Genomic DNA, 72,089 nt, shown 5'->3' on the forward strand with positions numbered 1-72,089 from the left:
GCCTAGTAAGGGGGTTTACAGCTTGTTAAACACCTTATTAATGCTGCAACTCACCTCATTAACATTCAGCTTCCCTATCTTACCAAAAGCACCAAACAAGCTCGGCATTGACAATTTGAAATGGAAGTCTACTTGGTGATTTCAGCTCACCACTGGCTACAAGGAGCCTTCATGTGGCTCAGCACCAAACAGCATTTCAGAGCACAATCCAAGAGTACCAGCCATGAGTACCTCTTGCCCAAGGACATAGGTGTCTGACATTTATCAACTTGTCATGACCATCATGGCACCTGTCCAATCCACTTACAGGCTACTTAGAAAGCAATAACTTGCATTACAGGACATATTGGCAACTAGCGTTGAAAGGCTGCTATAAGGGCAAAGTCCATAGCAACAGAAACCCAATTCACGATTGGACCAGACTGCTTACTTGCTTTCTTAACACTCACTAGCTTACCTGATGAATGTTAGGACCCTGAGAAGCACTTCTGAGATCAAAGGGATCTTTGTTTGTATATCCACCAGTCCCTAAAGTTAGCGAGAGAGGTAGATGATGAGTTCGGAAGGCAAATGGGAAACATGCCTTCATTAGCCAAGACATAGAGTTTAAAAGGTGATGCTGGAACTGTATAAAACCTTGATAAAGCTATAGTAAACTATTATGTGCAATCTACATTACAGAAGGGATGTAATTGCATTGGAGAAGATCTACCATAATGCTGGAGAGTTTTAGTTATCAAGAGAGATTGGATTAGCGAATTTTGAGAAGATTTGTAGTTCAAGTTGAGGTTCTGGATGTAGGTTTGATCACTGATCTGGAAGATTCATTTCCAGACATTTCGTCACCATACTAGGTAACACCTTCAGTGGACCTCCAGGCAAAGATTCCTGCTTTCTATTTATATGTTTGGGTTTCTTTGGGTTGGTAATGTTATCTCCTGTGGTGATGCATTTCCTGTTCTTTTCCTCAGAGGGTGGTAGATGGGGTCTAACTCAATGTGTTTGTTGATAGAATTCTGGTTGGAATGCCATGCTTCTAGGAATTCTCGCATGTGTCTCTGTTTGGCTTGTCCTAGGATGGATGTGTTGTCCTAGTCAAAGTGGTGTGTGATACTAGTGGGAGAGGGTCATATTAGATTAGATTACTTACAGTGTGGAAACAGGCCCTTCGGCCCAACAAGTCCACACCGACCCACCTAAATGCAATCCACCCAGACCCATTACCCTACACCTAACACTACGGGCAATTTAGCATGGCCAATTCACCTAACCTGCACATTTTTGGACTGTGGGAGGAAACTGGAGCACCCGGAGGAAACCCACGCAGACACAGGGAGAATGTGCAAACTCCACACAGTCAGTTGCCTGTGGCGGGAATTGAACCCGGGTCTCTGGCGCTGTGAGGCAGCAGTGCTGACCACTGTGCCACCGTGCTGCCCTTGTTTTGTGGCTAGTGGATGTTCATGTATCCTGGTGGCTAGTCTTCTGCCTGTTTGTTCAATGCAGTGTTTGTTATAGTTATTGCACGGTATTTTGTAAATGATATTAGTTTTGCTTGTTGTCCGTATAGAGTCTTTCAGGTTCTTAGCTGCTGTTTTAGTGTGTTGGTAGGTCTGTGGGCCACCATGATGCCAAGGGGTCTGAGTAGTCTGGCAGTCATTTCTGAGATGTCTTTGATGTGGGGGAGAGTGGCTAGGGTTTCTGGACGTGTTTTGTCTGCTTGGGTTTGTGGCTGAGAAATCGGCGGACTGTGTTCATTGGGTATCCATTTTTTTCAAAAGGAATAGCAGCCGTCAGAACATTCAAGAAGTATTTAGATGTGCACTTGCAATGCCAAGACATAGAAGGCTATGTGCCAACTGCTGAAAAATGGGATTAGAATAGTTAGGTGGTTCTTTTTGACTGGGGCAGACTCAACAAGCTGAAGAGCCCTTTTCTACATGGTAGATGTCTGTGACTTGATGAAAGTTACCTGGAGGCTCACAGCATCCTTGCCTATTAATGCAGTCACAAGGCAGCAGTCCCCAGTCAAGGGAGCGGACATCTTGCTCCATTAATCTACATGCCAAATGCATATGCAGCATGTAGCCATGTCTGAAAGTGCTCACTGCAATCCAGGAAGACACCTGTCAAGTGTTCCAACATAGAATGTTAAGGGCAGCCTCCAGTATCAATTCACAGGATTGGTCCTGGTCAGGTGTACAATCAGGAGGTCCATGCCTAAGCAGTCCAGGAAGTCAGTATCAGTCCTGTGGTTCCATAGTGGACAGTCCAAGGGTAGGTCTAACACAGTTTGGGATATGCTCAGGCATCAATCAGGGGTCTGGGCACTTCTTGTCTGTGTGGTTTGGTTAGGTCACTTGAGCAGGTAGACCACAATAGGTCAGCTGGGTCTGTCCACAGAAACAATGGAAAAAAAGAGATGGGGAGGTTGTTGGGGGGAGGTTACGCTGTAGACGTTACTGCAGGAAAACCCTTAGGAACTTATTCTTCATGGTTGGGGTTGTGGGTTTGGATGGAAAGGGGTATGAAAAGCGTGAAGCTTGGAAGATATGGATTTAGATCAGAGCTGGAAAAGCACAGCAGGTCAAGCAGCATCTGAGGAGCAGGAAAATCGACGTTTTGGGCAAAAGCCTTTCATCAGCAATAGGGCTAACACAGTTTGGGATATGCACAGGCATCAGTCAGGGGTCTGGGCACTTCTCATCTGGGTGGTTTGGTTGGGCCCTATTCCTGATGAAGGGCTTTTGCCCAAAAAGTCGATTTTCCTGCTCCTCGGATACTGCCTGACCTGCTGTGCTTTCCAGCACCACTCTGATCTAAACTCTGGTTTCCAGCATCTGCAGTCCTCACTTTTGCTTAGAAGATATGGTACTTGTGCATGCTCTCATCTCAAAGGTCAAGGAGGTGGCCTCTTTACACCATGGAGGTGGTGGACACCTTGTTGGTACCTGCAAAACAAAAGAGTGAGGTGTTACACCAGTGGTTAGTGTGTAATGAATGAGATTGACTCAGTTGGCAGGTCACAGATGTCTCAGAACCTCCACAGGAGCGGTCCCAGTCCTCTGCTACGAGGGCCAGGACTCTCAATATAGGGGCTGAGGAGGTGAATGCTGGGCACACTTCCTACCCACCCTTCACCCCCCACACCACAACCCCGCCCCTTTCTACTCAGTCATGTCTTCGCTTGTATTGAAAGGTGGGGATTGAGTGAGCTGAAAGTAGGTGACATGACTGTTAGAGCTAGTGTAGATGGTGGAAAGATCATGATGTTCAGGAGTCAGAATGCTTCCCAGAAGCTGATAAGAGTTAGCAGTGTGGGGAGTTTGGGGGAGATGAGAGAGTGAGGGAAGGTGTTGAAGGCAATAATGGGAGTGGCAGAGCATGAGCCTTGGATGATGGTGAGTGCAGTAACAGAGAGAAGAGTGCAGGATTTATCCTAGCAGAGTGGATGACGATGACCTTTTCATGGCACTGCGAGCTGTCCCTTTGTACTACTGAAATGGCACTTACCTGATTGGCAGCCTCAAATCAGGTTGCCAGGGTCTGGTGTTGTGGCCTCCTCTGATAGTGAGTAAATGACACATCCCTTCTTCACACCACCCCCGACACCCCAACATGTTCAGGGCTTTGTTGGAGAATTATAGTACCATCCTCCCCTCCTCTAGCATGTCAGAATTTGTCCATTAACAAACAGGGCAACTTCAGAATGCCTATGCTATCCAGGTAAACAGTGGCCTTTTAAATATAGCACGTGTACCAAGAATGTGATTCACTACAATAGGATTTACTGTGTACAATAGTTGCCTTAACTGGTCCAAGGGTATGGATACAATCAACAAGAATGGTATGGTTGCCCAGGAGTGGTAATTCAGCAATGATCATAGATTGTCTGTACATCAAAGACAGTTGAATGGAGAAAACTTAGTAATCCTTGTCTCACTGCATAACCATCATTCCTTAATGCTTCAGTAGGATGAATAAATAAGGAACATTATGATGCAAACAGTTCATGGACCATTCAAAATGATGATCAATCTGCCAATCTTCCAAGTCTGAAATAAACACATTCTGGAAGAATTATCAAACAGGTTGCTTAAATTTGTGAGTCAGATACTTGGAAGGAAAAGGAGTAGTATTAAATGTAATATTCTTGTTTGTATCACTGTATATTAGATTAACTAAGGGGGAAAAAGAAACTTGGGACTTAGGAGGGATGGGGAGATGCTGTACAAAGTAATAAATGTGAAAGAGTTAATCCAGGAGTTAAACTGAAGCTCTACTTCATTGATATATAACACAGTCACTGCACTGGGTAGTGCATTAGATAATGGTTGTTGGAAACAGGCAAGTCTTTTACTCCTCATGTGTTACTGAGTGCAGCATAACTTGTATGTAGAAAATTAGATGTAATAAACTTGTGGATTTTTGGCATTTCTTCTGAATTATCCTGAGTTCAAGATGAAAAGTTTTGACAAAAGGTCTTTTCTCATCAAAACTCAATTTTCAGATGGAACGTGGTGAATAGGCAGCACTTCGGGACATTCTGGGAGATGTGATGAAATGCTAAATAACTAAGGTTTTTTTCTCTTTAAAAGTTGACTTCCCTCAGTCTATCCCTGCAGAGACTACTGATGCCAAACAGTGTCTAAGTAATTTGAGCCTCTCTCCCTCTGTTCAGGCTGGGGGTGCAGAGACGTGGCAGTTTTCAGAAAGGAGTGATAAACATCTGGCAACACACAGTACTACATACCTTAGTTTAGGAGTATGGTTCTTGCTGAAGGTCCTTTCTAAATTTAAAATGTGAAATCAAAGATTAATCTGAAAAAAGCTTTGTTTTGTACTTGGCGAAAGGTTTTTTAATTTGGAGTTTTGATTTAAAAAATACAGGAAGATCAAATTTTTACTTTTCAACTTGAAGGCAGCAGAAATTTAGAACAATTTTTAAACCTTTCCTGAATTCTCAAGTCTAACATATCTCCAAGCATGGCATTAATCTTTAGAGCGTAAAAATTACCAGAAGTAACAGATAATCAAGGAAAGGATCAGAAATCAGTTGCTATGTAAATTCCAATTTATCTAAAACTATGACCTTGTACCAAGATACATTCACTGATTATCTTGTTGGGAACTGGGTTTGATACCACCCTTGGGTGACTGCCTGTGTGGAGTTTGCATGGTTTCCGCTAGGTGCTCTGAATTCTTCTCACCATCCAAAGATGTGCAGGTTAGGCGGATAAACTATGGGAAATGCAGGGTTTGAGTGTATGGGAGAGTGGGTCTGGGTGGATTGCTGTTCAGAGGGGTGGTGTGGACTTGATGAGCTGAGTGGCCTTCTTCCACATGGTAGGGATTGTCCTTTCTAAAGTACATCCATTCCTGATTCAGTAATTCCTGCATTTAAATAGTTTCATCCTTGTTTTCTCATGTCATCAGTGCTGTTTTTACATGTAAATCTGATTTAACACAGTCAATAGATGTGAAGCTGGAAAAGCACAGCAGATCAGACAGCATCTGAGGAGCAGGAAAGTCAACAGTTCAGGACTGGGGAGGGGTAGGGAGCCCAGAAGCATATAGAGGGAGGGGGGAATGGGACTTGGGCAGAGAGGGGAGAAGGGTAGGTGTGGTGGTGATAGGTGGATACATGTAGGGGGTTATTGCGATTGGTCGGTGCGATGGGTGAACACAGCCTGATCCCATGTCCAGCTCCACCCCTCCTCATCGTATTCCTGACCTGATTTAACCTGTCCCTCTTCCTACTCACCTATCCACTCCACCATTCCCACTCACCAATCACAATAACCTCCTACCTGCATCCACCTGTCACCATCCCACCCACCCACCCTTTCCCCAGCCCCGCGCTCCTCCCCAAGCCTGATGAAGGGTTTCAGCCAGAAACGATGACTTTCCCACTCCTCGGACACTGTCTGACCTGCTGTGCTTTTCCAGCTCCACAACTATTGACTCTAACTTCCGACATCTGCAGGCCTTACTGTCTCCAAGTCACTGAAAATCCAACCCTGCTATAACACAGTCAGTCATAAAAGAGATTAAAAATAAAGTTAAATTTATGGAGTACCATTTCACATCTCTCATGTCACAAAGTGTGTCATGTCCAATGGATTAAAAGGTAAAGGTAAAGTCATCTCTGTCTTAACAGACCATAGGGCTGCTCTCTCAATAGAGAGGGATGACTGCTGGTGGTTTAACCTGAGGGTCTCTATATCTGTTGAAAGAGAGGTTGAAAAGGAGAATGTTTCATAATAACCTTTGCTGCTGCAGGAATTGAACCCATCATTTTGGATTGCAAACCAACTATCCAGCTAACTGGCTGCTAACTGAATTACAGTACTTAAGAAATCATGTGGTAATTCACCTTTCTTCTCAATGTCTGTCTACCATCTACAAAGTACAAATCAGGAATATGATGGAATATTCTCCACTTCCAACATTACGAAGCTTGGTATTGTGCAGGAAAAGCAACCCTTTGCCACCCTCTTCACCACCTTCAGTATTCACTCTTTTCATCACCAATGCAGAGTGACAGCAGTGTGTACTGTCTATATGATATGCTTCAGTAACTCACCAAGACTCCTGCTATAGCACTTTCAACACCCATGACCTCAACCACTGCAAGGGCAGCATGTGCATGGGAAAACTATTACCTGCAAGTTCCTCTCTAATCCACATAGCACCTGTCTTAGGAACTATACTCTTTTACTGTCACTGGATTGAAATCCTGGAACTCCCCTTCTAACAACCCTCTGGGTGTCATCCTGAAGACTGCAGAACAAGACAGCAGCACACCAATACCTTCAAAAGCAATTAGGGATTGGTAACGTGATTGTGATGTCCACATCTCATGTTTTAAAAGAAATACAAAAGGCACGGTCAAATATAATTTTAAATCTGACCAAAAATTTGATCTGAGTTAGGTTTAAAGGAATATGATAAAAGACAGGCACACAGATAGTGAGGTGTAGAGATGGAATTCCAGACTTACAACTAAGACCAATGGAGGCACAGTCACGAATTTTAGGCAAGAGGGTTAATCGAGAGCAAATTTGGAGTACAGATCAGGGGGTTGTAAAGCCAGAGAGGGCAGGAAGGCTACTGATGAGTTTGAAACATTGAGATTTTATTTATTAAAAAGGCATTGCCAAACCAGAAGCCTGTTTTATGTCTGTTTGCAAAAAGGGCGATGAGTGATCAGAGTGCATTGAGAGAGTGACAGAAATTAAGAGTTCTACTTCAGACTTTTCATTATCAAACTGTTTTGAAAGGGCAGGAAATCATAACATCATACATACCATGATAATTAGTACGTTAAAACAATCAAATAGAACCTGTTCTATTATATATGTTCAGTTTAAAAGAATTAAAATGTTTACTTGAACCCAATGCAAATATATTTTAATGGATAGAAAGGTTTAGAGGGATATTAGCCAAATGGAACTAGCTCAGTTTTGGGAACCTGGTCAGCATGAACGAGTTAAGCCAAAGGGTCTGTTTCTGTGTTGTATGACTCTATAACTATGTACATCAGCTTCACTCATTTAGTCCAGTTCCTAATCCATTAATTCATGCAATTATTCACATGGATAGTGAGTAAAAAGACATTTTTCAGGGATTTTAAAATTTGAGACCATGCTCTTTTCCATATCTGTAAGTGAAGAATTTTGGAAGCAGGTCTACAAAACCATAAAAATGTTGGCCCTGGAAATTTCCTGGAGTGGTCCAGGAAATGGCTGATGAAATTCAATGTGAGCAAGTGCGAGGTCTTTCACTTTGGAAAAAACGAATACAGGCATGGACTATTTTTTAAATGGTGAGAAAATTCATAAAACCAAAGTACAAAGGGATCTGGAAGTGCTAGTCCAGGATTCTCTAAAGGTTGATTTGCAGGTTGAGTCTGTGATTAAGAAAGCAAATGTAATGTTATCATGTATCTCAAGAGGGTTGGAATATAAAAGCAGCGATGTGCTTCTGAGACTTTATAAAGCTCGAGTTGGGTCCCATTTAGAATATGGTGTCCAATTTTGGGCCCCACACCTTAGGAAGGACATACTGGCACGGAGCATGTCCAGCGGAGATTCACACGGATGATCCCTGGATTGGTAGGCCTAACATATGACGATCGGCTGAGGATCCTGGGATTGTATTCATTACAGTTTAGAAGATTGAGGGGAGATCTAATAGAAACTTACAAGGTAATGCATGGCTTAGAAAGGGTGGACGCTGGGAAGTTGTTTCCATTAGGTGGGGAGAGTAGGACATAGCCTTAAAATTAGAGGGGGTCAATTTCGAACAGAAAAGAGGAGAGATTTCTTCAGCCAGAGAATGTTGGGCCTGTGGAATTCATTGCCACGGAGCGCAGTAGAGGCTGGGACGTTGGGGCTCTTCAAGGCAGAGATTGATAAATTCTTGATCCCACAAGGAATTAAGGGCTACAGGGGAGTGCAGGTAACTGGAATTGAAACGCTCATCAGCCATGATTAAATGGCGGAGTGGACTCGATGGGCCGAATGGCCTTGCTTCCACTCCTATGTCTTATGGTATAACAGTTCAGAGGAATACCAAGTTTAGCTGAGTGATAACAAAAAAATACAGCTAAATATTGCTTAATGCAATTTCTGAAGCGATCAAGAATTCCAGAGGAAAGGAACAGGTGTTGTTTTAAATTCAGTACATCACAGGTAGGTTGCAGTGCCAACTTTCTGGCATGAGGAAAAAGAACTAAACTTTGGTAAATTCATTCTGCAGCATTGAATAAAAGATTCAGATGAATATTTAAAGACAATTTGAAGACAAGCATCCAAGCACTGAATATAATCTTCAATAATCAATCAGGATGATAACAATTGCATCAAATGTGTGGGGGAAAAATGTTTACTGAACTGTTCCTGGATCCAGCTTACTCTTCAAATACTCTGGCCAGAATTGACCTCACTGTCACATAATACAGCCAAATATGTAAAATCTCAATATAAGTCTGTACAACAGGAAAGAGTTGGATATCTTAAACTGCAGTTATGAATCAATAAATCCAATTTTAGAAACCATTCTTTTCAAGCTACAGGAAATGCATGAACATTTAAGAAAATGTGATCCACCTGACATTTGTAAATCATAGTCATATAGCACAAAAACAAACCCTTCTGTCCAACTCGTCCATGTTGAACAAGTTTCCCAAACTAAACTAGTCCCATTTGCCCATGTTTGGCCCATATCCCCTGCAGACCGTTGCTATTCATTTACTTGTCAAAATGTCTTTTAAGTGTGGTAACTGCAGCTGTCACTTCTAAGGCATTTCACATATGAACTACCCTGTGCATGAAAAAAAATTGTCCCTCAGGTCGCTTTTAAATCTTTCTCCTTGTGCCTTAAAAATATTGGAGACCTTACAGTGCGTAAACAGGCTATTTGGCCCAACAAGTTCACACTGACCCTCCAAAGAATAACCCATCCAGACCCATTCCCCTATCCTTTTACTCTACATTTACCCCTGACAAATGTACCTACCCTAAGGTAACAGAGGTAGGCAATTAGTACAGGAGTCATCTGTGGCTATCTCCATTTCAAACAAGTATGCTGTTTTGGAAAATGTAGGGAGTGATGGATTCTCAGGGGAACATAGCATAAACAGCCAAGTTTCTGATATTGAGACTGGCTCTAATGCAATGAGGGGAATGTCGGGTTTCAAGAGATTGATTGTGTTAGAGGACTCTTTAGTCTGAGGTACTCACAGACATTTATGGGAATATCCTCAGTGCAGCTGTAATGCTATCCCTTATCAAAAACTCCGCTCCCCCTCCTCTCTTACCTCCTTTTCTGCAGCGAAAAATCAGAATGGTGTGTTGCTTCCCTGATGCCAGGATCAAGGATGTCTCAGGATGCAGAGTGTTCTCAAGGGGGAGAGGGGCCAGCAGGGGGTCATTGTACACATTGGAACCAACAACATAGAAAGGGAAAAGGATGAAATTCTGAAGGGAGATTACAGAGATTTAGGCAGGAATTTAAAAAGGTCATTGAGAATAGTAATATCTGGATTACTCACGGTGCTATGAGCTAATGAGGGCATGAATAGGAGGATAGAGCAGATGAATTCATGACTGAGGAGCTGGTGTATGGGAGAAGGATTCACATTTTCAGATCATTGGAATCACTTTTGGGGTAGAAGTGACCTGTACAAGAAGGATGGATTGCACCTAAATTGGAAGGGGACTAATGTAATGGCAGGGAGATTTATTAGAGCTGCTCGGGAGGATTTAAATTAGTAAGGGCGCAGGAGTGGGGTCACGCAGGGGGTTAGTGAGGAAAGAGATCAATCTGAGACCAGTTGACAACAAAGTTGACTCAAATACTCAGGGACAAAGCAGAGAACAAGGTAGGACTGCTAAATTAAACTGCATTTGTTTCAATGCAAGAGGCCTAACAGGGGAAGGCAGATGAACTCAGGGCATGGTTAGGAACATGGGACTGGGATATCACAGCAATTACAGAAACATGACTCAGGGTACATTTGTCAGGGACTGGCAGCTTAATGTTCTAGGATACAAATGCTACAAGGAGGGCAGAAAGGGAGGTAAGAGAGGAGGGGGAGCGGAGTTTTTGATAAGGGATAGCATTACAGCTGTACTGAGGATATTCCCAGAAATACATCCAGGGAAGTTATTTGAGTGGAACTGAGAAATAAGAAAGGGATGGTCACCTTATTGGGATTATAGACCCCCTAATAGTCAGAGGGAAATTGAGAAACAAATTTGTAAGGAGATCTTGGTTATCTGTAAGAATATTAGGGTGGTTATGGTAGGGGATTTTAACTTTCCAAACATAGACTGGGATTGCCATAATGTTAAGGGTTTAGATGGAAAGGAATTTGTTAAGTGTGTACAAGAAAATTTTCTGATTCAGTTATGTGGATGTACCTACTAGAGAAGGTGCAAAATTTGACCTACTCTTGGGAAATAAGACAGGGCAGGTGACTGGGGTGTCAGTGGGGCAGCACTTTGAGGAAAAGTTGAAGTTCTAAATCGGAGGAATGCCAATTTTGACAGTATTTGGCAAGAACTTTCAAAAGCTGAATGGGGTAGATGTTCACAGGTAAAGGGACAGCTGAAAAATGGGAAGCCTTCAAAAATAAGATAACGAGAGTTAGAGTGAAAGGAAAGGCTGGTAAGTATAGAATGCTGGATGACTAAAGAAATTGAGGGCTTGGTTAAGGAAAAGAAGGAAGCATATGTCAGGAATAGACAGAATAGATCAAGTGAATCCTTAGGGAGGTACAAAGGCAGTAGGAATATACTTAGAGTCTTAGTCATAGAGATGTACAGCATGGAAACAGACCCTTCAGTCCAACCCGTCAATTGCCGACTAGATATCCCAACACAATCTAGTCCCACCTGCCAGCACCTGGCCCATATCCCTCCAAACCTTTCCTATTCATATACCCATCCAAATGCCTCTTAAAAGTTGCAATTGTACCAGCCTCCACCACTTCCTCTGGCAGCTCATTCCATACCTATACCATCCTGTGTGAGAAAAAGTTGCCCCGTAGATCTCTTTAGGGCCCTCTCACCCTAAACCTATGCCCTCTAGTTCTGGACTCACCAACCCCAGGGAAAAGACTTTGTCCATTTATCCTATCTATGCCCCTCATAATTTTGTAAACCTCTACAAGGTCACCCCTCAGCCTCCGACACTCCAGGGAAAACAGCCCCAGCCTGTTCAGCCTCTCCCTATAGTTTAGATCCTCTAACCCTGGCAACATCCTCGTAAATCTTTTCTGAACCCTTTCAAGTTTCACAACATCTTTCCGATAGGAGGGCGACCAGAATTGCACGCAAAATATTGCAACAGGGGCCTAACCAATGTCCTGTACAGCTGCAACATGACCTCCCAGCTCCTGTAGGAGAAAGTGAGGACTGCAGATGCTGGAGATCAGAGCTGAAAATGTGTTGCTGGAAAAGCGCAGGTCAGGCAGCATCCAAGGAGCAGGAGAATCGACGTTTCGGGCATGAAGCCTTCTTCAGGAATGAGGAAGGTGTGCCAAGCAGGCTAAGATGAAAGGTAGGGAGGAAGGACTTGGGGGAGGGGCGTTGGAAATGCGATAGGTGGAAGGAGGTTAAGGTGGAAATGAGATAGGAGGTTAAGGTGTAAATGCGATAGGTGGAAAGAGGTTAACCTCCTTCCACCTATCATATTCCCAACACCCCTCCCCCAAGTCCGTCCTGCCTACCTTTTATCTTAGGCTACTCGGTACACCTTCCTCATTCCTGAAGGGCTCATGCCCGAAACGTCAATTTTCCTGCTCCTTGGATGCTGCCTGACCTGCTGTGCTTTTCAAGTAACACATTTTCAGCTCCCAATTCCTGTACTTAATATTCTGACTAATAAAAGAAAGCATACTAAACGCCTTCTTCACTATCCTATCTACCTGCGACTCCACTTTCAAGGAGCTATGAACCTGTACTCCAAGGTCTCTTTGTTCAGCAACACTACCTAGGACCTTACCATTAAATGTATAAGTCCTGCTAAGATTTGCTTTCCCAAAATGCAGCACCTCGCATTTATCTGAATTAAACCCCATCTGCCACTTCTCAGCCCATTGGCCCATCTGGTCAAGATCCTGTTGTAATCTGATGTAACCCTCTTCACTGTCGACTGTACCTCTAAGAGGGAAATCAGGAGGACAAAAAGGGGAAATGAGATAGCTTTGGCAAATAGGGTTAAGGAGAATCCAAAAGGGTTTTTACAAATATATTAAGGACAAAAGCATAACTAGGGAGAGAAAGGGCCCCTCAAAAGTCAGCAAGGCGGCCTTTGCATGGAGCCGCAGGCAATGGGGGAAGATACTAAATGAGTATTTTGCATCAGTATTTACAGTGGAAAAGGACATGGAAGATACAGAATGTAGGGAAATAGATGGTGACATCTTGAAAAATGTCCATATTACAGAGGAGGACGTGCTGGATGTCTCGAAATGCATAAAAGTGGATAAATCCCCAGGAACTGATCGGGTGTTACCCTAAAACTCTGTGGGAAACTAGGGAAGTGATTGCTGGCCTCTTGCTGAGATATTTGTATTGTCGATAGTCACAGGTGACGTGCCGGAAGACTGGAGGTTGGCTAACATGGTGCAACTGTTTAAGAAAGGTGGTAAGGACAAGCAAGGGAACTATAGACTGGTGAGCCGGACATCAGTAGTGGGCAAGTTGTTGGAGGGAATCCTGAGGGACAGGATGTACATGTATTTGGAAAGGCAAGGACTGATTCGGGATACTCAACATGGCTTTGTGCATGGGAAATCATGTCTCATGAACTGGAGTTTTTTGAGGAAGTAACAAAGAGGATTGATTAGGGCAGAGCATGGACATGATTTATATGGACTTCAGTAAGGCATTCATCAAGGTTCCCCATGGGAGATTGATTAGCAAGGTGAGATCTCATGGAAAAGAGGGAGAACTAGCTATTTGGATACAGAACTGGCTCAAAGGTGGTGGTGGCGGGTTGATTTTCAGACTGGAGTGCCACTACTTTTCATTGTTTATATAAATGATTTGGATGTGAGCATAAGAGGTACAATTAGTAAGTTTGCAGATGACACCAAAATTAGAGATGTAGTGGGCAGCGAAGAAGGTTACCTCAGATTACAAAGGGATCTTGATCAGATGAGCCAATGGGCTGAGAAGTGGCAGATGGAGTTTAATTTAGATAAATGCAAGGTGCTGCATTTTGGGAAAGCAAATTTTAGCAGGACTTATACACTTAATGGTTAGGTCCTAGAGAGTGTTGCTGAACAAAGAGACCTTGGAGTGCAGGTTCATAGCTCCTTGAAAGTGGAGTCGCAGGTAGATAGAATAGTGAAGAAGGTGTTTGGTATGCTTTCCTTTATTGGTCAGAGTATTGAGTACAGGAGTTGGGAGGTCATGTTGCGGGTGTACAGGACATTGGTTAGGCCACTGTTGGAATATTGCGTGTAATTCTGGTCTCCTTCCTACTGGAAAGATGTTGTGAAACTTGAAACGGTTCAGTAAAGATAGGATGTTGTCAGGGTTTGAAGATTGGAGCTATAGGGAGAGAGAGTGAAAAGACTGAGGCTGTTTTCCCTGGAGCGTCAGAGGCTGAGGAGTGGCCTTATAGAGGTTTACAAAATTATGAGGGGCATGGTCAGGATAAACAGGCAAAGTCTATTCCCTGGGGTCAGGGAGTCCAGAACTAGAGGGCATAGGTTTAGTGTGAGAGGGGAAAGATACAAAAGAGACCTACGGGGCAACGTTTTCACACAGAGGATGGTATGGGTATGGAATGAGCTGCTAAATGAAGTGGTGGAGCCAGGTACAATTGCAACATTTAAAAAGGTATCTGGATGGGTATATGAATAGGAAGGGTTTGGAGGGATATGGGCCAGGTGCTGGTAGGTGGGACTAGATTGTGTTGGGATATCTGGTCGGCATGGACTATTTGGACCAAAGGGTTTGTTTCTGTGCTGTACATCTCTATGACTCCACACATTCCTGAACACTATGGACAATTTAGCATGGCCAATTCACCTAGCTTGCACATCTTTGAATTGTGGAAGGGAACAGGAGCACCCAGAGGAAACCCACGCAGACATAGGGAGAATGTGTGAACTCCACACGGACGCCAGAGGCTGGAATCGAACCCGGGTCCCTGGAGCTGAGAGGTAGTAGTGCTAACCACTGAGCCACTGTGCCACACCAAATATGCCCTCTCGTTTTGAACTCCACTATCCTCAGGTTAAAAAAAAACATTTGCTATTCACCTTATGTATGGCCTTCATGATTTTATATATGTCTACTTACATTAACATTTATAATGGAAATTACACAAACATAACCAGATTAACTTTACTACCACTAGTAGAAAGCACAATTATAGTAGGACCAGTTTACATTCAGAAGCTTCAAATAGAATAAGAAATCGTATGTCTAAAATGGGGACTCAATTCTATGTGCACATCAATTCTTATATTTCTACTTGCTGCTTCATTGGACGATTAAAGTTAGATTACAATTGCTCATTACTTCATTCACTGGGGCTTGATTTAATCAAAGAAACCTATATAAAATGAACACAATTTCAAAAATAATTAGTTGTCAAACATTGCGATAGTTACTCCTGGATGACTGATCTGCTTTACTTCCTTTTCAATTAGTTTGGAAATATCTGGTTGGGTAGTGACAAGTACTCCATGAAAATAATTTGCAAGAATAGCTCAGCAGCTATCAAAGAGGGCAATATAGAAAGAGGTAAACCTATAAGACTGTGGGAGGAAAAAGGTCTTGTAGAGAAACTACAACAATTGAAATAAAGAGTTCATGATCAATAACATTCAAGGGCTAGAATAAAAAGTCTGCAAAATAAGAGATCAAAGCAAATCACACACAATAATTGGAAAGAGAAAATAAAAACAAATACCTTGTTATTTAAAAAAAAACACTTTATTGAGGATTAGGATTCAATTCAAAGCAGACACAGGCAAACATTTTACATGAAGAAAATGTGCTCGTGTAGACATATCAAAAACGTGCAATTTACTGATACTTCAAGTACAGTGTGAGTAACAGCTCAGACCCGCCCTCTAGCCTTAGACAGCAAATCCAGACGTTTAAATGGATTTGCAAAAAAATACACAGACATGTGCTGAATATGCACTGCAACTGATTTTTCTACAATATCCCACCTGCCCAGTCATGATAAACATAGTTCACTTTACAAAGCATACATCTACTCCTCTCACCCAGCACCTGATGCAGTCTGATTAGTTTAAGCAGCAGATTTGCACCTCCATCTCAAACTAAAATTATCTATTGATTCATTCTCCTGTATTTTCTCTCCTTACAAACTGCTGGTATTTCCTGGGATAGATTTTGACAGGCAATAGTTACACACCAACACATTTCTAACATACGATTCCTGATGAAGGGCTTACGCCAGAAACATCGATTCTCCTGCTCTCAGATGCTGCTTGACCTGCTTTCAAGCACCACACTCAACTCTAATCTCCAACATCTGCAGTCCTCACTTTCCCCTAGTACATTTCTAACATAACTAAAGTCATAAATGGGTGATAAGTGTTGAGCATCAATTGAACTCTGGAGGCATCACACTTCAGCCCAAATGAGACCATTACATGATATTTCAAATTGCTGTCATACAATGGATGGAACTTCATTTTGATCTCTTCTTTCAAAAGAAGACAAATCTCTCTCAAAGCACTGATATTCTAAGTCTATCGAGGTGTGTAACAATTAAATTAGATTTAATCAATATTTAAAAAGGTTTGACAAAATCTAAATGAAGGGCTGAAAATGTGTTGCTGGAAAAGCGCAGGTCAGGCAGCATCCAAGGAGCAGGAGAACCGACGTTTTGGGCAAGAGTCCTTCAGGAATGAGGAAAGTGTGCCCAGCAGGCTAAGATAAAAGGTAGGCAAGAGGGACTTGGGGGAGGGGCGTTGGAAATGCGATAGGTGGAAGGAGGTTAAGGTGAGGGTGATAGGCTGGAGTGGGGGCGGAGAGGTCAGGAAGAAGATTGCAGGTTAGGAAGGTGGTGCTGAGTTCGAGGGTTGGGACTGAGACAAGGTTGGGGAGGGGAAATGAGGAAACTGGAGAAATCGGAGTTCATCCCTTGTGGTTGGAGGGTTCCTAAATCTAAATCTAAATGAAACCTATTAACTTCACCTCCAACAAGAAAACAATTGAATCCACTTGTGAATTTGCATGGCAGGGTAGTTGGCCAAGTCACAGAGACTTCTGAGGGTGGGAGGAGGAGGTTTTAGTCACTTACCAAGATAGTGGGGCTACTGGTGTAAAAGCAGAACGATGAAATTACAAATCTACTCTACTGAAGTTAATTATTACAACTCAGGTATCCTTTTGAAGTCCTCAATTAGACTCCAAATCGAAGTCGCTCAGAATTATGTTAGTCTAGCATATAACTCACTCACGTACTTTAATACACAAACCCCTTGATTAGATTCTTGTCTGTAAATATGTTGTTGCCCAGTTATATCCTGTTTCAAAGAATATTCTTTGAAGAACTGTAAAGCAAAGCAAGTTTTGAAAAAAAAATCAAATATTTACTGAGGGGGAAAAAAAAAATCAGCTGTCTGGTTAGAAACAGGACCTGGGGAAGAATCAAAACTGCTGTATTACAGCACAAGGGAGGATGGACTTGTACAAACAACTTCAAATCTCATGTCAATCACCCAAGGAGATGACATCCAATCTGATTGTCATTATTACAAAAGATTTCAGAGTCTGGCTGCTCTCCTAATTATTCATTGAGCTCAATGTGAAGTGAAATGCAATTGACAATTAGATGCCACAATGATCAACTCTTCAAGTGTCCAAATAGATTTAGATTAGAAGTCAATATTTACCATCAGTTGACAGGGCAGGAAAAAAAGTTGTATGGCTGTTGAACATGAATCTGATTTGTCCCAACAGCTTAAATGAAATTAGGAGACTATCCAGTGCTGTGTTGGGCACTTAACTGGAGGTCATGGGTTATCCCTCAATCAGCATCAGTTTTGGTGTTTCATTTCCAAATAATCAAGGTTAGATCATTACATTGGAGGAGGATTTGGGCACAGAACATAATGCAGCACAGCATACGCTTCAAAAAATTGCTCATGCTTATAGATGGAACAAAAAGCAAAGCAAAGAAAGAAATTATGCATCTTAAACTTAATAGCTTAGAAAGACATTAATATTTTGGATGCAAATGTTACTGACAATAGATCTCATTGTATACAAAAGGCAGCGAGCTTACTTTTGAATGCTGCTAAGTCAAGGAAGGAATCCCATAATTCATTAAATAGTGTATGAATACTGTTCAGAGCAGTTCGACAAATTGAAGTGGGAAGAAGTCAGTCAGACTATGGCTATTCCAAGCATTGAGTGTGGTTTTCAACACCATAGATACTTAGAACTTTAACCACATGTCTCTGCAGCTGCAGGCTAACCATACCACTGTGTTAAAAGTCAAATTCACAGCTGTTAAACACTGTGCAGTAGTTTTGATGCATATTTCCTTCCTTTGTCCCCACAAACTATGAATACGAATGGAAGAATTTACAACATTTGTGTCTCAACGCTAAACAGCACTACACCACGCGCTTTAGAACGTTAATTTAGTCAAATGCAAAAAATGCAAATCATAACCGCAACTATACGAAAACTTAGTCAAAAACACTGTCAATATTAGTCAACTTTTGATTTCCTGCTCAAATGGGAAAGGTCATTCACTTGAAACATTAATTCTGTCACTTTCCACATAAATGTTGTCTGGTCTGTTGGTTATTTCCAAATTTACTCTTCTCAGCCAAGGAAATGGACTACAAGAATACATTCCTCATGTACACATAAATGCATTAGTAATAAGAAAAATCAACTACACGTCTCATTATATGTACAAATATAACACTGAATTGACTTAGTGACTGAATGCAGGCTTCTTTTTAAAATAGTATGTAACTTCCATGAATGTTTATATTAAAACTCTCCAAATATATATTTCTCCTCAAAACACAAGATGGTAAATATAGGATTAAAAAAATGACCAAAGTTAGAGCAACATTTCATGTTAACCTTCACAGAGATAGAATTCTAACAAAGGATGCCCAGTTAGTTTAATGATCAGCAGAATGCCACACCTACCCTCATCACAGTGAGGAGATTAACCTGCCTTTAACTGATTGCCAGTTGGGTTAAAAAAAAACAAAATATACTGCTGCTTATTTCTAAATACTGTTACATTTTAACCTACAGATGGCAGCTGAGACCAGTGAAAGGCTGAGAGAGATAGGGAACAAAAAAAAAGTACATAACAGCTATTAATGCATATTAACATGATCAATACTACATACATTTATTATGCTTTCCAGGAGGGAGCGTAACTGATTCTTGACTGGGAAGAGACTGTATTATATAAAAGGAATGTGTCTTCATCAATGATTCTTGGATATCAGATCTCCTGGACAGGGAATTACATAGTGGTTCAAGGGGCCAAGGATGTTTAGTCATGGTGCTGCAGCCATAGATCAACTTCTCTTCTCCAATTTCATGTGAATAGCATAATTAAATTCTTTTTCACTTTGTGGCAGTATATTACAGTATAGTAGAATGCTGTAGAACACAAATGCAACAGATGACCAAGGTAATTTATTGAGGGTGTATCTGGCTCTCAGTATTTGTCCACACATATGTTTGAATTCCAAAATGGCAATTGTACAAACAAACCCCTCTTAAGACAGGTAACAAATGACCTGACCAAAAAAATGCTTCCATAATCTAAGCATTTCTTGAACTTCATGCATAAGCAACTTTTTTGAACTGTTGTTATAAACCAGGCCATGGAGCTTCCTGGAAGTTAAATGGATGCTGCATGGGATAACAGAAATCCAATCAAAAGAAGAAAAAAAATATAAAAATAAATGTAGTTAGGAATCTACACATACATGGGAAATATATACCAGTAATTACACATCACTCTCTAGGCACAAGATGGCTGCTTCTTTACAACCACCAACCCTCCTTCTCTGCTTCTGAATAGAACACAGTTAACAACCTGAGAACAGAACACCGAGTTAAAACAGCAAATTGTAAAAAATAAATTATCCCTTCTTTATGGAATGGATTCTTGTTCGTTCTCCACAGTAGTTATCAACACACTCAGAACTCATCATGTCTTACTAAGGCCTCTCCAAAGTCTGTGGCCTGGCTTCCCACAAACAAGTCATACTTTTTGACTATTTCTTCTTTGGTGAGTTTTCCATCCTGGAACAAATTTGGAGGCAAACAGTTATAAAAGGTTGGCACATACAGCAGAAAGGCTTTTAAAGAACAAGGACAGGCCATTAGATCAATAATTTTACTTTTTGGATAGATCAAGCAAATTCATCATATCAAGAATTCAATCACTCTTCCTTAGAAATGCTTTTCATTGATTTCTGAATTTACTGAATTCACCCCTGCCCTATGCCTTTCCCTCAACTTACTTCACAATAATTTCCCTTTAAGTGGAACCATGTTTGTTCAACATCTATTCCAACTCTTGAATACTTTCTAAATGTTTAAAACTAGTCTCAACTTTAATTTGAGTGGCAAGAACATTACCCTAATGAATTGTGCCAATTCCCTTGCTAATTTTAAGAAAAACACCATAGTTTATCCACACCTGTCAAAATTTTCCTTCCCAATTTATCCCATACAGTTTTATTATTGGTCAGCTCCAGTAAAGAGAATGCAGGGAGGTCTAGAGCTTAGATGCTAGGCAGCCGAAGGCTCAGGCATTTATGAAACACTGATGAAACTTTCACTCACAGGACTAAATGTTTAATACAATCAAGGACAAAAACTTGAATGAGCAATGTGAACAGCTCACCTTGTTTTCATCAGATTCATAGACAAGATGTCGGGCTTCTGCCTCAGCATGATCATAGTCAGCTGGCAGGATCCAGTCTTTGGTTTCATCCTTGTCCATTTTGCCATCTTTGTTGCGATCTCTGAACTCCGTGAATTGCTCACGCTCGGTTTTTACCCACTCTGGCTCATGGCCATCACTGTCTGCAGTGTACATATCACCTGAAAACATTGAGGGATGGTCAGACACATTGAAAACTTTCCCTTTGTCTTTCTGTGCTCCTAACCCTAGTTAGCAAAACAACTTGTGCTTAAAATGCACAAATGTGATTAAACAAAGTAGCAAACTTTAATTTGCTCCAAAAGTTCTGGCACCAAGGGCTCTGCCTCCTAATAGTTCTGTCTGTCAAGGATGACTTACTGCAGTTAAAAACAAACTCAGCAGAAAGAACATAGTAATTACTCCATCATCCGCAAACCCTCCCCTCCCCCAAACATCCCTATGTTAGCACGTGATAAAGTAAAAGGTCAAGACACCAACTCAATATTATAATCCACATCATTTAATCTTGACTGGATAACGTAGATGGAATTTCCACAGCCCCACTATTCTAGACCAGTGCCTCAGTAGCAGGCTATATCCAAAATTAATTGGTAAGTCCATAGAAATGTAATCAGTTAAATTACAAATCAATCACTCTCTGAAGTCCTAGTCAATGTTACTCTATCAGCATCACAAAAATGCATCTCATTGCTGGACATGGTAACTTGCAAAGGACAAATTAGGTGGTGTAATTCCAATAATGCAATAAAGATGCATTTAAAAAGTACTAATCAGATGTAAGCCATTTTAGGATTTTCTATTGTGAAAGATGCTTATATACACACACACACACACACACAAAAGTTTTCACCTTAAGTATTTGCCCCAAAACATCACCTGGCTTAGCATATGCCCCCTCATTTCACTCCTTCGATCCCATATTTCACCCACCCCTTTCAGTGGAATTTTTCTCAGTGCAGCTTGTATTCTGTTCAAAATCAAGATAGTCAGTCAGGTATCCAACGTACCAGCCACATGAATGGTGTTATCCCTTTTCAACATTCTTGATCTGTGCTTTTTGTTTCGTCCAATTGGCTAGTTAAACTTTTATCACCACTATTATCACCATTCTACCTAACCATTGTCTAATCACTATACTTCAGTATTGCGCACAGTCTACTCTGCAAATCCTTTGGGCTTTAGTTGAAGTGTGTTCCTTTACTGGTCAGAAAGGTGCTCTCTTGTTAGCGACCAAACAAATCAGGGTTCAACTTCCAAAACTTGTCCACAACTATTTTTCAGCCTGCGTTTTGTTAAGCACAAGAACATTAATTCATAGATTACACACTAATTAAAATCTGGCAACTCCAAAACCAATTATTCAATTCTTGCCTGTAACATTTTAGATTCCTTCCTCTTTCCCCAGTAGTCATGTGTAGCCCAATGTGTCCATCCTCACTGATCCATCTATTCCACCAAAAGTACTTAGATATGCAGAGTAACATCCTGTGTATGTAGTTTCACCAACACATTTGCTGATTTCCCAATGAGCCTCAATTTATTTCAACTCCTGTGCATATTTTTATACTCACCAATCCCTATACACACCCCAACACTTGGAATACCAAAATCCTCCAGTATCTTTTTTAGATTAGATTAGATTACAATGTGGAAACAGGCCCTTCGGCCCAACAAGTCCACACCGACCTGCCGAAGCGAAACCCACCCCTACCCCTACATTTACCCCTTACCTAACACTACAGGCAATTTAGTATGGCCAATTCACCTGACCCTGCACATCTTTGGATGGTAGGAGGAAACCGGAGCACCCGGAGGAAACCCACGCAGACACGGGGAGAACGTGCAAACTCCACACAGTCAGTCGCCTGAGGCGGGAATTGAACCCGGGTCTCTGGCGCTGTGAGGCAGCAGTGCTAACCACTGTGCCGCCCACTTATCTCTCACTTGTTGTGAAAGTGTGCTGCAGCAGTAAAATGCATCGCTCATGTTCCTGCTCGCAATTGATCAGATTGAACTTTAAGCTCCAGTTTTTAAATCTCTGATCCCCTACTCTTCCAATTCCAATTTACTTACCAATATACTCCTCCAAATCAATAAAGCCATCTCCATTCTTATCAATGTCTTCCATGGTTTCCTGCCAGAAAAAGAAAGACAGCTTTTGTCCACTTCCGAATATAAAAACTTAGAACAGTAGGAGTTAGAGTTTTGCGTGCTTTTCAGACAATAAACCCTACTTTAAAAGAGACCTAATGTAACTTTCCATAATGGCAAGCCTTCTACACTTGGCAAAGCCTAAAGGTCCCGAGAATCAAAATTGTTAATGGAATCATTGACCTTTTTCTGGTCATGCAATTATACAAAAATTGCAGAGTTATGATTTGTAAACTAGGTGAGTACATATCATCAAAATTAGGGGAAGAGCCAGAATAAAATGCCAAAAGTAATAAAAAGTCTCTAGTACACTAGTTGTAAAAAGAGATACAGACTCATTTGTAAGGAAGTGAACACAGTTCAGGTTTAACTGTGCAGAGTGGCAAGCGTCCACAAACATCCTATTACAGTGAAGGTGGAAAGAATAATCTTGAAAGTCCAGCAAAAACTGCATCTTGTTAATTCGCTGGCAACCAATGCAGTTGATAGTCAAGATCACTTGCGTAAACTTTGTTTCTTTTGGATTCAATTAAATGGGTCACAAAGGTCTTTTCTGGGTTGTGCATGCCTCATACTGAAAATGTGTTGCTGGAAAAGCGCAGCAGGTCAGGCAGCATCCAAGGAGCAGGAGAATCAACGTTTCGGGCATGAGCCCTTCTTCAGGAATCATGCCTCATACTACCATGTTACTCAGTGCTAACCAGTTACATAATTCCAAGAAGCCACAGTAGTGTTCATTCTTTAAATCCTCCATCTCATCCCTCATCAAATATTATTTACTTCTTCTGCATCTTGACATATTATGTACTGATTTCTCAATTACTTAGAGATACTGAGATGTCATGATAACAGAATTATAATGAAGTAGAGTAGAAGCTTGAGCACAAACAGATACCAGTGTATATCAGTTGGGCTCAATGGTTTGCATCTACTCCATACTCGATTCCTGAAGAAGGGCTTATGTCCGAAACGTCGATTCTCCTGTTCCCTGGATGCTGCCTGACCTGCTGCGCTTTTCCAGCAACACATTTCCAGCTCTACTCCATACTCTGCCACTTGAAATAGAGTTGGGAGGTCGGCTTTTATGGTACAGTGATAGCGTCCCTGCCTTTGACCCAGAAGGCTTGGGGGTCACGTTTCACCTGTTCCAGAGTTGTGTCATCACATCTCAATAGGTTGATCAGAAAACATAAAAACAACAGACCAATATTGACCATAATGGGCTTTGTATGTAAATATTAAATAGTGTTGGGTGAAAACAAGGCATCTTCACAATACTGACCAGCACAACAATGTCTTTCATATGATCATATTCCTCTGGATGCAGGAAGGCAGTGAACTCCTCTTTTGTAGCAAACAGGTCACCATTCTGGTCAGCCTTTTTGAACCTGCGTTCATCTCTTATCATCATCTGTTTATAGTTGTAGCCATCGTCAGCATCCACGTCATCTTGGAGATCAAAGGGTGTAGAAAGAAAGAAGGGAAAGAACAATTCCAAGATTAGTAAACAGTTTGAAAACAGAGGCACGTGAACATTTGATCAATTCTGGAAAGAATGTTAGACCCCAGATAAACGTTCTGGCAGGTAAGTGACAGTGACTGAATGCTAAAGCAAAAGGTTTGTTTATACGTCAGTCTTCAAAGTACTTCACTCTTGCCTTGGATGCTACAGGAATCTCTGCTAAAATAAAATTCTGCATTTTCTCAAAATTACCCTGTAAAGAAAGGAGAGAAAACCTGATTATTCAAATCAGGTCTACAGTAGTTACCACAATTCTATGGTAGCAACCTGGTAAAACTAAACATCAACTCATTCCTAGTGAGTTTTCTTTCCATGTTTTCTTGCGAAGATGTACTTTGAAAACATAGTCAACAGAAAAAAGTTTGGTTTTGTTTTGGATCCATGTCAAAGTAGTGAAAAGCAGGTTAGATCAATAAAACAAAAGAGAATTGCAGATGCTGGAAATCTGATACAAAAACCAGAAATTGCTGAAGAAACTTAGGTCTGGCAGCATCGGTGGGAAGAAAGCAGACTTAATGCTTCAGGTCCAGTGACCTTTGTTCTGAATGTTAACTTTGCTTTCTCTCCATAGATGCTGCCACTGCTGCTGAGTTTCTCTGGTAATTTCTATTTTTGTATCAGGTCAGATCAACCGATCAAGGAAAAGTGTGTAACAGGAAGCCAATGGAAATATCTCAGTTCCATTCACCATGGTGAACACTTAGATGATCTACCAACACTAGAATTGACAGGATGCCAGTTTGTTGTGAAAGAGATCACGTAACATGAAGAGATCAATTTATACTTTTCAGTGTTGAATATTCAATACCCTTTATAATGCAACAATAGACACTTAGGGGTTGACGTATCACAAGCGACACAGTGTTAAAACAAATTCTTTTTCATTTGCTTCAAATCAGAGACTGATTTCCTGCATCCCACCTATAAATCTTTTTGTATATCACTGATATTTTCAATTTTAGGAAACATTATACTGAACACAAAGACTGGCAAATACAGCATTTTAAATTATACAGTGCATAGTTAAATCTCTGGCAGGGTTTGGTAATCAATCATGCAATCAAAACCAAAACTCAAGACTTTAAATGAGTTTCACCAACTCTATTCACCAGTCATGAACACGCAGAGCTTATTCTAATACTGATTAGAACACTCAGCTGCACAAACTTTGACATTTGCTGCTCATGGCCAGCTTAATGTGCCATAGTCTAATTACAGAGAATGGACTGTGGAATGGTAGGCCGAACCTACGACGAATGGCTGAGAATCCTGGGATTGTTTCATTAGAGTTGTAAGGTTGAGGGGTGATCTAATAGAAACTTACAAGATAATGCATGCCTTAGAAAGGATGGAAGCTGGGAAATTGTTTCCATTAGACAAGGAGACTAGCACCCATGGGCACAGCCTTAGAATTAGAGGGGGTCAATTTAGAACGGAAATGAGAAACATTTCTTCAGCCAGAGTGGTGGGCCTTTGGAATTCATTGTCACAGAGCACAGTGGAGGCCGGGACATTAAGTGCTTTCAAGGCAGAGACTGATAAATTCTTGATCTCACAAAGAATTAAGGGTCACGGGAAGAGTGCGGGTAAGTGGAGTTGAAATCCCTTCAGCCATGATTAAATGGCAGAGCGTACTCGATGGGCCAAATGGCCTTACTTTTATTCATGTCTTATGGTTTTATAAAGTCCAAAACTAACCCAATGAATTTCCTTACTACATGTATTGTTAAGCTGTCTATTTGTTACAAATGAAGACTTTGAAAATAAGTCATTTATTCAGAAGACTTTCTCATCCTTCTAAAACCCCATGCACCAAATGTTGTTATAACTAACCAAGGCAATTATTCAAGCCAGTTGAAGTGCTGAGATTGATGAGAAACTATGCTTTACAGCATTTGGATAAAACACTACATTCAGCAAAGATGAATTTTCTCTTTGCACAAATCATGTTGCGAGACCCAAAAAAAGTCACATGTTTTGTCATTTATTCAGGAGAAATAGGTTTTACTGGCGTGCTCAGCATTTATTACCCATCCTATATTTTGCGGAGCTGAGTAGCCTTCATGAACTACTGCAGACTATTTCATGTCGACACACCTACAAAGTTGCCAGAGAGGGAGTTCCAGGATTTTGACTCAGTCGCAATGAAGGAATAATGATCTTGTTCCAGTCAGGAAAGGGAGTGATTGGATATGAACTTGCAGGTGGTGTTGTTCCCACAGATCTGCTGCCCCTGTCTTTCTAGATGGTTTGGAAGGTTCTGTCTAATTCTGGTGAATTTCTGCAGTAGAGAGAGTACATACTGCTGCTACTGTGCACTGATGTTGGACAGAGTGAAGTTTGTGGATGTGGCATCCTACTTTTGCAGCTGGAATATTTACATGGCCCATCCAAGTCAATTTCTGGTCAATGGTAACCCCTAAGATAATGGTTGTAAACTACTAAGCAATAATAACGCTACTGAATCTCAAATGATGATGGTTAGATGCTCTTGTGTCAGATAGTTATTGCCTGACAGTAGTGTAAGGCAAATGTTACTTGCCATTTATCAGCCCAAGCTTGAGAGTTGTCCAGGTCTTGCTGCATTTGGACATAGACTGCAAAAGTATTTGAGTAATCATGCACAATGCTCAGGACCAATCAACAGCAAAGATCCCTATTTCACATTTTATGATGGAGACCAGGTCAGTATTATGGAGTCAAAGATGGTTGGGCATAGAGCATTATCCTGAGGACCTGCAGCTGTGATGACTGGCCTCCAACATCCACAAAGACTCTCTTATGCAATAAATGACTAAACATACCAAGAAAAACACTAAAGGAAATCTATAACTCTGACTCCAAATCAAAGCGTAAGGAGTTAAAGCAGGAAGGTATGGTCGAATTAAAAAATCAGCTACAATCTTATTAAACCAACCTACTCTTACTGCAACATGTGTTTATAAAATGAATAAAGTTCCCTCTACTTTGTCCAACCGTTACATGTCATTTATAGTTGTATCATTTTGCATTTTGAGTTAGGGGCTTTACATACCATGTGTCTGCTTTCAACAAGAGCTTGAATAAAGCTATTCACAATGATTAAGTTGAACCTAGAGACAAACAAAAATAGACTTCCACCCCAGAGTGCCTTATTTAGCTTCAGGTCTTCATGTGTACAGTACAAATAGAATATTCAAGAACTTGCCGAATATACTGATGTGGAGACACACCCTGAAAGAAAAGGGTATGGATCATTCTAGTGAGTGCAACTGTGACAATTCAAGAAGGAAATTACCTGGAGAAAGATACAACCATTCTATCTCACAAAATTAGAGCATTGCTACCAGATAAAATGTGAGAAATGTGGAACTTGCTCCTCCAAAAGCTTGTGAATGCAGCTGAGTTAACTGAATTTCAAGATTTGAGATACAGATGGACTGGCCATCATTAGAGAAGACTTGGAGAAAAAAATGTGCAAGCATCAGACTAATGATGGGAAAACAGTGTGAGCAAGGAGGATACTGAGACAGTCAGCATACCTGAAAGAGGTAAAGAGAGAAGTACTCTGTTCTTCAAAAATAGCACGACAGAGAGCAAAGTCAGCAACTTCTTAAACAATACAAGAGAACAGGGTCATGCTTTCATGAAAGGAACAGTGGACCTGTCCGAGAAGGACAGCAGCAGCGAGAGATAAAAACTGACAGCACAGAGACCATTTAACCTATCAGCTGTTGAGTGAGGTCACAGGAAAACATGTATGTGAACGGTGAGAATTTCTTCCAGATATCACGACTGGCCAATTGCTTTAAATCATGGATCATTACTACAACTGAAGAGTACCAGCAGGAAATTCACTTTTTAAATAGTTAACATCTAATTAATTAAATAGAATAGAAATGGCTGAGTAGGTGATGTGTTGCAGCCGTAGTTATGTGGGGGCTGCTGGTTGCCAATGTGATCCACAGTGACCACATCTGCAGCATGAGTTGCAGGAACTTCAACTCAGAGTTGAGAAGCTGGTATCTCAACTGCAGACACTAGGAGAGATCAGCAAGAGGGCAGCGACACCTGGAAAATTTCAAGAGACAAGCACAGCCTTAAATTAAAAAGAGTAAAATTTAATGAATATTTTCAGGTTGTACAGATGGAAATATAGTGGAGTACCACAAGGATCAGTCCTTGAACCTCAATTATTTACTATCTAAGTTATGTCTTGGAGGAGGGGGCAGAGTGTAATGTATTCAAATTTGCTGATGCCACAAAAATAGGTTAGGAGGCAAGTTGTGATGAGAACGCAAGGAAGCTGCGAGGGGTTGTGGATAGGTTGAGTGACTGGGAAGAAACTTGGCAGATGGAGTTTAACTTGGGAAGTGTGAAGTCATGCATTTTGATAGGAAGAATTAAAATGCAGATTGGAATTTCTCTCCATTTAAATAACAAAAACGTACAGAGTAGAGGGATCTTGGTGTTCTTGTCCATCATATGGGCGGCATGGTGGCTCAGTGGTTAGAAGTGCTGCCTCACAGCACCAGGGTCCCAGGTTCGATTACAGCCTTTGGCGACTGTGTGTGGAATTTGCACATTCTCTCCATGTCTGCATGGGTTTCCTCCCACAGTCCAAAGATGTGCAGGTCAGGTGAATTAGCCATGCTAAATTGCCCATTGTGTTAGGTGCATTAGTCAGAGGGAAATGGGTCTGGGTAGGTTACTCTTCAGAGGGTCGGTGTAGACTTGTTGGTCCGAAGGTTTGTTTCCACACTGTAGGGAATCTAATCTGAGTGTTAGCATACAAGTGCGCCAAGCAAGATAAATGAAATTTTGTCCCTTAAATTTTAGACAGTTTGAGTTTAAAAATGGGAAAGTCTTGTTACACCTGGGAAAAGGGGGTGGTCAGGCTGAACCTGCAGAACTACAATTTTGAACACATATTTAAGAAAGAACGTATTAACATTGGAGGCTGTTCAAAAGAGATTCACTCTTTTGATTCAAAAGAGATTCAAAAGGATGAAGTGGTTAACAGATCAGTATACCTAAACAGATTAAATCTTTATTCATTAAACTTTAGATGAAAGAAAGATGACCTTATTAAAACATACAAAATACAAGGCAAATATTGAGAAGTTGAATGGCTTACTCCTGCTCCTATTTATGTTCTTATAAATGCAATGTACTGATGGATGTGAACTTTTATTGCTAAATTACAAAGTTACAATATAACTTGAAGTCTCTAGAAGTATCAGAAATCATCTTGAATCATTTTTACAAATCATAGCAGGGTAGTTCAGCACCAAAGTTCCTCCTCCTGTTTACTGCCACTAACTGCTTTCCCTTTAGTATTACATGCAGCTCAATGTCTCGCCTGCTGCTCCTTACCCAGGTAGTAGCCGTATGTTACGTTTCTGTATTCCTCCCAGGAGACAAGCCCATCCTGGTTACTGTCGAAATCTGGCCACTGGCGCCCAACATTCTCGAAGATGTATCTCTTCTGAGCCCGCTTTATCCAAGCCTTCAGCTCTGCCTCCGTCACAAATCCGTCCTTATCCTCATCTATTTTATCTACTATCATTCTACAAAAAGACAAAAAACGTGTAGATGGCAGGGTCAGACTCTGGACCTTAAAGAATCGTCATAAAAACCTACCCAACAGGGACCCATAGGTCGCATTTTTGTACTCTTCCCAGGACACGAGGCCATCGTTGTCTAGATCATGACCCTTCCACTGACGTTCGACATCCTCGTAAATCCAACGCTTTTGTGCAAGTTTAATCCATTTCTTAAGTTCCTCCTCTGTAACAAACCCATCCTTGTCTCCATCGATTTTATCTACAATTTTTCTGTTGGGAGAGTCAGAAAACCCGGGAAAGGTTAGGAAAAGGCGCTTGGAGAAGTTGACTGATAGGTACTTATGTTCAATGTAGAGAAGGATTCTGCAGAGCTATATTGAAATGGACTTCTATGGGGTGCACTCTCCATTAACTTTGATCTTACAGCCACCTTAAAATTAATTACAACAGGTGATTTGTATGTAAAAGTCAAAACTTCAGCTGTGGATTTAAGAGAATAGATGAATTCAAACTCCCCAGCACAGACAGACAGATAAATTGCAATGCCCCCGCTTATATTTCACCATGTGGAATCATCAATTGTAAAACCAGGAACTAACTAGAATTATCCTGGCTTTTCTGATTGAGAAACTACCATGAATCCTAAAGGGCCAATTTGAAAAAAAATTCATTTAATCTAGTCTTTCGTCTGTAGAATCAGAGCTCAAATCCAACTCAATTACTATAATGAAATAAATCTGTTCAATTTATTTGTGACCTTCAACCATATATCTGGTGATCCCAAACGTTCCTAATCTATAACTCAAAAGTCACAATAGCCGCACTGGGAAGTATCGAAGAGTTGCCAGAGTACAGCTTTAAAACTTTGTAAGCACTGATCTGGACTGAGACAACTTGGCACCACGAAGTATATATTTTGCACATTGCAGTCTCTTACTTTTTTAGTACCATGCTGAGCTTTAAAAGTATTTAGGAGAGGTGAGCAAAGACAAAAAGTATATTTACAGCAAACTGTTTTAACTGGCACCTTATCAACCAGCACTCCCAATAAACTGACAAAAATTATACCTCAAATACAGAAGTAGTTTTATTTTGTATTATCACAGTCTCCCCAATGTCTGAGTAGTCAGTTGAGAGAGTAAGAGTGAGAAGGCTCTCTACCAATAAGTTAAGGCAAAGTTGCATTATTATTTAAGTGATTTATACTATAAATAAATTAAGAGTGACGTGTGTATCCCCTGCATTAGGTTTCTATTACTGTGTGTTTTTACATTAATTATGTGGACCTTTGATCTACCGGAATATTTGATCAACTAATACACTCCTAATCCCATAGGTGCCAGTTAATAAAAAGGTTTGCTGCAGTACCGAGTTCTCTGACGTGGAGAAGGGAAATAAAAAGGACTGAGTGTAGGAATAAAGTTTCCCACCACTGACTGTTGATGGGGATGGGGATGGGGATGGGACAACCATTAAAAAAAAGGTTGTTACTGAATAGTGACATCCAGTTCTAGATTCTCCCTGAAAAGGAAACATGCTCTTCACCTCTGCCCTGTCAACTCCCTCAGCATTTTGTATGCTTCAATCAAGTCACCATTTTTCTAAAGCCCAGCGGGTACAAGCCTAGCCTGTCTAACCTTGTCTCAAGATAATCCACCCTTTCCAGGTATTAGTCTGATAAGCCTTCTTTGAACTGCTTCCATTTATGTTCCTTCTTGGGCAGCACAGTGGCTCAGTGATTAGCACTGCTGCCTCACAGCACCAGGGTCCTGGGTTCGATTCCCACTTGTCTGTATGGAGTTTGTACATTCTCCCTGTGTCTGCATGGGTTTCCTCCCACAATCCAAAGATGTGCAGGTCAAGTGATTTGGCCATGCTAAATTGCCCATAGTGTTAGGTGCATTAGTCAGGGGTAAATATAGGGTAGGGAAATGGGTTTGGGCAGGTCCCCCCTTCAGAGGGGCGGTGTGGACTTGTTGGGCTGAAGAGCCTGTTTCCACATTGTAGAGAATCGAATCTAATCTTAAATAAGAAAACCAATACTGCACATTACTCTGGATGAAATTTTGCCAGTCCAGTGCATTACTAAACCATAAATATTCCTACTTTAGTATTCAACCCTCTTGCAATAAATTTGCTGTAGCGATACTAAACATTGTGATTCATGAACTAGGAAAGCCAGACCTCTGTGCACCTCACAGTCTGCAATCTCTTACTATTTAGTCAACGTGTTTTAATTTCTCCTGCCAAAATGAACAATTTTGCATATTCCCATGATACTTCATTTGCCAGATCTTTGCCCACTTACTTAAGGAGCCTATAAAAAAGGTATATAGATACGTTATGTCCACTTCATAATTTCCTTTTCTATCTACGTGTCATCATAGTAAACAGTTTTAAGTCAATGCCCCACAAAAGATTAGAAAATCAGAAGGCTGTTTATGAACACAAGCATATGATGATAAAATGCTGACTCAACAAAAATGCATTTTAAGTTACAAGCTGCAGAACAAGGCTATTCTCTGTAAGGAAGTAAAATGAAAGCAAAACACTCAACACTGGTGAACAAAACCAGTGTTGAAGTAGTCCCTGTATTACAAGGGCCTTAAAAAGAAAGGAGAATTACTTACGGAATTAAATATGCACTTTCATTGCATATTCTTCGTAGAGATTTCATTCCTTTCTTTCTCGAAGGTGACAATTCTTGCTTGGACATAGTTTCACACACCCAAAAAAAACCATTATGGGAAAATCCCAGCAGCCAGGAGGGATATAATACAATCATAACCACTATCGTCCACAATTGTGAAGGACGGAATAGACTCACCAATGACTTAGATAAATGACACGTTTCAGAAAACACAGTAGTATTATTACAATCAGCACAAAGAGGTAACTGACCAAGCTTCTCATGTTTCTGCAGAGGAAACTATCAACTGAACTATTGTAATCTTGATATGGAGGAGCCAGTATTGGACTGTGGTAGACAAAGTTAAAAATCACACAACACCAGTTTATAGTCCAAAAGGTTTATTTGGAAGTACTAGCTTTCGGAGCGCTGCTCCTTCATCAGGTGGTTGTGGAGCAGGAGCATAAGACACAGAATTTATAGCAAAAGATTACCATGATACAATGATACGTTGAACAGTCTTTCACCTTTTAGAATGGGTTGCAGGTTTCAGTTCATTAATATGTAAATCCTAGAACTTCTTTTAAGTCAGATTCTCGAGATACCTTTTGTTATAAAACCTTAAGGTGACATCTCAGCTCAGAGAATGCATTAAACGGTGTGAGGTTAGAATTTATCTGTAACCCAATCTTGAGTCAGACTGGTTCTATTTCTAAAGTAGAATTTAGAAAACACATTTTTTGAGCAAAATGGAATGTATCTGCAAAACCCCATTGACTTGTGTGCGCGCATGTGAGATAGACAGACAAAGAAAGAGCGAAACGTGAGTGTGTTGGCATGAGTGAAAACTTGGTTAAGTGGGTGTGATGGAGTATAAGCCTGTTAGAGGGTGTGTGTGTGTGGATGAGAGCGTGGGGGTGTATGTGTGCGTGTGTGAGAGACAGCGTGCGTGTGAGAGAGGGTCTGTGTAAGTGTGTGAATGTGTAAAGAGTGAGAGAGAGTGTGTACACACACACACACACACACACACACACTGAATATGTAAACACTCACGCAGACCCTGCCTTATACACATACTGTCACAGGCTTATACTCCATCACACCCACTTAACCAAGCTTTCATACATTCTATTTTGCTCAAAAGATGCACAATCTGCAGGCAGTCAATACATGTAGTATTTTCTAAATTCCACTTTAGAAATAGAACCAATCTGACTCAAGAATGGGATACATACAGATTCTAACCTCACACCTGTTAATGCATCGTCTGAGTTGAAATGTCACCTTAAGATTATAAAACCTTAAGTTATCTCAAGAATGTGACTTAAAAGAAGTTCTGGAATTTACATATGAATGAAATCAAAACCTGCAACCCATTCTAAAAGATGAAAGACTTAACAACAATCCAGGTTTGTTCAATATATCATTTCAGTTGCATGACACTAATCTTTTGCTATAAATTCTGCATCTTATTCTCCAAGATCACCTGATGAAAGAGCAGCCCTTTGAAAGCTAATGCTTCCAAATAAACCTGTTGGACTATAACCTGGTGTTGTTTGATTTTTAACTATTGTAATCTTGTTCTTATTTTAAAAGATAATATCAAAATTTATTTTGCTAGGTCAAAATGGCTTTAAATTCATAATCCCATTGCTATTAAGAGTGATTTATGGCCAAGGATTCCCATCTATTGTAGAAACAATATTAAAGGCTTGTTTCCTAATGAGGGAAGATGGATGCACAACACAATTAATATTGATACATTAAATTCTCACAGAGGAAACAGATATATTATGAAGTTTAGAATCCAACTCACATCAAGGAGTTTCCCATAAATCTAGAAGTAGCTATTCAAAATCAGAATATAGTCCCAAACTAAATAACAGTCATTGTGTGCTCTTTAAAATATCTTTAAAAGTATGGTCAACAGTACAACTTTAATGTAAATCATTATTGGTTTAATATTTTCTGTCATGTTCTTACATACCCAAGCCTTTCTTTGCTTTCCTCAGGAGTGAGCTGATCAAATGTCTTTGCCTCCTCAGCCCCAAGGAAGGCATCGTGGTCATATTCAAAGTTCTCAGAATCATCATGCACCTTGTCACTCAGTTCTTTCTCATGGAAGGTACGATCCTTCTTTTCGGTTGGTTTGCTCAGGGCATAAACACCACACATGGTCAGGTACAGGATCAGCTTTGTTAAGCCCATCACGTCTATGGTCTTTCTGCAAAGGAAAGAAAGTATGTTAAACCTTCCCAAAACGTGTTCTAAGTTATTTTTAAGCACATACTGGGTTGAATGGAGAAAGGTGGATCAAGAAAATAAACAAACCTTTTCCTACATTCTAAAGAAAACAAAACAAATGTTAGCGTACTTGAGCACCTGAGAAAAAAAAATAAGATCAGACCATTCAGAGCACTGATTAAAGCATTTAGAAAACCAATTAATTAAGTTTTGTTAAATTTCCTTATTTCTGCCAGAGGTGCTGGGTCCACTGCTTTTTGTCATTTATACAAAAGGACTTGGATGTGAATATAGGAGGCATGATAGTAAATTTGCAAATGATACCAAAATTTGAAGTGTAGTGGACAGCAAAGAAGATTATTTCAGAGTACAAGGGCCAAGGAGTGGCAGATGGATTGTAATTTAGATAAACATGAGGTGCTGCATTTTGGAAAGGCAAATCAGGGCAAGACTTATTTACTTTATGATAAGGTCCTGGGGAGTGTTGCTGAACAAAGAGACCTTCAAGTGCAGGTTCATAGTTCCTTGAAAGTAGAGTCACAGGTAGAGAGGATAGTGAAGGCAGCGTTTGGTATACTTGCTTTTATTGGTCAGTGCATCGAGTACAGGGAGTTGGGAGGTCATGTTGCGGCTATACAGGACATAGGTTAGGCCACTATTGGAATACTGCATGCAATTCTGGTCCCCTCACTATAGGAATGATGTTGTGAAACTTGAAAGGGTTCAGAAAAGAGTTACAAGGATATTGCCAAGATTGGATGGTTTGAGCGACAGAGAGAGGCTGAATAGACTGGGGCTATTTTCCCTCATCGGAGGCAGAGGGGTGACCATATAAAGGTTTATAAAATCATGATGGGCATGGATAGGGTAAATAGACAAGGTCTTTTCCCTGGCATGGGGGAGTGCAAAACCAGAGGGCATAAGTTTAGGGTGCGAGAGGAAAATTTAAAAGGGACCTAAAGGGCAATGTCTTTTTATGTAGAGGGTGGTGTGTGTATGGAATGAGTTACCAGAGGAAGTGGTGGAGGCTGGTACAATTACAACATTTAAAAGGCATCTGGATGGGATATATGAATAAGAAGGGTTTACAGGGATATGCACCAAATGCTGGCAAATGGGACTACATTTATTTAGGATATCTGGTCAGTGTGGACGAGTTGGACCAAAGGATCTGTTTCAGTGCTGTATAACTATAACTCGATAACTTCTCAACTATGACTCATTTGGTGGTAAGATAGCCTCAACAAACCATACCTATGCCAGGGATCATGTAGTTGATGTATTAGGTGATACACAAAATGGCTGTGTGGAGCTAGTTAAAATACATTGCATCTTTCTTCTTTGACCATTGACAAAATGTTCTTGCAATTTTGTTACACCTATTAAAAGAATTCCTGTTCCCAAATGCCATATAGGAACTAACCCTTTTTAGAGAGCAGGCATGTAGATGATTTAAGCATTGCCAGAAATCAGGGACTTGGATTATTGTCATAGTCAGGAACTGGTTTCAACTGCAATGTTTGCCAATTGTTAGCGATTTTATGTTGGTCATTTGGGTGATGTGCTGCAAGAAATTTGGCATCAATGGAACAGCATTCTGCAGGAGAAAGCAGGTTCAGGAGTTGGAAAATTGTCAGGTGGGAAAACTCATAGCATTCAAACTGTCATCAGTTAAGTTGACACTTCAGTGTGATACCAAAGTAGTGCTACAATATTGGAGTATATCATTCTTTCAAATTACTAAGAGACTTCACCCAATGAGATGGATGGAAAAGAGAAGGTACTTGAAAAAGGAGTCGCATGTCCTCTAGGTATCCTAGCCAACATTTATTCTTCCACCAACAACAAAAACAGATCACCGATTAAAGTGTTCTTGCTATAAATTCCATTTTATACAGTCACACAATAGTATTCAATAAATAATGTACCTTATTAGGAGCTATTCTACAAGAGAACGGTTTTTGCTCTCTCTCAACTTTAAAAGATACAGGAAAATTAATATGCAAAACCATGGATAAAAGCCTAAAAGCAACTAACTTGATTTGTAAAAACAATTGACCAATAAAATCAAAGTCCAATTTCTGAACTCTAGTATAAAATGTTCAAAAAAAAAAAGCAGCTAATGCCTTACCAAATATTGCTAAGAATTCACTCGGATTCAGTAGTGAACAAATGTTCTACATTAATGCTAAACACAAGCATAAAATGTCTATTAGCTAGGATAGAAGTCTTTTTGAACAATTAAATCTCAACTATTGCAGGTTACCAGATATGATCACTGCTTGGCATATGGGCAAGAATGGAATAGTGTAGGTTAGATGGGCTTCAGACTGGTTTCACAGGGCGGTGCAACATTGAGGGCCAAAGGGCCTGTACTGCGCTGTAATGTTCAATGTTCCTCTATACATAAAGCAATCTACTTTTGTTCATCTTTTTCTTTTGCACTTCCCGCCTAAACCCAATGCTAAAAAAAATTTCCTAACAGTATCAACGTATGCCTGTCCTGCAATAAACTATTTCCTAAGTTTGCATCATACGAATTTCATGAACTGCTGCCAATTCAGTACAACTTTTGTATAGGTTGCTTCATTTTTCAGACTTTTAACTGCACTCCACTGATCTCACAATGAGGTTCTTTAATACACTGACCTATTCCATCTCTTCTCTAGAAAGATATAAACCTAAAATTCTTAACACTGTGCTCCAATTCTTTTTGATATCTTGATCAATCTCTATTGTATCAAACATGGAAAATTAACCTTACAATTGTCAAACATACCTCACAACTGTATAATTAATAAATGGATGCAATTTTACACATTGCTCCCCTACAAAACTTTAGTATTGCTAATTACTTTGAATAAAACTCAATACCATGATAGTGACTTAGTAGTATTGTGCTGGTTTTTGTAATCCAGAAACCCAAGATTCTGAGGAAATGGGTTCAAATCCCATTTAAGTTAATTTAACAGAATTGAATGTTTATCAGTTTCATGCTTGCCATTCCTCTCATCAGTTGTTATAAATTGGCTTAATAATCTCATTTACAGAAAGAAATTTCCTATTCTTACTCTAATTGGCCTATACAGAACTCCACACCCACAGCATTGACCTAACTGCTCTCCGGGAAAAGACATCACATGCAAGCCACTCAGCTGTACCAAACAATTCAAGAAAAATTGTAATGGTTCAGGGGAGCAATTAGCAATGAACAAGAAATGTTGGCCTAACCAGTGACCCAGACATCCTTAAATATTAAATAATTTGAAAAATTAGCAAAGTGGCATGGGTAGAATATCATGTGTTCAAATTCTTGGTGCATCTTATACTTGGGAAAGAATGCGCTTACAGTTCCGTGTGCTCCTTTAGCCCAAAACATCACAATATAAAATTCCTGACTAATAGAACAGCAAAGTTTTTCTTCCACAAGTTTGTGCTAAAACTTCATAAACAGTGTCATTCGATGATGATAATTCCTCATGCCTTTATTAGCCTTACAATCGATTTATAGAGTCATAGAAATGTACAGCACAGAAACAGACCCTTTGGTCCAACTCGTCGATGTCAGCTATCCTAACCTAATGTAATCCCATCTGCCAGTACTTGGCCCATATCCCTCCAAACCCTTCCTATTCATATACCCATCCAGATGCCTTTTAAAATGTTGTAGTTGCACCAGCCTCCACCACTTCCTATGACAGCTTATTCCACACACGCACCACCTTCTGCGTGAAAAAGTTGCCCCCTCAGTCTCTTTTACATTTTTCCCCCTCACCCTAAACCTATGCTCTCTAATTTTGGAGTCCCCCACCCCAGGGAAAAGACCTTACCTATTTATCATATCCATGCCCCTCAGGATTTTCTAAATCTCTATAAGGTCATCCCTGAGGCTCTGAATAGCCCCAGTCTATTCAGCCTCTCCCCTATACCTCAACCTCTGCAACCCTGGCAATAAGCTTGTAAATCTTTTGACAAGTTATTATTTTAAAATTGCTCCCATGTCATACAGTTCAAAACATGCAGCTTTGAAACCACATTGCTACATGTACTTCACACTAAACCTCAAAATGTTCACCATTGTGTTTCACTGGAAAATTGATGTTATTCTGCTGAGGTTAGATCTTTGAAATGGTGCCTCACTATTGGTGACATCACCTTTTCTGTTTTGTAATGAATGTTGGTCACCGTTCCTCCATTAAAATGCTTATTATGTTTCAAAAGCTATTTCTTCATTCATTTCAGGAAGCTTTGAGGTAGCGAAGAGCACGACATAAAGTATTTCTTTAATTACAAATTCCACTAATAAAGATTACAAGTGGACTTCATGATCTTTTGCAACTCAAAATCAAAATTTAGTGACAAACCAAGGAAAGAAAGTATTGAATTTTTCCACATTTTTAGGCATTACAGACAATTACAAATTTTCAAACTGTATTTGCCCCTGAATGATATATTTACGTGATTACAACTGTGTGTTAATAGACCTAGTTAAAAAAAAAGTCAGCAGCGATCAAGTACTTCATTCTCAAATAGCCATAATCTCATGCTGTTTGCAAACATGGAATGGCGGCAGTAATAGGTATTTACCCCTCGAGACTGCACTGCTATTTGTCTTGGGGATGGATGATCTTTGATCTCAACATTATTTTCTCATAATACCTCCCATATCCCTAATATTTAGAAATCTATCAATCTCCCTTTGAGTACACTCAATTACTAAGTATCATACCCCTCTCAATAGAGGATTCCAATTTTTTCAACCACCTTCTGAATGGAGAAATTGCTCCTCATTCCCCTGCTTCTCAGCATTCCTTGTCCTCTCCTGTCCCCAAAGATTCCTGTCCCCAAAGCAAGGGGAATATCCTTCTTGCATCTAGGTACTACACACTTCTGGAGTAGGTGGGACTTGAACCCAGGCCTCTTGGCCCAGAGGGGAGGAAAATATGACTGTATCACAAGAGTTCCCTTTGTTGCATCCACCCTATGCAAATTGTGTATAATTCAATAAGATATCTCATTCTTTGAAACTCTAGAGTATGTAGGTCTCCTCAGCCTCTCCATATTTATCCAAACAGTATTTCCGGTTTCCTCCCACAGTCCAAAGATGTGCAGGTCAGGTGAATTGGCCAGGCTAAATTGCCCGTTGTGTTAGGTAAGGGGTAGACGTAGGGGTAGGGGTATGGGTGGGTTGCGCTTCGGCGGGGCGGTGTGGACTTGTTGGGCCAAAGGGCCTGTTTCCACACTGTATGTAATCTAATCTAATCAAATCGGGGAGGGGCATCATACAAGCACACAGTGTAAACTGCTAACAAGAAATTATACTTGCATGATGAAATTTCAGGTATGCTCAGTAAAGTCATTTCTTTCTCCTTCCCTCAAGCATTTCTACCTCCTCGGGCACTAAATTTCTCACTCCAAATGGTAACTCGCTGTGGAATTAGTTGCCATGGTTGTGTATAGGTGTATCAGCAATAGGCATTACATCCCCATGCTATTTGACTCGATGAGAGAACCTGGCTGACACACGGCACAGTAATAACAGTTGATTGCTATAAGAAAACTGAAGCGGTGCCTCAGATCTCAACATCTTAGAAGGAGGTGACACCTGAGTTCGAAGATTAACAGTTATCAATTGTGAGGCAAATCTGTTTTAGAACTCATTATAGAACTAATTGGTGCAATGTTGGAAAACTGAAGAAGTCTTTTGGAAGCTACTGAATAGAACTAGTTTGAGGATGCTGAGCCAATTACCACACCCTAACAGAGGTAAGGCAATTGAATACAGGATCAAAACTTGGAAATTAAAATTTGGTGTCCTTGTCCAAGATAAAGTGAGGATAGGTAGATGCTTAAATAAGTTAATTGATAGCTATAGCATTCAAAAAGTAATAATCTAGGGAATAACTCATTATTGCTACCAACTTTGAAAAAAAACAAATCCACCCACAATGTCATCTATAATTAGCTTGGTGGGAACTCAAAAAATAAATGAACTTAAGTAAAATAAAGACAAGTGAACAAAATATTAAACTTAAGCAACATCCAGCCTCTCAGATGGAGATAGAAGATTTAAGATTATTATTCAAAGAACAGAAGGGATCCCAGTGTTCTAACCAATATCTAAACTTTAATCACCACAACAAATTATCAGATCATTGCTGTCTTAGAAACCTGTCTTAGACACCAATAACACAAGATGTAAATCTTTAACACCATAAAGTTATTAAAATTAATATATTTATTCAGGTCTGAAAATACATGAAAAATTTCTTTAGGGCTGAAGATCATCCTTTATTATCTAGTTTAAAAGTTAGAACAAAAGCCATAATAAAATCTAATCACTCTTGCCAAGGGTCTATTCAAATTGTTTGTGATCCATCCTCAAAACTTTTTTTAAAAAAAATCAAAACTGGAGGAATGTAATTGCAAGTACAAAGGTCAATCCACAAACATTTCCAAAAGGCAGGCTTTGCCCAATGATCTTCATGGTTAAATGAATTGGGTAACTGTTCAACGTTACAACACAACGATCAGTTTAACAGTTTTAATAAAATTATCATAAATGGAAATTAAAATCAAATAATGAAATACAACAACGAAAAAAAAAGCTACATTATTTTTGTAACTATTAAGTTGAAAATGTACCTATTAAAAGGGAATGCTTACCACTTTGTTAGTTAGGTTCACAATTATCTTGCAGTTAATTAAATAGCTAATTAGTACATTAATTCCCACCAGTAACTACAACCAAACTAATTATAATTACCAAATTTCTGACCCCTTCTTCGGCTTTCTATCCACTCTAAAGGGGTCTACCGGAAACTGCCCACCCCTGCAGTAAACGGAAATAAACTCACCCTTATTAGCCAATCACCGCTCGCCTCCTGTATTCCAGCCTCTCCTTCGACGTCATGGTGACCGTTCTTCATTGGTGGGTTATCGCACGGGCTGCTATTGGCCGTAAACCGCCACGTCGCGCGTCCAGTTGTCCCGTTACGTGAGCAAGCGCGTGTCCCAGGGTATGCGCCGGCGCAGTTATGTTAGCCATGGCTGATCGCCATGGGAACCGGGGTGGTGCCTCTGATTTCAGCGCCTTACATGGATGTGGTATTGGAGCTTTGAGGAGTAACGGTTGTCGATTGTGAAACAAATAGCTAATTGGCGTCCACAGAAATAGGACATTCTTCCCTACAGTTCTGCTTCAACTGCGTAGCTAGGGAGATTAAATCGTTGAGGCGTGGTGAAGTTAAGGACATTTTGTCGTGGAAGACGTTCCTTGGCTTGGAGGGGGAGGGGGAGGGGTGAAGTTGAACTTGAACTTGAATTTATAAGGCCAGCGTGAGAGATCCCAAACAACCAACCAGACCAGATGACCACCGCCAGAGTCAGCACGGGAACAGAGCCTTCGGACCAACTTGTCCATGCCGACGTGATATCTGAAAATAAGCCTATCCAATTTGCCAGCATTTGGCTGACATCTCTTAGACCCTTCCTAAACATATACCCATCCAGATGCCTTTGGAGTGTTTTTATTGTACCTGTCTACACCACTTCTGGCAGCTCATGCCATAAATGCGCCACCTGTGTAAAATAATTGCCCCTCAGCTTGCTTTTAAACATGTTCCCATCTAGTTTTGGACACTCATACGCTGGGAAAAAGACCTTGGCTATTCATCCTCTCTATGTCCTTCGTGATTTTATAAACCTATATAAGGTCACTCCTCTGACGCTTCAGGAAAATTGTGGGCGGCACGGTGGCACAGTGGTTAGCACTGCTGCCTCACAGCGCCAGAGACCCGGGTTCAATTCCTGCCTCAGGCGACTGACTGTGTGGAGTTTGCACGTTCTCCCCATGTCTGCGTGGGTTTCCTCCGGGTGCTCCGGTTTCCTCCCACAGCCACAAAGATGTGCAGGTCAGGTGAATTGGCCATGCTAAATTGCCTGTAGTGTTAGGTAAGGGGTAAATGTAGGGGTATGGGTGGGTTGCGCTTCGGCGGGGCGGTGTGGACTTGTTGGGCCGAAGGGCCTGTTTCCACACTGTAAGTAATCTAAAAAAAAGCTCCAGTTTGGTAGATGTCCAGTTTGGTAGATGTCCTGGATGGGATACTCTTCAGAGAGTCAGTGTGGACTTGTTGGGCTGAATGGCTTGTTTCCACACTGAGGATTCTATTCAGCCTCTCACTGTAGCTCAAACTCTCCAATCCTGGTAACATCTTTGTAAATCTTTTCTGAGCCCTTTCAAATTTAACAACATTTTTCCTATAGTGGGGAGACCAGAATTGAATGCTGTATTCTAAAAGTGGCTTCACCGGTATCCTGTGCAGCCACTAAATGATGTTCCAACTCCAATATGCAATGCACTGACCAATGAAGGTAGGTATGCCAAACATCTCCTTCAGCACCCTATCTACCTGTGACTACTGGTAAGGAACTATGCAACTGCATCCTGAGGATCTATATTAGGCACTCCAGGAACTCACCATTAAGTGTATAAGTCCTGCCCTGGTTTACCTTACTAAAATGCAGCACCTCACATTTATCTAAATTAAACCCTACATGCCATCCATTGGCCCATCTGATCAAGGTCCTGTTGTACTCTGAAATAACCTTCTTCACTATCCACTATACCACCAATTTTGGTGTCATCTGCAAACTTACTAATCATATCTCCTGTATTCGCATCAAAATCATTTATATAAATGACAAAAAGCAGATGTTGAGGAAGTGCGAAACTTCAAAAGGATTATAGACAAGCTGTGGAGTGGGTGGCAAGGTGGCGGATGAGGTTCAATGCAAGGAAGTGAGAGGTGATGCATTTTTTTAAGAACACTGCAAGATAATATAAAATAGGGGATATAATTCTAAAAGGTCTGTGGGAATAGAGAGACCTCTTGGGTGTATATGTGCACAGATCATTAAAGGTAATAGAATAGGTGGAGAGAGCAATTACTAAAGTGTCCTTGACTTTATTAATGAGAGCATAGAGTACAAGCGCATTAGGTGATGTTGAATGTGTATAAGACACATGGTAGACCCCTGCTTGTGTGTTTTTGTGGGTGCCACATTATGTGGCAAGATGTGAATGTATTGTAGAGTGCAGACATTTTTAGAAGAATGGTTCCAGGTATGTACCAAAAGGCCTCTTCTGTGCTGTGTGACTCTGAGAACAAATTGAAGAATTTCGGACTGTTCTCCATGGACAGAAGGCTGAAAGAAGAATTGATAGAGGCTTTCAAAATCATGAGCAGGCTGGATAAAGTAGACAAAGAGTAGCTGTTCCCACTAGTGAAAGGAACAAGAGTGAGAGGGTGTAGATTTGAAGTGATATACAAAAAAAGCAAAGGCGATGTGAGAAACATGTTTTCATACAATGAGTAGTTAGTGTATGGAATACATTGCCTAAAAATGTGAGGTAAGTTCATTTGGGACATTCAAGGGCATTGGGTGATTATTTGGATAGAAATAGCGTGCAAGGGTATGGGTAGAAAGCAGGAGATTGACATTAGTTAAAGATGCTCATTTGAAGAGCTAGTGCACCCTTCTGCGCCATAACAATTGTGAAATAAGGAGCAAGCCTATAAAATCCAGGATATTTGGTGATCCTGTTTTAGATTAGATTAGATTACAGTGTGGAAACAGGCCCTTCGGCCCAACAAGTCCACACTGACCCGCCGAAGCGTAACCCACCCATTCCCCTACATTTACCCCTTACCTAACACTACAGGCAATTTAGCATGGCCAATTCACCTTACCTGCACATCTTTGGACTGTGGGAGGAAACCGGAGCACCCGGAGGAAACCCACGCAGACACGGGGAGAACGTGCAAACTCCACACAGACAGTAGTCCGGGGCGGGAATTGAACCCAGGTCTCTGGCGCTGTGAGGCAGCAGTGCTAACCACTGTGCCACCGTGCTGCCTATTTCTAACCCTATTTTTATCCAACACTATAAGGGACCATAACACGTTTCTCCTTTATCATCATGTGTTTAGATATTTTCTAATCAACCTATACAGAGATGTTATTACACACCACTGGAACAGGTGGGGTTTGAGCCTGGCCCTGGCTCAGAGGTAGGGATTCATGTGTTTTATCTAGCATTTCCTTAAATGCATCATTATTTTGCCATAATTGCTAATAGTAGCTAGTTTCACAAACTTCTTATACTGATAAACACATTTTGCTTTGTTGCCCACTGGATTAATTGACTATATTTACTGACCCTAGTTTTAGACTGTCCCACAAATGGAAATATTTTTTCAAAGTATACATTAATTAACTCCTATAACTTTAATCAACTCAGTTTGATCACTGTTTGTGTGTGCACTTAAGACCTTCCCTTAATCTTTCATTTCGCCGACTTGTATTGCCCTTTTTCTCTGCAAATCAGAATCACATTAAAAGGGTGTTCTTTAGGTTATAGTTGAGTATGTTAATTAATCACTCTTAACCTTTTTACCTAGCAGTGTAAAGCAATTATTTGGCATATCAAACCATCATTCATCATATTTACGCAAAAGCAAAACATGTGGATGCTGAAAATTTTAAATAACAGAAAATGCTGGAAATACTCAGGAGGTCAGGCACATCTGTCAGGGAAAAAAACTTCCAATGAATGACCACCCATCCATACCTTTAAGATGTTGCCTATCTCCTGAGTATTTCCAATATTTTAGATTAGATTAGATTACTTACAGTGTGGAAACAGGCCCTTCGGCCCAACAAGTCCACACCGACCCGCCGAAGCGCAACCCACCCATACCCCTACATTTACCCCTTTAACCTAACACTATGGGCAATTTAGCATGGCCAATTCACCTGACCCGCACATCTTTTGGACTGTGGGAGGAAACCAGAGCACCCGGAGGAAACCCACGCAGACACGGGGAGAATGTGCAAACTCCACACAGTCAGTCGCCTGAGTCGGGAATTGAACCCGGGTCTCTGGCGCTGTGAGGCAGCAGTGCTAACCACCGTGCCGCCCATTTTCTGCTTTTGCTTGACAAACTTGACAGAATTCAACACAGTAATGAAGATAGTTAGCTCTACATGCCTTAGCAGCGTGGTTGTTGGATTAATCAAAGACTAAAATTAGCTATAAGCAGATACACAGGTTCATTTCTTTAAAACATGGTGGATTTAAGAGGTGATATGGAGTACTCAAAATGAAATTTCAGTTTGTCCATTCCCCTCGTACCTATTTCCATTCATGGTAAATTGATACTTCCGGGCTAAAGATGATTCCAGAGCAGTTTCCCAAACTTGAGGTGAAGCCCAGCTTGGACTAGGTGTTGGTGTCAGTATGGACTGGGCTGGTGCCAGCATGGACGTATTCTGAACTTTTTTCTTTAGTTTTCTGATTTATGTTTTCCCCTAAGAATTTGTACTTAAAAATCTGTACCTAGGTACCTTTGTACCTAAGGTGGCGCCATAAGTGGCATTTGTAAACTGTACTCATGAGTACATGTGACAATAAAGCTGGTTCTATTCGATGGAGGGGACTGAAATATGAGAACACAATGAATCAAGGGAAAGGGAGATTTCTTTTGCATCGAGGGTAGTTAGGATGTGAAAATACCTTGCAATTTTTAAAGCCAAGTGGATAAATATTTGAGAAGAAAATTTCAAATATGTATTACAGAAGGACTGGCAATTGGGACAAAGTGCATAGTCCTTTCAAAGAGAAATACATGTTCAGAAAAATCTATTCTCAAATTCAACAGAAAAATTTGTTCTCCAATTCCATATATTCCTAGACTTGAACATTGATGGAGTTTCTGCTTCATTCAGTAATCCAGTTCACTGAGTGAATTCCAGAGCCTCGCTCTGCTATTGACACAAAATTTCTAATTCAACCTTGTCTCAATGACCTCACATTCTTGATCTCACTTGACCTTAGACTTGAAACAGTCTGCTTCAAAACCACCCTATCTCATCTTTCCATAATATGGCCCTGCACAGATATTCCTGTTGTTCTAATTAAAAAAAAACACTTTTATGCCTGTTCATATTTGTATATGAGCTCGATACAATGGACAGAATAGATTAATTTCTGTTAGCAGTAAGGTCAAAAACCAGGGGACATAAATTTAAAGCATTTGGTGGAAGAATGTGAGAAATTATGGGAAAATTCTCTCAGTCACATGGTTATACTGTTTTTGTCATAGGGTTTAAGAAGTCAAATCTGGTAGAGGCCTCGTCATATTTAACATACACTTTGATGGGGGGATCCAAGATGGTGGCAGTCTGAGTGGCCTGCTGTGCTGAGGTATGTGCCATACCCACTGGCAAGGTGGACCTTTACCCCCCTCACCAAACACCCCCAGGAGAAAAAAGTACTAATTTAAACTTCCTGACCATTTGGACCTGCTGAAATCGTGTGTGACAGCTTTAAGGCCAGGATGAAATCGAATAAAGGAAGGGGGCCTGAAAGAGCACAGCAGAGAGGGCACTCCCCTACTGCCTCGGGGGTGCTTGCAGCCAGTGCTCAAATCCTGGGATGGCCCTTTTGATCCAACAGGACAACAGCATTTACTCTCAGAGTTTGTCAAACTCTGAGAATGGATTCAAGCAGCAGTTGAGCCACTATCTGCCATGCTGAAAAAGCATGAGCAGGAAATCCAAATGCTGGATCGAAGAATGGAGGCTGTGGAGGAGAAGACTGCAGCATCGGAAACTGTAGCAGAGGTCACGGGAGGAAGGATCCGAACACTGGAAGACCAGGTTCAGGTCCTTCAGGAACAAGTCAACTACCTGGAAAATAAAAATAGAAGGAAAAACTTACGCATCGTGAGTCTTTCAGAATGCAAGGAAGGCGAGGATCTTGTCGGCTACGTGCAGGGGTGACTCCTGAAGTCCCTGGGGCTGGGGTTGGAGTCGGGCCTGGTAAGCATGGAGCGGGCCCACCGTATCGCAATGCGCAGGTCTAGGCCGGACCTGCACCCCTGCGCTGTCCTAGTGCAGCTTCTGCATTATAAAGAAAACCAATTAATAGTTGAAACAGCAAGAAGACTGGGAAGAAATTCACAGATTTTAATGTACAAAGGCTCAAGGATAATGTTTTTTCAGGAGCCCTAATAAAGAAGAGAAGGACATTTGATGAAGTCAAGAAAGAATTAAGGTACCTGAACATTCAATACTCCTTGAGGTACCTGGCGTGTTGCATTTTGCCCATAGGTAGACGATATATGACTTTGACTCTGCAGAATAGGTGGAGGACTTTATGAAGTCTTTGAATTGAAGGACCTGATTCAGGGTGAGAGAGGAGGGGGCATCATTGCAGACAATGGCGTAGGTTTTCTTATTGCCCCCTTTTTTTTACTTCTCTCCCCCCCTTTCTTTTTTGTGGGATTGGTTTTAAATATGTACAGCTTTGTTGTAAAATTGAAATTATATATTGGTCGGTTGGGTATTATCTAGGGCTCCTATTTTTACTGCTGTCCTTTTGATTTTGGGGATGGCTATATCTGTGGTTAAGCTGAGTGGAGGGGGGAGATGGGCATCCATTGTTCCCTTTCAGAATGTAAATAACAGGTTTTCCTCATTTGTGAATTGGCTGGGGCTAGAGCATGGCCTCAGCTAGAGGGAGTTAAGATTGTAGTAAGGATTGAAAGGGGTGCCCCTATGGGCAAAGGGGATGATCTCTAGCAAATTGGGGGTTATTTGGGTATTCATTTCAGTTAAATGTAGTGTTTGTTTTTAGTTGTAGTAGTTTCTATAGGAGTAGTTTTTAGGTCTTATAGTGTTAATGTCTTTGTAGCTCATCACACGTCAGATAAGGTCCCTCCTTCTGGGAAACCACAGGCTGCCCTGGATGACCATGGCTAGTGATTTATTCAGATGGTACACCTGGAATATAAAAAGGAGCCATTCCCCTCCTAAAAAAAGGTGTTATCAAGCCTTAGGAAGGAAAAGGTGGACATTGTCTTGCTGCAGGAGACGCATCTAATTGATAAGGAGCATCTGAAATTGCAGCAGGAGGGTTATGACAGGGTATTTTTCTTCTCCTTCAGCTCTAAGAGTAGCGAAGTGGCTATGTTGGTAAGAAAGAACCTCCGTTTCGAGGTAATGGAGCAGATTAAGGATGAACATAGACAGTTTATCATTCTTAAAGCCCTAAAACATGGAGAAGAGTATGGCATCTTGAATGTATATTGTCCCCTGGTGCACCCTCTTAAATTTCTAATTGATGCAGTGGCTAAATTAATGAATCTTAGGGTGCACCATACGATTATAGGAGGGGATTTTAATCGCCTAATAGGTCCCGAGATTGACAGGATGCCAAGAGGCCTGGCAGGTACGCCTGCGCAGTCTAAGCACTTGGTGGACATGTGTGAAGAGTTGGGACTAGTGGATGTGTGGAGGTATCTCCACCCTAATGGAGGAGACTTTGCGTTCTACTCCAACCCACACAAGTGCCATACGTGAATTGACATGTTTTTTTATGCCAGCTGACTGTTTGGCAGAACATTGGCAATATTGGGAACATAGCTATTTCAGATCTTGCGCCAGTGTATCTAGATGTTAAAGTCAAGGGTGGTGGAATGGATACACATCACTGGCGCATGGATCCATTTTTGTTAGGGGATGGCAAATTTGTTGACTATATTAGAAGAGAGTCCAGGACCTTTTGGGATATTAACTCTGGTACAGCCAGTAATCTGGCAATACTCTGGGAGGCCACTAACGCATATTTATGAGGCCTGATCATCTCGTATTCAACGACTAGAAGGAGGCAGAGGGAGAAGCAGCAACGGGTGCTGGAGGCCCAGCTGAAGGTAGCTGAGAAAACATAATTGGCTGACATTGATTAAGCTGCAGCAGGGCACAGCTCTCCGGGCTGCTCTCAACTCATTGCACGCACAAGTGGCTAAAAAAGACGTCTCCTTTGCCAAGCCAAGACCGTTTGAATTTGGAGATAAGCTGGGTAGATATCTGGCATGCTTGACTAGTAGGAAGAAAGCTTCCCAATCTATTACATCTGATAGGGAGAAGGCTGGTACGGTTACCCGTGAGTAGAAGAAGATCAATGTTAAGTTTAGGGAATAATTTGTAGAGCTACATCGGTTGGAGGGAGGGGCGAACACAGTTACAATGGGAATGCACTTCTTTTTTGAAAATCTGAACCTCCCCAGTATAAACACAGAACAGGCTTCCCTTTTGAATGTGCCTATAATGGTACAGGAAGTGCAGGAAGCAATAAGGCATCTCCAGGGTGACAAAGCACTGGGGCCAGATGGATTCCCAACCGAATTCTATAAGGAACATTGGGATAGGTAATCGACAGGGGTGTCCTCTTTCACCGCTGTTATTTACCTTCATGATTGAGCCATTAGCTGAAGCCATCAGGAGGGATCCTGAAATAATGGCACCAAGGGTGGGAATGGGGAGCACAAGCTGTCCTTTTGTTCTTGGCCAATCCACAGAAGTCTGTTCCTTGACTGATTCAAACAATTAATTTATTTTGTAGTTTCTCGGATTACAGGATCAATTTTACAATATTGGAAGCCATGCCGGTAGGGGGAATAGTGGAGGTGCCTAATCTGAAGGATGAAATGCAGTTCCCGTTTAGATGGTCGTCAAAAGATTTTTTATATTGGGAATTTTTATTACCCCTTCTTTTCCCCAGCTGTATAAAGCTAACTGTACAACTACTAGAGAGGATAAAACAGGATTTGCAGCGGTGGGAGGGGTTACCATTATTGTGGTTGGGCTGAATAGCCCTGATTAAAATGAATATTCTTCCTCGCCTGTTGTACCCCATGAGAATGCTCCCGTTGTTGTTACCTGGACAAGTGTTACGGAGGCTCAATGGTTGGCCAGGGTCCTTTATCTGGTACCACAGACGTCCTCTAATTAAATTCACTAAATTGCAGCCTTCACAAGGTAAGGGAGGGGTGGATCTTCTGGATTTGAAGAAATACCAGATAATTGCCCTGTCAACATATGTGGTTGACTGGGTACAGGGGAGTTCTGAGTCAATTTGGCTTGATATTGAAGCCTTGCAGTCAAGATGCCCTTTAATTAATTTATTATTTATGGATAAGATGAAATCCGTGACCCAGCAGTGTAAGAGGCCAATTATTTTAAATACAGTGAGAGCCTGGAGGATAATGAGGCAAGATGAGGGCAATTTGTCAAATACTTCGCCATTTACCCCGTTGATGGGAGCCTAAGGATTTAAACCTGGGGCAATGGACTCCAGCTTTAAGGCATGGGAGAATACGGGAATCTCCTGTCTGGGAGATTTATTAGAGGGAAAGGTCCTGATGTCATTTAGTGAGTTAAGTCAGAAATATAGATTGTCTAATAGGGACCTTGTCTGATACTTTCAGATAAGGGACTATATACAAAGGAAGACCACGTTCCTGGTTCAATGTTACAATCAGACGTGGAGAAAGGAATGCTCTGGTGTGCGGGTATTTATATCATTTACAGAAAGGTCGTGCCCTGAGGGATGTGGAAGGACTCTGTAGGACGTAGAACGGAGAGCTAGGAGAGGATATTTCATCGGAGGTATGGGAAGACCTATGGGGAAATGTAAGGAAAATTTCAGCATGTAACAGAATGCAGGCATGCAATTGAAGATCTTATACAGGGCTCATATGGCGCCAGAGAGGCTAGCTAAGTTCAACAGAGTGTCCCAAATCATCAGGGTGTCCCAAATGTAAAATTAATATTGGGACTCTTACACACATTGCTACTGGTCCTGTTGTAAGATCCAGAGATACTGGAGTGCTATAGTAAGGGAGCTAAAGGACATCCTGGGGATTAAAATTAATGTGTATCTGGTATTTCTTCATTTGGGGTTGCCAAATTTGCCCTCTCTGGGGGAATACGGGAAGAGATTATGTAACATTCTTCCCCATTGTGTGAATTGGATATCAGAAAAACCACCAGGTCTTATGAGTGGCGTAGGCTGGTGATGGAGCATCTCCCTCAAGACTACCTCACAAATATGGTGCACCACAAAATGGAGCAATTTTACAAGACATGTTGGCCCTTTTAAAATTATATTGACGCAGACTTATCAGCAATACTAATTAGGGCCATAGTATAGCTGTGGGAATCAGTATGGGTGCCCCTGGGGTCCCGGGAGGAAGAGGCTGGGGGGAAAAAAAGAGTACGGGTACTATAGGTGATGCTCCCAGGGATGGACGCCTCAGTGGAGGAGTGATGAGTGAAATAGAATAAAGTAGTGAGATATTATTTAATTTAAGTTAATTGAATTTAGCTGAAATTAGTATTTATTTAATATGTTTGTAGTTTAGTTTAAGTTAAGTAAATATGTTTGTTCTGGTAGAATAGTAGGTCGTTCATTAATAATAGTACTGCGTTATGGCTTTGTTGTACTGCCTATTTTTCTGTTTTGATGATGTTACTTTTTTTTGTATATAAATGTTTTGTAAAAGATTTAAAAAGGTTTTCAATAAAAATATTTATTAGAAAAAAACACTTGGATGTGCAGTTGAAGTGCTGTAACTTCCAGGTCATTAATATCTTTTTATTTCCCTAACTGTTATGAAGGGGTGACCACACATCCTAATATAATCTGAAAATGGACCAGGTTAGCTTTATCAAAAATGTTCCATTGTGATACTTTATCTTTTGAAAAATGTAACTCAATCTCCACTATATTTTCTTTATCAGCACACTCCAATATTTTCTCAAGGAGCTGCATTATGCTTCACCCTCATTACCGAAGGATGTTCATAAAGAAAATCTGTGTGGTTTCTCCAATGTAATGGTACCTTGTGTGTTTACTGCATTTCTAAAGTATGAGACAGACATTTAAAAAAAAGTTTTAAACTCCGTTCCCTTACAAATATGACTTTTGCTAAGTACTTAAAAAGAACTTGAAAATTGCTAAAAAATAAATAAATTATGTTGAAGCTATTTGCCTTACAGATCACCGGACAACATAAGAATGCAAAATTTTAAACAATTCATAGCAATTAATGATATAGGAGAAATGGGTGCTAATTAGTTGATAAGTTAACTTTGATTGACTGGGGAATTGCTATAAAATAAGCAATGCGAACTAAGCTCCTGGATAATTCAAAAAAGTACAAAACCTGAACATATTCCTTAGTTTGCTGAAAATGGGTGCCTGCATATGAATACACATTCTTCTAGCAAGCATAAAGTTAGCCACATCATAAATGTTACTGATTACCTGAAATTGATGGTTTCTGTGACAATAGCACAGTCAGTTTTACATGGCAGTGCTACCCAGTAATAGAATTACACCTAAAAGGTTCAGCACAATGTCTTTCTTTTCGGTAATATTTAGATCTGCTTTGTGGAGAAATCTGTACTGAAGGTAATGATGACAATGCTATGAGAACTCAAATTTTATTCAATCCCCTTAAAAATCCTGCCCCAGCATTTTTTGTTCTTGAACTTGGCACAAAAAGGGATTAAGATACTGTTAGATAGTGTATAGGAAGCCTTATTTTGCATATACCTATATGATCTCAAGAGTGTTAGATTGTGTGAACAGTTTTACTGTGGATCTAATCTGTACTGCATCTGACTTGATGGTCATTGTGTTGAGGAGCTAAACTGTTTATCTAACTTATATTGCATCTGACCTGGAGAAGCTTTGCACAGCTTCTACTCTGTGCTGTACCTAGCCTAAAAGAGGTTGATGGAAGCTGTACCTTATTTCCATGAGTGTCTTTGGGTGTTCTCCTGTTCGGTAACTGGTAACTTGAAATGAAAACCTGGGCTGCACCATGTAAACTCTGATGTGTATTACAAGAAACCCTTGAGGAAATTTCCAGTGTATATCAAACCCATGCTATATTCAACCTGCTGATGAATAATCTAGAGAAAACTTTACTCTGTATATGGCTCATACTGTTTTTGCCCTTAAAGACTTGATGGGACAGGGTAGAGGCAACCTTCCAGTATATTTAAAGATAAATGATAGTAATCTTGAATTGCGGGATAAGCTGAGAAAATATTCAGCAATTAAATTACTGACTAGTGTATATTGACAGTTTGTTGTCACATCATAATCAAAAAGTGTCAGATACAGATAATTTTTTAATATAAATCAAACAGATTTTGTCTTCCAAAAAACATAAAATTTAAAACTATCTAAGGCCAACAGCAATGAGGCTGCTAAGCCTGGAAAGTGGCATTAGTGTTGGTCGGTCACGTTCCCAGAGTCCGAAATAGGTGCGGTCTTCATCTTCTGCCTCAAATGCATTAGATTCTCCTTCACCTTCTTCCTCCTCCTCTTGTTCTCCAGTTTCAGCTTTCTTCTGTTTACAGGGCAGGGTGTGTTGTGCCAAGTCTTGATTACACGTTTTGCAGTGATCACAGGAGCATCTTTCAATAATCTGTTCCCACTCGTCTCCTACACACAAAACGAACTGATGTCATCATGAAACACACGAGTGTCAGATAATAGATCCTCTGATTTTAATGCTCATCCTCATTTACACCCTAAGCCTAGAAATCTCTAATTACTGGGGACAGAGAGTCTAGGAAGGGATGTATTTGCTTCAACATTCCATCCCATTTTTGGAGATTTCACTGGAGGTGGTCCAGAATATATGGGGTAACAATCTCTCTTTCATTGCCCTACCACCCCTCCAATAAAAAAGTGCTTCTTAGGAATTTCAGACATTTAAAAATAAATTTTATATTTTTATAGTGTATGTTTTTGTCTCAACAGTATACAGTGTATATGCTTGCAATAAACTTGGTCTTTCTAGACTCACCAACTCCTTTCACAAAAACTTTGATCTCAGACATGCTAGTTCTGGAAATGAGTTTTATCAATACCAGTGAGATTGGTATTTTTATTATTGAATATTCTAGGTGAAAAAACAAAGCACAAATGTGCAAAGAAACCATATAAATGAAGAGGTAGTGAAGCCAAGTGGGGTTTTAAAGGTCTAATCATTCCTTCCTTACATACAAATGAGAGAAAAAAAAACTAATGGTTCAGTGGGTAACTGTATGATTTGGTAAGTTACTGAGTTGCACAGATTGGAAAAACCCCAGCTTCAATCCCTGATCTCTGTACAATGAAATAAATGTAGCTGTGAGAATTCTACAATTAGCTTTCTGAATAGAAAAATCAGCCATAGTTGCTCATTTCTGAACCCTATCTGGTAACCTCTATTGGAAAGTACACAGTTATGGTGTTAGGGAAGATAGGACAGCATTAATGGTTACCAACGTCCATTTGTTGACTGATTGTTAATACTAAGTTCTCACCTATGGAATGGCCACTTTGGCAAGGTATTAAAGCGGCTGCTAATGCATGAATAACTATGTTCCCATCACTACTTTCAAGACAAAAAGCAGGAACAAATGAGGAAAAATGGCAGAATACATGAAGTAAAGCATATTCAAGCAAAAATGGAGAATCATTTAATGGAAGGGAACTCAGACTAAGGTTCATAAATAACACACAGTCAACTGAGATCTGATACCTGCTTTTTGTGCCCAAGTGAGTTAACCATTGTTACCTTTATTTCTCATTCATTAGTTTGTTATCTTTGAGGATTATGGGCCTAAAGATGTGTTAGAAGTATTATTGCCACATTGGTGGATAAACATCAATATTAGTATTTTGCATGTATCTTAAGTGGTTAATAATGAGAGGGTGAATTGAAATATTGAATGCAACCCCAGAGATGCACATTTATGCAGCTCTCAAACTCAAAAGCTTGGAAGTTAGGATATTCTAAATGCGTTTTTAAGAAGAAATCTGAAGTCTACAAGACTCAGAAAAACTGGCATTCTTGTGTTCATCATTATAGGTACAACCTGTTATATAATATGCAAAACAATTTCCATGATGTTTTACTTGCTGCTTAGGACAGTTTTCAGTTTTGGATGACTTGCTGATGAGAGAATTAATGCACCTTACATGAAATGCAAGGCTTTAGATTTATAATCAGTAAGCACCATGACCTCTGATTGCAACCATATTATCAGGGCAGGGAAGAGTAGTGAGAGAATTGGATGGTGAAGTTATACTTGACCTTTGACTATCCAGAAAAAAAAAAGACAGGTAATGGAAGGAAAGTTAGCTCTGGTTGGCCGTGTTAACCTTGTCCCATCTAACAATCTTATTTTTTTCCTGAAATCAACTAAACAAAAGAATTCTCTATCTGTCCAAACAAAAATTGTAGGACTAGGAATTATTCCTGTTAACATTTGAATATGTGCATGTTTCACCTTGTAAAGGTGGTTCTTCTATAACGCGTTGGTTGTGTTCTTGTGCAATCCTGTGCTTCAGAAAAATCGAGCTTTAGAAACAGCACTTAGTGTTGGCAATGCAATCATGTTACAGCCAACACACATTTGAAAAGTACATGTTTTGGAACAGTGTCTCCAACTTGTCAATTGCGTTATAGCGAATTTGTGTCAATGAGATGCGTGTTATAGCAGAATGACCTATACTTAAACTGTGCTGAATTTAGAGTTGGAATGTTCAATGTTAGCATTAACTAATTTGTACATAACCACAATAAATTACAATAGAGTGATAACAGCACAGAAGCTACAAGGAGTGTAAAACAAGGATGAATTCCAAGGACATCATGAAGTACAGATGCAAGCAAGGGGTTGGGACTGTGCTGTCTCATAACTCTCTCCAAACAACCTTTATTTAAATAACATATGTTGACTTTGAATCAATAAATGTTACAGTAATTAAATTCTGCAATATCTGCAGTTGTCACCAGGTTGGAGGTAATGGTCATATAACATGACAAGATGTGATCTAATAATAGTTATAACAATCGTCTGTAAATCATGCCATTGCCACGGGAAACAGCACTAATGCAGGAGGAGAGTTTGTGCTAGCGAGTAAATGGATTAATAAACACCACATATGCAGTATATATATTTACAGCAAATTTACGTGTCACCTCTGGCATTCACTGCTTCCCTCCAAACATTGGATCCTTGCTATTTTTTCCAAAGGAATCTGCTCACCATCCTAAAATTACATCCATTCAATTACGTCAAATTTATAGCACAGAGAAAACCCATTTCACATAACAGGTTTATGCCAGATTCTTTGCTATGTGAATTTCCTCCCATTCACCTAACTGTATCAATAGATCCTTCTATTCCTTTTTTCCACACTTATTCGAGCTTTAGAAACAGTATCTAGTTTCCCCATAATAATCTGTGTATTTTACCTGATCTACTACATGCGGTTGCAAATATCAGTTCTTGCCATTGTCTAAATTAAGAAATTTCTCCTGAATTCCTTAATAATGATGTAGCTTTTCACTGGTGACGAAAAAAAGCTATTTAACTGTTATTATATCACAACATGCCCTGATACTGTGCTTACCTATATTCATGTATTCTGCTGTCTGGCAGAAAGCAAAACTGGGGATAAAAAGGTCCTTCTCAGGATGGCAGCTGGTGACAAATGGTGTTCTGCAAGGGTCAGTGTTGGGGCCACAACTTTTCACTTTATACATTAAATGATCTAGATGAAGGAACTGAGGACATTCTGGCTAACGTTGCAAATGATGCAAAAATAGTGGGAAGGATAGATAATATTGAGGAGGTGGGGAGACTGCAGAAAGTTTTAGACAGGTTAGGAAAGTGGATAAAGAAATGGCAGATGGAATACAACATGGGAAAGTGCGAGGTCATGTGCTTTGGTAAGAAGATTAGAGGTACAGACCATTTTCTAAATGGAGTAAAAATTTGGAAATCTGAAATGCAAAGGGATTTGGGAGTCCTGGTCTAGGATTCTCTTAAAGTTAACTTGCAGATTGAGTCAGTAGTTAGGAAAGCAAATACAATTTATTTCAAGAGGGCTAGAATATAAAAGCAGGGATGTACTGCTGAGATTTTAGAAGTCTCTAGTCAGAATATGGTCACATTTAGAATATCGTGAGCAGTTTTGGGCCTCATACCTCAGGAAAGATGTACTGGCCTTGGAACAGGTCCAGAGGAGGTTCACAAGAATGATCCCAAGAATGAAAGGCTAATATTTGTGGACATTTTGAGGACTCTGGGTCTATACTCGATGGAGTTTAGAAAGATATGGGGGGAATTTAATTGAAACTTACAGAATATTGAAAGGCCTGGATAGAGGGGACGTTGGGAAAATGTTTTCATTAGCAGGAGAGACTAGAAGCTGAGGGAACAGCCTTAGAGTAAAGGGAAGACCCTTTAGAACAGAGATGAGGGAACATTTCTTCAATCAAAGAGTGAACTGGAATTCATTGCTGTGGAGAATTCATAGAAGGCTGAGGCCAGGTCATTGAGTATATTTAAGACAGAGATAGTTAGGTTCTTGATGGTTAAGGAGATCAAAGGTTATGGGGAGAAAATAGGAGAATGGGGTTGAAAACAGCCATGATTGAATGACACAGCAGACTCTATGGGCCAAATGGCCTAATTTCTGCTCCTATGTCTTATGATCTTATGTACTTTACAGCTGGGCTCAAGGACAGTAGTCAGAAACAGCAAATCTGGCTGATTTTACATTTCCTGAATCTGTGGCTGTTGAGGTCACCTGAGCATCCTCACTATGAACCTGGCTACACTCAACCTAGAATGAATCTGTCTAGCTCAGTATCTCACTAGAAATTTACTGACTCAGCAATTGGTTAAATAAACTGATACATTCATTCAATTCTACATATCACAATGCCCATAATCCTACATGGCTTAAAGAGAGAAAAAGAGTTCTCATTTCAACTTTGCAACAGCCAATTTGAAGCAGGAATACCATCCCATATTTGAAAAAGTAAATAAATGTTTGGGTATTAGCAAGACTGGGTAAAATATCATTAAGAGATGGAATGGGATAATAGTAACAATGACAGTTATGGAGAAGAGAACATAAGTACATATCCTGACACCCATCCTTTTGAACATATTCATAAGCATCCTTATGTGAACTTAAACAAGTAACCTTGCATACATTCACGATTTCTTGAACACTACTTGGAGATTAAAAAAAGGCAGGCCAGAAAACAATAAGTTTATGTTAATATTTTAGAAGCAAATGAATTGTTGGAGGATGAGGAAATAGAGGGTGTTCAAAAGTTGCACAGCATTTAGGCCCTGGCAAAGAATGAGTTAAAGTAAAATATAATATGCAAGTTGACTTGTAGCTATATTTACAATCACAGAATGTTCAGATTGAACCCTTCTGCCAAAGACATCACTAACATAAAGCAAAGTGAAACATAAACACTGTCTTCTTTGTACCTGGGCTTTTCTCTTCTTTCACATTGAGTAATTGTTCAGTTCTTGTTCGTATTTTTTGAGGTTCCTGAGTATCAGGCACCCTGATGGAAATACATTCTATTATTATTTCTGATAACATCATTAGGTATGCCTTTGTTAATACTTGTCTAGAATGCTTTTTTCTTAAATTACAACTCAAACACTATATGGATTCCTATTTATAGTGCTAATCAGTGCCAGATTGGCAAAATTTCTAAAGTATATCAGATTGGTACTATTTTCAATGCCAATCAGATTAGCACTGTAATGCTTATCACTGATAATTATTTGTAGCATCTTTGTGTCACCACTGGAAGTCATTTGTGATGTTTGTGACTTGTTTCCTATTTGATGTCAAGAAACATTTCCACACCAATAGTCAACATCTAAAAATGAGGTACCTGCCTTAAATATAGATGATTGCCATTCCTCAAGGAAAGATGCATTGAAGCTGAAGCTCTTTATGCAAGCCAACACCTTTTATACCTTTTAAACAAATCCAGAGACTGGGCCTCCACTGCCCTCTGGGGCAGAGCATTCCACACACCCACCACTCTCTGGGTGAAGAAGTTTCTCCTCATCTCTGTCCTAAATGGCCTACCCCTTATTTTTAAGCTGTGTCCTCTGGTTCCGGACTCACCCATCAGCGGAAACATGGTTCCTGCCTCCAGAGTGTCCAATCCTTTAATAATCTTATATATCTCAATCAGATCCCCTTTCAGTCTTCTAAACTCAAGGGTATACAAGTGCAGTTGCTCCAATCTTTCAACATAAGATAGTCCCGCCATTCCAGGAATTGACCTCGTGAACCTACGCTGCACTTCCTCAATAGCCAGAATGTCCTTCCTCAAATTTGGAGACCAGAACTGCACACAATATTCCAGATGCGGTCTCACCAGGGCCCTGTATAGCTGCAGAAGAACCTCTTTGCTTCTATAATCAATCCCTCTTGTTATAAAGGCCAGCATGCTATTAGCTTTCTTCACTACCTGCTATACCTGTATGCTTGCCTTCATTGACTGGTGTACAAGAACACCCAGATCTCTTTGTACTGCCCCTTTACCTAAATTGACTCCATTAATGATTTGGAGATGCCGGTGTTGGACTGGGTGTACAATGGTTAAAAATCACACAACACCAGGTTATAGTCCAACAGGTTTAATTGGAAGCACACTAGCTTTTGGAGCGACGCTCCTTCACCTGATGAAGGAAAGCTAGTGTGCTTCCAATTAAACCTGTTGGACTATAACCTGGTGTTGTGTGATTTTTAACTCTGACTCCATTTAGGTAGCCTTCCTATTCTTGCCACCAAAGTGGATAACCATAACTACTTTCTATAGTGTGATGTTGCACAGGAATGCAAGCATCGAAGGGATTCAAGATGGAGGTGATCTAACAGGTTTGTCTTGCTGACCTCTGCACCACAATCCAGGCAAAGTGGCGCTTTCACCCTCCCCTTACCAGCCATTTTCGTAAAAATCGGCAGTGTAAAGTCCCTAGAATTTCTAAGTATCACTTTTAATGTGAGTAAAGGAAAGGGGCCACGTGGATCACAACATGCAGGGCATTCCCCTGCAGCAACGAAGTGGCTGCGGCTGCAGTGCTGACTCACGCGGAGGCTCCTTTGAACTTACCTGAGCAGCAGAGTTTGGTCTCAGAGTTCATCAAACTCCAAGAGAAGATTGAATCAGAACTGGAGGAGTCCCGGACCAGACTGCACCCAATCTCAGCCATGTTACAAAAGCATGAGCATGAGATCCAACATCTTGGGCAGCACATGGAGGAGATGGAGCAGCAAACTCTGGCATCGGAGAGTGAGGCAGAATCCTTGGTGGTGGGGGGCGGAGGATTCAGGCCCTGAAAAAAACATGTGCTGACCTTAATCGAGCAGGTCGACAACCTCGAAAATAGAGGTCGGAGAAAGAATATCTGCATTACTGGGTTGCCAAACCGAGATGAAAGAGATCAGCTTCCTGGAGCAATGGCTCCCACAGCTCTCTGGATGGGGAGCCACATCAGGTTGGGTGTGAGTTGAGCGGGCTCACAGGTTCGCGGTGCGCAGGCCTGGCTCAGACCAATGCCCATGCCCGGTCCTAGCTCGACTTCAATGTTACAGAGACAAACAAATGGTTATGGAAGCTTCCAGAATGCTGGGGAAAGATTCACAGGCCCTGATCTACAAGGGGTTGAAAATCATGTTTTTTCAGGACTTTTCTGGGGCTGTGATCTGAAAGAGGGAATCTTATGATGAAGTAAAAAAGATGCTGAGAGACTTGAACATTCAGTATTCTGTAAAGTACCTGGCAAGTGTTGCGCTTTAGCCATGGAGAGTCTGTGCATAATTTTGATTCAGCAGAGAAGGCAAAGGATTTCCCAGATACTTTAAAATAGACTGGTTGGGTCAAATACTATGGACAATAGTGTTTTCTTGGTTCTCTCTGCTGTTTACTTTGTGTGCCTGGCTTTGTTCCTGTAATATGTGGAGTTGCATCTTTTCCTTTCTTGTTATTTTTGCGAGTCGCTGTTATGTTTTTTGGTTGGGGTGGTCATTTCTTTTACTGACAACAAGTGGGGTCGATGTATAGGTGGGATGGGTTGGATGCCCACTTTTAATTTTCATGCGTATAAGATATATGTTTTCTTTGTTTCTGTTTTGTCTGGATTTAGGGCATAGCTTCAGCGAGAAGGAGACATGGCGTTTTGAGTGAATAGGGTGAGTGCCCCCTGTGGGCAAGGGGGAAAGTGTCCAGTTATTCATCTTTTGTTTATTTTGGGAGTAGTTATTAGAATTTTTGCTTTGGTAGTGTTTGTACTTGTATTTTTTAGATATTTTGAATCTTTTCTAGTCTCCATTTGGTGCATTATGAATAGGGTCCTTCCTCTCGTGTTGGGGGGGGGGGGGGGTCATGAGCTGCTTTAGACAGTTATGGCTAGTTGTTCATTTCGATGGTGCACCTGGAACATAAAGGGGACTCACTCACCGGTTAAAAGAAAGAAAGTGCTCTCCAGTCTCAGAAAGGAGAGGGTCGATATTGCTCTGCTACAAGAAACTTACTTAGATGATAAGGAACATCTAAAGTTACAGCAAGGAGGGTTTGGCTGGGTGTCCTTCTTGTCTTTTAATTCCAAAAGCAGAGGAGTGACTATACTAATACAGAATAATCTACCATTCCAGGTGTTCGACCACATTAAGGACGAGCTTGGGCGATTTGTGATCCTTAAAGCCCTTATAAATGAGAGGAGTATGGCATTTTGAATGTCTACTGCCCTCGGCACACACCCTCAAATTTTTAACTGATGCACTTTCCATGCTGATGGCCCTTGGAGTGCACCACATAATTATAGGGGGAGACTTCAACTGTCTTATAGATCCCAAGGTGGATTGGATGCCAAGAGGTCTTTTGGGCATCTCCCCACAATCCAAACAGTTGGTGGACCTATGTGGGGGTAGGGGGAGGGGTCTTTGCCAGTTGGGTGGCGGTGTTGTATAAGCGATCCCATGGCAGCGGTTCTCACAAATGGCCTAAAATTGGTGGAGGCAGCCGACAAAGGTGCCCCCTTTCACTGCTGCTGATTACTTTAGTGATTGAACTGTTGGCAGAGACTATTTGGAAGGACCCCAAAATAGTTGTCCCAGAAGTGGGAATAGGAGAGCATAAAATCACTCTCTATACAGATAATGTCCTTCTGACAATGTCTGTGACCTGTTTAATACAAAATATTTGGCTCCTTTTCAGGGTATAAAATTAATTTTACAAAATTGGAGGCCATGCCCGTGGGGGGGTCTTGTGGGAGTACCTGATCTTGAAGGTGGAATTCTATTTCATTTTGGGTGGTCACAGGGAGGTTTCCTATATTTAGGTATTTTCTTTATCCCTGCCTTTCACCAATTGTGCAAAGCTAATTTTATACAAATTTCTGAGAAGATAATACAAGACCTTCAGCGTTGGGAGGAGCTACCAATATCCTGGTCGGGTCGAATAGCTCTGATAAAAATGAATGTTCTTCCTTGCCTACTATACCCCATGTGAATGCTCCCTCCAGTGCGACCTAAGAAAGTGCTGCGGAGACTTGATGGTTGGCTTGGATCTTTCATTTGGCACTGCAGGCAACGTTTTAAGTTTGCCAGCTTCCACAGGGGATGAGGGGTAGACCTCCCAGACTTCAAAAGATATCAAATAAGTTATTTATTGTCTTATGTGAATGATTGGGCTTGTCAGGATCCAAGGTTGATCTGACTCAATATTGAGGCCTCCCAGGCAAAATGTCCTCTTATTAATTTGCTTTTTATGGATAGGATGAGAACTGTCATGGAGTATTGTAAAAATCTGATTGTCATTAACACAGTCAAAGCATGGAGAATGATGCAACAGAGCAAAGGTAATTTAAATAAGACCTCCCTGCTCACCCCCATAGTAGGAATACCAGGATTTAGGCCAGGATCAATGGATTCTGGCTTTATGTTATGGGAGTCTCAGGGAGTCTCCTGTTTGGGAGACCTATTTGAGGGGGAGGTCATGATGTCTTTTGATCAGCTGAGTCATAAATATGGGTTATTCAGTTGTGACCTCTTCCACAATTTTCAGATCAGCGACTTTATACAGAAAAGGACCATGCTATTGGGTCATTCTGATAAATCCGATGTGGAGAGGAGAGTGCTTCAGTCCACGGGCACTTTCTTGATTAGTACCCTCTATCATTTACACAGAAGGGGTGCCTCGGAACATATTGAAAGGCTTTACAGAATCTGGAATCAAGAATTGGGAGCAGAAATTTCGTCAGAAGTATGGGAGGATGCCTGGGAGAATGTGAAAAAGATTTTGATTTGTAATAAAATGCAGGCTATGCAATTAAAGATTCTCCACAGGGCCCATCTGGCCCCAGAGCGGCCAGCAAAATTTTAAAAAGGAGCATCTCTGAAGTGCACTAAATGTAAACTTCCACACATTGCATGTGGCCATGCCATAAGATTCATAGATATTGGGGCGCCATAGCAAAATTTTTGGAGGAGATCTTAGGGACTGAGGTTAAGGCAGATCCAGTATCCCTCCTTCTGGGATCACTGAGTCTGCCTTCTCTAGATGAGCATGGGAAGAAACTGTTTAACATTCTTACATATTGCACGAGGAAGAACATTCTGAGGAGCTGGGTCTCGGAAAACCCCCATTGGGTCTTTCAGGATGGCATACATTAGTGATAGAGCATGTTCCCCTAGACTTCCTTACAAGTATGGTGCACCAGAAACTGGAACTTTTCTATAAGACATGGCAGCCCTTTTTGAATCACATAGATGCAGACCATACTAATTAGGGCCTTTGTGTAGCCACGGAGACTGTATCTGGTGGGCCGAGGATCCTGAGAGGAAGAATCCTGAATAAGTACAGGTATGTTAACCGATGCGTCGGGAGGTGGCACTGAATGGTGTAAGTTAAGTTACTTTAGCTCAATTCAACCTAATTTAATTTAACTTATTATGTCTGATTATTTATTGAATTGTAATATGGGAAGATTGCTTTTTTTCTTTTGGTATTTTTGATTTGTTTTGTACAGTAGTAGTTAGTTTATTGTTGTACCATAAGGTTGTTATACTGTTTTGTAATTTTATAATTTTGTAAAAAAATAAAAATCTCCTTCAATAAAACAAAAGGAATGCAACCATCATGTTATACCAGAAATACCTGTATCAAAAAAAACTGGACTAAAGAGTCTAATGATGACCATGATAATGTTTTCGATTGTCAGGAACACTCATCTGGTTCACTAATGCCCTTACCTCGCCCGGCCTATATGTGACTATTTTACCTGGCCAGACCTACAACAATGTAGTTGCCCTCTGGGCAATTAGTGATGAGTAATAATGCAGGTCTAGCCAGCTATGGTCACACCCTATGAATGAATTTTTTAAAACTCCATACGATATCAAAGATATGCAAATTAGGTGGACTGGCCATGCTAAATGCCCATAAGCATTCAGTGATATGTAGGTTGGGTGTATTAGCCTTGGGGAAAAAAAAAGAAGGTTCCAGGTATAGTGTAGGGGTATGGGTCTGGGTGTGATACTCTTCAGAGGGTTAGTGTGGACTTATTGGGCCAATTGGCCTGTTTCCACACTGTAAGGATTCTAACTTCTAAAAAAAATTCAAATGAGTGAAGGCTTAGGATATACCAAGTGCTATGTGGCCTCTCAAATTCCTGATTCTAGTACTAAAGTGTTCTCCATAACCAGCTACACATCAAAGTGTTCCAATACATTCAAGACACTGGTGTCCACCTGACAGTGTGGAAAATTGCCCATGTAAAATTTATCCACAAAAAAAGCCCAGGAAAAATCTAACCTTGCCATAACTGTGCCTTCCCAATCCCTGTCTACCATTGGTAAAATGATAGTGCTGTCAATGAAACCTATCAAATGGCAATAACCCATCAAAGCAATAATCTGCTCACCCCATGCTTAGTTTGGGTTCTACTCGCAACACTTGGCTCCAAACCTCAGAGAATTGGTCCAAATGTGGACAAAAGAACTGAATTCCAGAGGAGAGATGAGAATTAATGCCTTTGAATGAAGGCAGCATTTGATTGAATATGGCATCAAAGATCCATAGGAATTGAAATCAATGGGAATCAGGTTTCTGGGAGGAGGGGAGACCATATTCTCCAATGTTTGAGGTCATACTCAACTCAAAAGGATCATTATGGTTGTTGGAGGCCAGACATCACATGCAAAGTCTCATGAGGTTAGTGTCTTAGACTCAACCATCATCAGTTGATTGTTCATGACTATTCTTCCATCATAATATTAAAAGAAATTAGATATTCATTGTTTGTTGCAGAGTGCTCAATATGATTTGTAACTCCTCAGATCCGCAAGCAATCTACACCTGCATGCAGCAAACCTAGAAAATATTCAGACGTCGACTAATAAGTGACAAGAAAAAAAATGCATCAGCTAAGTTCCAGGCAATGACCCATCTTCAACAGGAAAGAAGCTGCAACTTGATTTTGACCAAGTCTGACTGAATACCCCAGCATCCAAATTGTGGGAGTTAAAATTCAGCAGAAGCTCATTTGGATCAGCAATTAAATACGACAACACACTCACACACCTCCCACAAAAGCATTATCCATTATCTAGAGTGCATTAGTTAGGAGAATAATGGAATATTTCCCACTTGTCTGGATAAGTACAGCTCTAACAACAAACAAGAAAGTTTTAAAAGCTTTGCACCAACCAGGTCAAATCAACGCATTTGCTCAACAAACTAACTATGACGGTAAACATTTGCAATAGGGACAGCAGTGTATACCATCCATAGAAGCGCTGCAGCAACCCACCAAATCTCCTTTGGCAGCTTTTTGCAAATCTACAACATCCACCAACTGGAATAACTAGAGAAACAGATGATCTGGTGTGTTGCCTGTCTGGTGCCAAGGTGCAGGACATCTCTGGCCTGAAAGGATATTGGAGCAGGAGGGGGAGGATCCAGTTGTTGCAGTCCACATTGGGACAAACAACATTGGCAAGGTTAGGAAGGTTGTCCTATTTGTGGATTATCAAGCACTAGGAACGAAATTAAAGAACAGGGCCCCAAGGGTTATAATCTCCAGATTACGACTCAAATCACATGCAAATGGGCTTAAGGATAAGAAAATTAGGGAAGTAAACATATGACTAAGGAAGTGGTGTGGGAAAGAAGGGTTCTATTTCATGGGGCATTGGCATCAGTTTTGAAACAGGAGGGGTCTGTTCCGATGGGATGATCTTCCCTTGAACCGATGTGGAACCAGTCTTCTAGTGAAAAGGATAAATGGAGGGGTCACTAGGACTTTAAACTAGTGACTCAGGATGTATGATGGTAAATATAAAGGTAAGCAGCAGGTTAGCATGTGTGCAATAGGGTTTAAGTACAAGGCAGACTATGAAGGAAATGAAAAGGAAGGATTACTCAGAGTCAGAGATGTACAGCATGGAAACAAACCCTTCAGTCCAACTCGTCCATGCCAACAAGACATCCCAACCTAATCTAGTCCCACTTAGAGTCATAGAGATGTACAGCATGGAAACAGACCTTTCGGTCCAAACTCTCCACGCCGACCAGATATCCCAACCCAATCTAGTCCCATCTGCCAGCACCTGGTCCATATCCCTCCAAACCCTTCCTATTCATATATCCATCATATATGCCTTTTAAATGTTGCAATTGTACTAGCCTCCACCACTTCCTCTGGCAGCTCATTCCATACACGTACCACCCTCTACATGAAAAAGTTGCCCCTTAGGTCTCTTTTATATCTTGTCCATCTCACCCGAAACCTATGCCCTCTAGGATATTTATCCTATCCATGACCCTGTGATTTTATAAGCCTCTATAAAGGTCACGCCTCAGTCTCTGACGCTCCAGGGAAAACAGCCCCAGCCTATTCAACCTCTCCCTGTAGCTCAAATCCTCCAACCCTGGCAACATCTTTATAAATCTTTTCTGAACCCTTTCAGGTTTCACAACATCCTTCCAATAGGAAGGAGACCAGAATTGCATGCAATATTCCAAAACTGGCCTAATCAAAGTCCTGTACAGCTACAATATTACCTTCCAACTTCTGTACTCAATACTCTGTCCAATAAAGGAAAGCATACCAAACGCCTTCTTCACTATCCTATCGACCTATGACGAGGTAGAACCTGCACGCCAAGGTCTCTTTGTTCAGCAACACTCCCTAGGGCCTTACCATTAAGTGTATAAGTCCTGCTAAGATTTGCTTTCCCAAAATGCAGCACCTCGCATTTATCTGAATTAAACTCCATCCACTCCTCAGCCATTGGCCCATCTGATCAAGATCCCATCGTAATCTGAGGTAACTTTCTTCGCTGTCCACTACACCTCCAATTTTGGTGCCATCTGCAAACTTACTAACTGTACCTCTTATGCTCACATCCAAATCATTTATATAAATGATGAAAAGTAGTGGACCCAGCTCTGATCCTTGTGGCACTCCACTGGTCACAGCCTCCAGTCTGAAAATTAACCCTCCACCACCTCCCTCTGTCTTCTACTTTTGAGCCAGTTCTGTATCCAAATGGCTAGTTCTCCCTGTATTCCATGACATCTAACCCTGCTAACCAGTCTCCCACTGTTGAATGCCTTACTGAAGTCCATATAAATCACGTCTACTGCTCTGTCCTCCTCAATCCTCTTTGTCAATTTTTTGAGTTATGATTTCCCACGCACAAAGCCATGTTGACTATCCCTAATCAGTCCTTGCCTTTCCAAATACCTGTATATCCTGTCCCTCAGGATTCCCTCCAGCAACTTGCCCACCACGACGTCAGGCTCACCGGTCTATAGTTCCACGGCTTGTCCTTACCACCTTTCTTAAATAATGGCACCAAATTAGCCAACCTCCAGTCTTCCGGCACCTCACCTATGACTATCGATACAATTATCTCAGCAAGAGGCCCAGCAATCATTTCCCTAGCTTCCCACAGAGTTCTAGAGTACACCTGATCAGATCCTGGGGATTTATCAACTTTTATGCGTTTCAAGATATCCAGCACTTCCTCCCCTATAATATGCACATTTTTCAAGATGTCACCACCTATTTCCCTGCATTCTGTATCTTCCATTTACTTTTCCCACAGTAAACGCTGATGCAAAATACTCATTTAGTAACTCCCCCCACCTCCTACGGCTCCACACAAAGGCTGCCTTGTTGATCTTTGAGGGGCCCTATTCTCTCCCTAGTTGCTTTTTGTCCTTAATGGATTTGTAAAAACCCTTTGGATTCTTCTTAATTCTATTTGCCAAAGCTATTTTCCCCTCTTGATATCCATCTTGTGTATATTCCTACTGTCTTTATATTCTCAGGATTCATTTGATCTATCCTGTCTATACCTGACATATGCTTCCTTCTTTTTCTTAACCAAATGCTCAATTTCTTTAGTCATCCAACGTTCCCTACACCTACCAGCCCTTCCTTTTACCTTAACAGGAATAAACGGTCTCTGGATTCTCATTATCTCATTTTTGAAGGCTTCCCATTTTCCAGCCGTCCCTTTACCTGCAAACATCTGCCCCCAAACAGCTTTTGAAAGTTCTTGCCTCTTACCATCAAAATTAGCCTTCCTCCAATTTCGAACTTCAACTTTTAGATCATTTCTATCCTTTTCCATCAGTATTTTAAAACTAATAGAATTATGGTCTCTGGCCCCCCTGACACCTCAGTCACCTGCCCTGCCTTATTTCCCAAGAGTAGGACAAGTTTTGCACCTTCTCTAGTAGGTATACTGAGTCAGAAAATTTTCTTGTATACACTTAAATTCCTCTCCAACTAAACCCTTAACATTATGGTATTCCCAGTCTATGTTTGGAAAGTTAAAGTTAAAATTCCTACCATAACCACCCTATTATTCTTACAGATAACCGAGATCTCCTTACAAATTTGTTTCTCAATTTTCCTCTGACTAAAGTGATCAACCCTTTCTTATTTCTCAGTTTCACCCAAATAACTTCCATGGATGTATTTCTGGGAATATCCTCCCTCAGTACAGCTGTAATGCTGTCCCTATCAAAAACACCACTCCCTCTCCTCTCTTGCTCCCTCCTGTCCTTCCTGTAGCATTTGTATCCTGAAACATTAAGCTGCCAGTCCTGTCCATCCCTGAGCCACATTTCTGTAATTGCTGTGATATCCCAGTCCCATGTGCCTACCCATGCGCTGAGTTCATTTGCCTTCCCTATTCGTCCTCTTCCATTGAAATAAATGCAGTTTAATTTATCAGTCCTACTTTGGTCTCCGCTTTGTCCCTGCCTGTCCTGACTGTTTGACTCACTACTGTACCCAACTGTACCAGTCTCAGATTGATCTCTTTCCTCACAATCTCCCTGGGTCCCATCCCTCCATCTTATTAGTTTAAATTCTCTAGAGCAGCTCTAGGAAATCTTCCTGCCAGTATATTAGTCCCCTTCCAATGTAGATTCAATTCATCCTTCTTGTACAGGTCACTTCTACCCCAGAAGAGTTTCCAATGATCCAAAAATATGAAACCTTCTCCCATATACCAGCATCTCAGCCATGGCTTCATCAGTCTATCCTCTAATTCTTACCCTCACTAGCTTATAGCACCAGGAGTAATCCAGATATTACTACTCTCGAGGACCCCCTTTTTAAATTCCTGCCTAACTCTCTATATTCTCCCTTCAGAATCTCATCCTTTTCCTTTCCTATGTCATTGGAACCAATGTGTACAATGACCTCCTGCTGGGCCCTATCCCTCTTGAGAACATTCTGCACCCTCTCGGAGACATCCTTGATCCTGGCACCAGGGAAGCAACACACCATTCTGATTTTTCACTGCTGGCCATGGAAAAGTCTGTCTGTGCCTCGAGCTAGAGAGTCCCCTAACACAATCAATCAATCTCTTGGAACCCGATGTACCCCTCATTGCAATAGATCCAGTCTCAATACCAGAAACTTGGCTGTTTGTGCTACATTCCCCTGAGAATCCATCACTCCCTAAATTTTCCAAAACGGCATACAATACTCTTAAATTGTTTAAATTATGATAAATTACCTATAATACTTACTACTCTGTAAATTTAAAATTATGGTGAAATAAAACCACTAACATTTTAAATTATCAAGTCATGTAAATTTGATGTGGCTTTATAGAGCTTGAAGATTTGAGGTTCAACTGCAAACTATGTAAGCATCTAGCTCATATTTGATAGTCTTGTTATAAACTTCAGACCATTGCTATCTAGGTGTATGTCATAACAATAAGGTGCTTAGACCACCTAAGGGAATGAATGACTCCAATATACCTAGAAAGGTATCTTCTAGGCCTGATCTATAACAAACACTACACAAACTAGGTGGCACAATCATTTGCTCATCTACTGTCATGACTAGTTTTGTCAGATCATTGGCATTGTTTATTTTGTCTTGGGCTTTCTACATTCCAACATCTACTAGAAAATTTTATTCTAAAGTTTCCTTACCAGTCTTTCCTGACGACTTTAATGTGGCTCTTTCCATAAATTGGCTGCAATCTGAGGGTGCTTCCAGAAGATTCAGTACTGTGAACATCATCAGAGCCATCCCAAATCTCTTTCCCAACCAAGAGCTGGTTTCTTTTCCAAAATCCTATTTTAGGATTTGCTGTGGCATTACTCTTGATGGGAATATTCCGGCAGGATTTCTGAGCTTCGTAGGTGAATTTCTCAGAACTGATGACTGAGGTTGAGGAGCTCCTTGAGTCACACATGGAGGTCTGGGGGAGGTTAACACTGGTATCTTTGAATGTTATAGACAGCCCAGCATAAATGATGTGAATTAGTTCTTCCCAGAGCTTGAAGACATGGTTGGAGTGCTTGTCTTGGAGTTGGAGGTAAAAAGTGCTTCGATTAGCCAGGACCAGCTTCAAACATCTATTGACCTTTTCGTGGACACTCAATCGCACCAGTTTCATGGGAAGCATCCTTTCAAAGAAAACAAATAACAAGGAGCTCTTTCCAAAATCATCCTTCTGAAACCTTTTCACTTCAATTTACTTTATTTTTGTTTTGTCAATTCAAACAGAAGGGCAGATTCCATATTGTAGTTGGACACTGTAGTTGGAAATCTTAGGAGAGATGATGAGGTAAATCAACAGTTCAGATATATTATTGGGCTGTACCATGTGGATGTCTGGAGTTTTTGGGCTACCCAAGACATTTTGCTGAACGGCACGTTAATCAGCCCAGACTATGTCTGCTGAGAACAAAAAATGTTCCTGTGCTGAACAGTCTGTCTGTATGGGATTACCTGTACATGTACATGCCTTTCTGTTCTTTATTCAGTTGTGGAAGTAAAATACTCTGCAGAATTGAGCTATATAAATGATCAAGCTTCCATATTTAGAGAAAAATGAAAAACAAATTGGAAACTTTGTTTTCTGTGTCTAGATGCTACGCCAAGATTTCAGTGACTATGCATACTTCTTATGTCAAACTAATGTGGCTGCTATCTATTATTTAAAATATTTTTGTCCCAAGGTTGCAGAGCAGAGTCAATAGTATGTTCAAGGGGCACACTGAAGTTTGAAAGATTGTTTTCCCGTATTTGTTAGACTCTGATATATTTGCCAAGGATGTACATCAGTTTGGTGTCATTCATTCCCTCAATTTTAATGGAAGAGTAACCCATTGGAAACTGAGATGAAAATCTGGAAACCTGTCTCCAAAAGGTCAAGTCAGAAATCAATTCAAACGTGTCAAAAACTGCGGTTTGTAGATTCTTGTTAGGTCGTGGTATTAAAAGTTACAGACCAAGGTGAGTG

At 40.7% G+C, this 72,089-nt stretch overlaps 2 protein-coding genes across 4 annotated transcripts in view; both read right to left on the reverse strand.

Moving 5' to 3' along the window:
* Positions 1-16,584: 16,584 nt before the first annotated feature.
* On the reverse strand, positions 16,585-41,396 carry LOC122561790 (calumenin-like). Of its 3 annotated transcripts, none has more exons than XM_043713953.1 (7): positions 41,310-41,396; positions 34,287-34,523; positions 29,480-29,673; positions 23,885-24,051; positions 22,525-22,585; positions 20,410-20,609; positions 16,585-19,802 (listed from the first exon to the last, which is right to left on the reverse strand). In XM_043713953.1, exons 2-7 carry the CDS (start codon positions 34,505-34,507, stop codon positions 19,698-19,700), a joined length of 948 nt encoding a protein of 315 aa, XP_043569888.1. In that variant the 5' UTR covers positions 34,508-34,523; positions 41,310-41,396; the 3' UTR covers positions 16,585-19,697. The 3 variants fall into 3 exon arrangements, with proteins under 3 accessions (XP_043569888.1, XP_043569886.1, XP_043569887.1); XM_043713951.1 differs by having other exon boundaries at positions 41,210-41,345; XM_043713952.1 differs by lacking the exon at positions 29,480-29,673 and adding an exon at positions 29,747-29,940 and having other exon boundaries at positions 41,210-41,345.
* Positions 41,397-52,333: 10,937 nt separating this feature from the next.
* The window catches only part of LOC122561508 (protein FAM71F1-like), a 21,716-nt gene continuing 1,960 nt past the window's right edge, over positions 52,334-72,089 (reverse strand). The window contains exons 3-5 of the mRNA XM_043713255.1: positions 70,771-71,250; positions 58,760-58,839; positions 52,334-53,909 (exon numbers count right to left, since the gene is read on the reverse strand). Of these exons, the coding sequence (XP_043569190.1) occupies positions 53,644-53,909; positions 58,760-58,839; positions 70,771-71,250 (826 nt within the window). The 3' untranslated portion in view covers positions 52,334-53,643. The remainder of the gene's footprint in view (positions 53,910-58,759; positions 58,840-70,770; positions 71,251-72,089) is intronic.

Source organism: Chiloscyllium plagiosum, chromosome 23 (genome assembly GCF_004010195.1).
Source record: "Chiloscyllium plagiosum isolate BGI_BamShark_2017 chromosome 23, ASM401019v2, whole genome shotgun sequence".
Lineage (NCBI taxonomy): Eukaryota > Metazoa > Chordata > Chondrichthyes > Orectolobiformes > Hemiscylliidae > Chiloscyllium > Chiloscyllium plagiosum.

Excerpts from the sequence above, each read along its gene's own strand:
- LOC122561790 (XM_043713953.1), bottom strand. The coding sequence starts at position 34,507 with ATGGGCTTAACAAAGCTGATCCTGTACCTGACCATGTGTGGTGTTTAT. Across the intron at positions 22,586-23,884 it reads TGAAAGACATTGTTGTGCTG|GAAACCATGGAAGACATTGA; the intron begins GTCAGTATTGTG and ends TTTTTCTGGCAG. Across the intron at positions 19,803-20,409 it reads ATGAATCTGATGAAAACAAG|GATGGAAAACTCACCAAAGA; the intron begins GTGAGCTGTTCA and ends AATTTGTTCCAG.